Here is a 72,089-nt window from a genome sequence, read left to right as displayed (position 1 = left end):
CATTAAACATGAATGAATTAATCAATACACAATTTTAAAGTAAATACATTTCATGATGTAGACATTAAGTTAAAATACTTCTCTCCTAATATCTGTATGGCACTTGCATTGCCGTGTGGCCACTCTAAAGTCTGCAGACTTGGCTATAATAAAGAGCTGTGCTTTTCATGGTGCCTTTCCAAAGAGAAGTCTGAAATTACACCAAGAGAGTAATTATAATCGTGACAGATATTAAAAGCCAACACAAAGTAAAGCTGCAGCAAGAAAATGCACCAACACGTTAATGACTAACACTGTCACTTCAACAGAAATGATGTGTTTTCCAGGGGCGAATTGTTATATATTTACCACTAGTTTCCTAATAAATCCGCACTGCGGGACGTATTCTTTGTTTTATCTTTAAAGTGAATGTGATGTAAACATTTCTGATTGGCTGTCCACGACCCTGTTAGGAAAATTAGTATAATTTAAATCTCTATTTAGAAATTATTATCAATAGGGCCTGTGAGATGGGTAAGCAAGGTAAGGGCACCTCCTACACAACCCTGGCAAGTGGACTTTGTTCCTCTAAGCCTTGTAAAGGTGTGAGGATAGAACACATTGGGCCAGCAAGATGGCTTACTTGGAAGAGGCACTTGCCACCAAACCTGATGGCTGGAATTCAGACCCCTGACACCTACATGGTAGAAAGATATAGCCAGCTCCCTTCTATAGTTTGTCCTCTGACCACCTCTATAAGCGAGCTGTGGCAGTCTATACCCATACAAGCACGCGCATTCGTGCACACACACACAAAGGGGAAGAGAGAACCTAAGTAAATCTGTTAAAAAAATAGCACTAATACATTACTTTAAAACTGTCAACAAAGCTAGCAATATTACCACCTATGAAATACAGTGACTAGTTTAATTTTATGAACTAAGCCTACATTAGTCTAAATGATCTGAACCTATGATCAGAAATGAAGGGGTTTTCCCCCCCTGCTTTTTATTCAGGGATGGTTAGATTCTCCTGTCAGAAGCAGCAGATTGCATACACCCTTCCCCCCCACTTCCCCATGGCTGGTCATGCTCAGCTCCAGTGAAATGCCGAAAGGAACCCCTGGAACTTACATGAGTCTCACTACTTCTTTCTGCACCGGTGTGGAAATTTAGTTTGTGCAATCTTATCCCCTGTACAGACCTATGGAATGTCCTCCACAGTCAAGAGCCAGGACAGCTGCATCCCTGTAGGACCCTTTCATAGCCGTGGCCATCATTCCTGTCCAACAGCCCGACTTCGGGCATTGGTGACCAACTTTTGATCCAATAAACAGTTATTATTCTGCCATATGCAAATCGATCTACCAAGCACAGTGATTGATAGGTAAATAGTGTAACCGGATGCTTAGGCGTGCAGGAGGGAACCTGATTGACTGGGTTCCGATCTTGATTAGCCACCCTGCCTTTGGGAAAGTATTGAGGAACAACACAGTTTGTTCTTCATTAACATGGGGCTAATAATAGAACTGTACAAAATATATGAGAGCGATTTGTTTTTAAGCAAGTGGAAAAAATCTGACATACAGTAGATGGATATTGTCATCTAAGAGCTCCAGCCTGAGGAGGATGGGCAAAATTCTAATCAGGTCAGCCTGTTTTGAAGAATGTTATGCAAATATAAACACAGTATAATTCAAGGACAGCATGAAGGAGGAGCAATAAATTCTGGCTGACTCAGGCTCCACAGAAAACTGAGCATTTGTGCTGGCCTTTGAAGTCTGAGTAAGACTGAAATGGAAGGGAAGGAAAGATGTTCCACTCTGATAACTGGCTTTTCTGTGGCCTGAGGCATGAGAGGGCATAAGCCGTTCTGAGGATTGAAAGGCAGTAACAAAGGCTGCCGGGACAGAGGGGAGCCTGGCCTGGGTAAAGGTTGGAACAAGGCTTTGGGGATAACTTACAGGCTGTGCTGTAATTGGCACCCCAGCTTTGCAATCCGATGAGACTGGAGCAGAGGTAAAAGCTTTTTCTGACTTGCGAATCCTAGACAGTGGAGGTCAGTGGCAAACAAGAGCTGACACATGTCTCACACAGTCCACATTCTTATCTTGGACACCCAATCTGAAGCACTCTAAACAAAGGAAAGGAGATGTACCATGTGGCTTCACACACCGAGCTGATCTGGCCTTACCAGAGCAGTGCCCTCTTCACACAGCTGTCTTCAATCCCTTTCACCAACAGTTCAAACCATCCTGTCCTGGGCTTCCCAAAGGCAGCCTGTGGCTGAAGATAGGTGGCTCTTCTGTTTCTCCCCCGATCACTAGCAGTGTCAGCTCTGGATCACCTGGCTCTTGGCCCTTCTTCAGGTCTGAAGTGGTGATCTCTAACCTGTGTGAGCCTAAGGCCTGTGTGAGCCTAAGGCCTGTGTGAGCCTTTCCCAGTTTTCCTGCTTCACTTCAAAGCACCTCTTCTAGGGCCCAGCCGCCCTGTTGGCTGAGAAGCTGGTCTCACTATCCGAGGCCTGTGTAGCTTTCCAGCTGTCTTTCACAACTTAACTCCGGTGTCTCTGGTCTCAGTTTTCCCAGTGACCTTAGGTGTGACACAAAGAACAAGTATTTTGAAGCATATATTTTTGCCATCATTCATTTGTGGTTCTCACTAGATAAAAAGAAGAAGAAGAAGAAAGGAGAAAGAGAGATCACTTTACTTGCTTACCCCAGTTATACACAGACTTGGGGGAAAACTGACAAATTTCTAGTAGCAGCTGACACATTTCATTTGCTCTTTCATGATTATATCCAATAAAAAAGAAGAGGAAGAGGAGGAGAGAGGGAGAAAGAAGGAGGAGGAGGAAAGGAAGGAAGGAAGGAAGGAAGGAAGGAAGACAGAGTGATATATTGTAACAAACAGTTCTTCCATGGTGATGACTGGTTTTGTTGGTTTCTGGTTTGGCTCTGAAAACTAAGAAACCAAATAATAAAAACATAAAAATCACGTGCCTTCATTCCAAACACAGTTGAGTATATCAAATAGTCAGAGATTATGAAGATGAAATGTTGCTAAACAAGACTTGGAAATAAACATCCTTAAGAGCCCCTAAAAAACCACACCTTCTGTCTCCTGTGTAATGGAGATGACTTTCTTCTCTGGGAGAGGTAGGACTTAATGGTATATATTGTCAAGACCATACCTTCCCATTAAGCAGGCCGTGTTTTACATCTGAACAAAATTCATCAAGTACAAGGCATTCGTGTAAATAAAGAAAGCATTAAACTGTGTTCTTTGGAGAAAAGAAAGTCACAAAAAGCCCAGATGACCACAAGCAAGAGAAAACAAAACAAATTTTATATCCCAACTAACTTGACTATGTGTTTTGAAAAATAACAGACATTTTTTAATCCCCCAACTCCTTACCCAAAACTTTTTGCATAATGAGGCCCTTGTATCTCTCACAGTCAGATATAACATCGATGTTTTACTTGCCTTCACCCTGATGGGGTCAGCCCGTGAGAAAAACACAGAAGCAGGGGCAAGGATGCAGAGGGATGACAAACTTTGTATTTAATGTGATAGCTTAATCAATTTAAGAGATTGTATCCTGCTTCTCACTGCAAGGAGACACCCTAGGTGAGGGGAACGCTGATGTCCTTGTTCCATATGGACCACTGTCATCTATAGCATCCATATTTATTCCCAAGAAGTGTGCTTTTGCTTTGCTTTACAGTGCTGAAAAACAAACAAACAAACAACAGCAACAACAACAACAAAATGGCTGTAGAGCCTTAAACACACTAAACACTGTACCTCTGAGCTCTACTCCAAGGCCTTTCCTGGGACGCTTTTAATTGACTCTACTTTTCAAAAGTCTACAAGTGCCTTAGTTTACAAGGGATAGTAAATCCCTCAAGGTTCTTGTTAAAGTGCGCATTTGGGGTCCCTCCTTGGACCTAGTAGTAATTGAGATTTCAGAGGATTTCAGAGGATGAGACCCACAAGGTTCACTTTAAACAAAATCATTACAAAATCCTGGTTTATGGCTGGGTATCAGAATAATTTCAAAACCATCAGATCAGTGCTCTGAACACCTGGGTGTAGAACACAGAGGCCCAGCCCTGGGAAGGCCTCTACATCAAAGTCGAGGCCTTGCTTGCTATGTGGTGTTTGGGGCAGGCTATGGCATGGTAAGTCACACAGCTTCAGCAAAGGGGTCAATACTTCTAAGAAGTGGTTCCTGCTCCAAAGAGAGACTTTGCTGCTCAGGGTTCCCTTGTCTGCCCCTACTGAATGGATAGTAGCCATGTAGTATGGACACAACCCATTCCTCTGAGCTACTGTTTTAATCTGTGACCGCCAATGAGCTTCTGTGGGGAAGACAGTCATCCCCCCGCCCGCCTCCCCCCCACACACAGTTGGTCAGTCCTTTAAATGTATACTCCAGAAAACCATAGTGTTCCAGCCACAACCAAATAATGCTGATTTTTCCCAGAGAGAACATCTTCACTGCACCCACACCTTGCTGGCCTGACCTAGAATGTGGCAGATATTCAGAAACTGGATATTGGGTCTAAAATTCTCTTTAAGCAGTGTGTCAATTTTAGGGGGGCATAGGGATGAATGAGAGATGCCTGACATTATAATTACATTGCTGTGAAGTTATTTAGTTTGTATTTTAATCTTTTAAGTTGTATTTCTTAGTGTGCCTGGTGTGTGTGTGCGTGGTGGGGGGGTACATGTGTAAGGGGCCCATGTCATCCTCCCAAGTCTATGGGGTCAGGAAACACCTTTCAGGAGTTGGTTCTCTCCAACATTTCACTGGGGACTGAACTCAGGTTATCAAGTTTGAAAAAACAAGCACTTTTTTTTAAACCCACTGAGCCATCATACTGTCCCTTAGTTAATTCACAGTTTTATGTTGCAAAAAGAACTAAGACTCCTACTCCTTTGGGAAGCCTCTCAAAAGAGGGTCTTTAGACACAGGAAAAGTCCAGGTAGCTGATTGTTTAATATGGCAGGAAAACGCCTGGTGTCCAGAAACTTTGAAGTAACTAAAACGAAAACACGTGAGCTCTGGTTAGAACCGGCTCTTCCTCCCCCAGCTCACAGCAGCTGTTTCAATCTGGCCACACTTACATTCCTTACCCACCTCCCGCTCCTGTGGTAAGAAGCAGTAAGAATTTTATAATTTTGCTATCCTTTTCCTAAAAGAAATAAGAAATATTCCATGAACCAGGAGTCTTTCTTCCTTAAACCAGAAAGCTGATATTAAATGGGCAAGCTAATAAGAAACCTGGACTAGCTTGAACCTTGTCTCTACCTGCAAACTTGTGCGGGGGTCCAAGAGGTCTAATCTCCAGGCCTAGGGTACTTTCAACTCGGTTCCCGTCTTTGCCCCTGGATCTCTGTGTTAAGGATACTCAAGTCTATTCGGACTTTGAGGCACGAGAATCCTTGAAGCAAGCCGTAGCTAGAACAGTCTCACATTCAGGGACAAGGGTCAAGAACCACAACCATGTCCATTCACTGTGTGCTTGGATGTGGGTTAGCCTGGGAGCTTCGCCTCCATTGCTGCTCTGCTCCTGCCCGGACCTTAGGGAGGTGACGAGTACCTGATGCCCTTGGCGCTGCATTGAGGCACACAGGGAGCTGCAGGATGGCTCTCCCAACCCCCACCCCAGGTGTGCGGTGCCTCGCCCTGGGGGTGGAGTTGGGGGCGCAAGATCCGGCTGTGCTCCCAGGTCTGTGCAGACTCCACACACCTGGCCACCCCACGGACCTCATTAAAGCCGCGCCTGTAATACCAGGGCCGGCGGAGGAGTGGGAGCCTGGGCCATGGAACCTCCGGAGAAGCTCTGTAGGAAAATGCGGGGTGAGCTTTGGTGAGGAGAGTTTGCTGAGCCTCTGAGGTCTGCTGGTCACTCTGCTAGGCTGAAGAGCATATTTCGGTCTGTGGGAGGTAACGGGAAAGGGAGGGTCCCCTCACCGCATCCTTCTATGGAGGGTCCCCTCACCGCATCCTTCTATGGAGGGATCATCGCTGATATGCTGGGGATAAAGTTCGTCCTCGGTCCCCAGCACTGCTATAATCGAGGTTCTCACACCCTTCGCCTTTTTTCACTACAGTACATTGGTAGAATAAGGTCCAAGTTTATTGAGTGCCTACTCCTTGCCATGCTTATAACTGTGCTACATGTTAATTACTGTTGGGAAGCTTATTTGTCCCAGCGAACCTTGACACCATTACTCCTTCATCCTCTGGCTGCAACCCCCTCCTCCACCTCTTTGAAGGGGTTCTGTGGTATATTTAGAAGCATCTGGAAGAGGCTCCTGGGCCAGAACTTGTCCCTGGCTTTATATATTAGAAAGTTTTTGTTTGTTTGGTTTTTGTTTTGTTTTGTTTTGTTTTGTTTTGTTTGTTAGAGGCAATATCAAAGGCTCCAGTTAGCATTTACTTACACATTTTCTGGTTTCTTTGGAAATGTCAGCAACTCCCTGAGGTGAATTTTCTTTTGGTATGAATACATGAAGTAAAGAAGGGGAAGTGTTTGGATTCCAGGAAGTGGAATCCAGGTCTGAGCCCCTGAACCCCATCCCTGTGTGATCTTGGGTTGATTATTCAGCAAACCTACCCCCATTTCTTCACCTGGGGGGGAGCCCCTGCCGGGGTAGGGGGGTGTTAAACAGTACTGTGCTCCTGTTAGGTTTCACAGCAAGCCGATCTGTAAGGATTGCCTCGGCGTTGGGGAGGGTGAGCTTCGCAGCTGGTTGGAGGGGTTTTTCCTTCCAGATGGGCGCTTTTCCTCACCTGCAGAAGAGTTGGACTGGGTGGAAGGAAAAGAGGGAGGAACCAGAACACATGGGTTGAGAGTTAGGAGAGGAGAGGGAGCAGAGAAGGGAAAGGCCCCCTCCTACCCCTCTGTGCTTCCCTCTGATGGCCTCTGCTGTTGCCTGTGCCTTATCTCCTCCCTGGCCACAGTGCCTAGCTTCCCTTCTGAAACAAGGGCTAGTCTGAGGAAAAGCCAGAATGGCAGTGTGCCTGCTTCTCTCTTCCTATTGGCCCTTCCCCAACCGTTGTCTATTAGAAATATCAAACAGATGCTTGTCCCCTGAACTTGCACCTCTGACAAAAGTCTGGGGAAATTTGAGAAAATGTGTACCCGGCTTCCCACTGCTCTCACATTAAGACCTGCAGAGGTGTGATGGCTGTTTACACTTGGATTATGTAACCCAGTGACTCTCAATTTGTGGTTCATGGCCCCTTTGGAGACATCAAATGACCCTTTTCACAAGAATGGCCTAACACCATGGGAAAACACAGATATTTACATTATCACTCACAACAGTGGCAAAATTACAATTATGAAGTAGCAACAAAAATAATTTTATAGTTGGGAGTCACCATAATATCAGGGACCATATTAAAGGGTCACAGCATTGAGAAGGTTGAGAATTTATCTAATCCACCCTCTAGACTGCACAAAGCCAGGTGGCATTTAGGCCTCATTGGGTAGACAGGCAAAGACCCTTTGGGTTCTCACAACAGATGGGCTATGGGAGGAAGGGGTTCTACCGCCTAGTGCTGGGATGAGTAGCTGCTGTTCTTCACAGGCCAGGAAGCTGGTGACAAGCCCAGGACTGCTGCACAGGACACAGAGGGACCACCACAGGATCCTGCCCCACTTGTCCAAGGTGACCCAGACAAGCTGTCCTCACTCCCCAGGGCTGGCTTGGGAAAGAGGCCACTGTCAAAGACCTCTGGGGATTGCATTGATGCTGACACCTGTAGAGTGCACACAGCCCCCTCACCAGCTGTGTGTAGTCCCAAACCCCAGAAAAAAGGTTCTTCTCTCCAAGAGAAAAAGGCAGAGACAGTGAAGCCATCCATGTCTGCAGGCCCAGGTAAGCCCAGAAAGCTGAACACCACAGGTTTGGTTGGTGTTAACGTCTCTCATCGTGTCTCTCAGTACGTGCTATTCACAAATCTATGCTTTCTGAGCCAGGCCAAGTCCCAAATCCCCTCAACTTTCGAGAGAGGGACCTGAAGAAGGAACCCCTAGAAGCAACCTGTCAGTTTCGGAAAAAGACTCGAACCCTGTACCGCTCAGGTTGGTCCCCAAAGGTGGTGGAAACTGTAGTCTGAGCTGTGCAAGCAATATGGCATGAGGAGATGTTGGAGTGTGGTTAGTCAGCTTTGCCCTGAATGTTCCTCTTTATGCACGGCAGTGCCATCACTTCTGACCCCTGAAGGGAAGACCAGGCAGGCTGTCTTGTCTTAGACCAGGATAGAAGATTCAGAAATGTAGATGTCACACGATGCATGAGAGGAGGCCTGGCTCTTGGGCAGGGGCCAAGGGCCTTATCTGCTGTGGGTGCACAAAGAGAATCCCCTTTCTTCTCTCCTGCTATGTGTCTGGCCTCTTCCATTAAATGTCTTCTTTTTGCAGACCAGCTGGAAGAGCTGGAACGGATATTCCAGGAAGACCACTATCCTGACAGTGACAAACGCCATGAGATTGCCCAGATGGTGGGGGTGACTCCCCAACGCATCATGGTAAAGGGGGCTGGCTAATTGGTCAGAAGAGTAATCTGGAAGCTGCTGGTTAGCACTCTCTAGGAGAGGCCATGTGCTCAGCCTCAGCTGAGCTAGAGGCTGAAGTTAGTCTCAGATGTAAAGGTGTCCCAACTGTTCCTGGGCCACAGCTTTAGCCAATTAAAAGAGGAAGGAAGACACTATAGAGATCTTTTATACCTCTAAGCTCAGAAGTAGTAGCCAAAACCTATGAAAGTGTCCTCCACAGTCACGCCCAAGCCTTTGTCTCTGTCAGCATTCTCAAGTTCAGGTGCCCTTTCTCTATCCCTAGGTGTGGTTTCAGAACCGTAGGGCAAAGTGGCGAAAAGTAGAGAAACTAAACGAGAAGGAAGATAATAATGGTCCTGCACCCCCGAGGGCTAACAGCAGCCAGTGCAGGTGAGAACAGCCTCGGGTAATTGGGTGTTCACACCAAGCAGAGGTGAAGTCTGCACAGCAGTTCCGGGGTCTTGAAGGAGAATGGTAGAGGTGGGAGTAAGAGCTAGGGATGCTGAACTAATCCTTTAAGGGATCTGGGCTGGGCTGGGCTAGAGACAAGGAGTTGCTGGTGCCTTGTAAGTGGCCCCTTTCCTTGCACCAAATTGGAATTCTACATTTAATAGCTACAAGATGCAGACATCCTTTTTTCTGCCTCCAGATCTGCACCTGAGCTCCTAGGTCCTATGCCTACAGACCTAGAACCTGGCCCTGTTCCTCCAGAGAACATTCTGGATGGCTTTACTGGTGAGATCCTGCTTTCAGAAAGGTTTTGAGGAGGGAATAAAAGCTAAGAAGACCATTGAAACAGAAAGTCTTCACTCCATAAAGGTGGCAGTGATCACAGTTCTCCAGGGTTTTGTACCAGTGAGCCTTGAGCATTGATTGCACTGTCAGCCATTCAGCAGTGACACGGCTACCTCTCCACCCCCATCTTCTTGTGCTAAGTGCTCCTGTTTGCTCTATTCTCCTAGAGCCCCCCGTGCTGCTGACTTCGGACCAGACTCTAACGTCCTCTCAGCACAATGAGAGTGCTGAGAGGGTGGCAGTGACTCCACCACTCCTCAGTCCCCCACCTATTCGAAGGACCAACCTTCCTCTTCCTCTGGGTCCCTTTCAAGCTCCTCAAGTGCTACCTCCGCTGAGGGATGTTCCTGGCAGTGACAGCATATACAAGGACAAGCCCTGTGGGTCCTGGGGTACTAGGTATGGGACCTGAGTTCATTTGTAACCTTGGAAAGAAGAAAAGAATGGTGATGTGGAAAGGAGAGGGCTGAATGGGTCTTGAAATGGCTTATGTGATGGGGAGTGCCACGATGTTTGGGTAGGAGTGATCTAGCATTGTAGCAGTAGAAGTGAAGCAAGGGGAGCAGTGAGCAGGGACTGGGAAGATGAAGTGGCAGATGTACTGTCCCAGGAGATGGAGAAAGGAGTTACGAGGGAATGGTCTCTTCACTGTGTGGTGGGAATGAGTTCACTGTTACATCTCATTAAATACTCCTCTATCTTCCGTAGTATCACCTCACCTCCCATCTACTCAAATTTGGAAGACATGGGACCTCAGGATTACCAAGCAAGCAACCAGTTGGGTTCGTTCCAGCTCACCCAGGCTCCACAGACCCCCCTTTTCCCACCCCTTCAGTCCCAGGTTCCGTATCTGCCTCCCTTCCCTCTCCCTATCCCAAGCCCACTGCCATTTCTACCACCAGAAGACTCTCTGTTTTCATTTCCTTTCGGCCTCAATGGGGACTCATCACAGGATTATTACCCAGGGCCCCAATCAGGTCAGATCTTGCTGCAGCCAACAGCTGGAAACACGGGTGAGTTTCGGCTAGAAAGAATAACAACCCCTTTTCATTTGAAGCTGAGAAAGGACAGAATACCTCCCTACCTAGAAGGCGGAATGAGGCAGATCTAGGTGGTGAGCAAACCTCTTGCTTGCCACTGATCGGAGCTGTCCTGAAACTTCTGTTGGCCTGGCACTGGAGCCCAGATTTCATACTGCTGGGGTATTTGGTGACCACTAGAACCGGTGATCAAAAGGACCTGGTACAGAATTGGTAGCAGCTAATTATACCAAACGATGTGGACTTCTGAAACCCCAAAGCCCTCCATCTCATGCATGAAAAGAGTTCTGTAAGGAAAAATGAAAGAGATTTCCAGGTGCTTCCTTGTCTCCTTGGTGCCTCTATATAAGCCAGCCCTTGGCCTTGGCCTTGGCCTTGACCTTGACCTTGACCTGTGGTCTACTAAGTCCCAGTCAATAAAGCACACAGTATCCGTAATCAGGATCCTAGGGGGGAGAGGTTAGTGTTAATGTTTTACTCAGACATCCACTAGGAACCTAAGTCATGGTCCCAAGAAAGAAGAGACAGACCCTTCCACAATTTATTTAATGGTATTCGATGTTCTTTGTCCTGTCCAATAATTGCCATGTTCTTTGACTCCATAGGTCCAGGACCCTGGAGCGGCCATTGTTTGCCAGAACCTCCCTTCCCTCGCCCACACCACCCACAGGGACACCCCCTAGGGGCAGAGGGCTATTTTCCTGACTTGTTTCCCACTCCATGTGCTCCAACTCTGAGCAAGCAGCCTTCATTAGGCCTAAGTGGGCTTCTCGGAGGCACTAGAGCAGTGACAGGGACCTCGATAAGCAAAATGCCAGATGAGCAGACTTCCTCTTCCCTTGAGCAGCCTGCACCAGAGGAGATCAGAGACAAAAATAAGGATAGCCAAGTTGGTGGAGCTAAGGAGTAAAGAGAAGGTCTTATTGGAGGCTTGGGGTGGCAGGAGAACAGCGCTGACAAATTTGAAAGGCTATGGACTGACCTGCTATGGAGGTCCAAGGTCTCTTCAGCCTGGACTTAGAAAGAGAGCAGACATCACATTTTCCCTTTACCTGCTAAGAATTGGAAAGAAAGAAGGATCATGCTACTCTAAATGTTACGTGTGGTATTACTTGCATCCTAGACAGTGTATGCAATAAAACAGTTGGGTGTTTTGTGAATGAAGAACCGTGTCACTTGACTTATTTACTCTGCTAGTTAACCTTTCTGGGAGATCCCCACTGGGCATCCCTATGTGAAACCTGGCATTTTCTGGGCCCAGTTCTCTATTAAGGGAGGTTTTGGGCACCTTATGCTTTTCCTTCAGTCCTGCCACTAAAATAGTGTATTCCCAAACTCAGAACTGAAGGTGAGTCTGGACTCCTCTCTCCAGTTTGGACCTTGTAGGAATAGTGCCACAAGAGAAATGCGAAGCTATTAAGTGTCAATTATCTATTGCTGTGAATTCCAACTTATCCCCTGCCCCCCCCAAAAAAAACCTATTAGTGAAGGGTGGGGAGAAGAATGAGGTGTCATTGGTACCTGATGTCATGTACATCTCATCTCTAATAGAACTCTCACTGGGCTGGGATGAAGGAGCCAAGGATCTTTCCGTCTTTGTCAACATTAGTGTGGTGTTTTGTTTGGCCTATTTATATTTTTGACAACTACAGCCTCCAGGATATTTTCATAAAAGATGCTTTGAGTCCAGTTTTCTCCTAATTTGTACTTGGAGAAATAATGTCTTAAATCGAAATACATGAAGATTTATATCACCTGTTCAGCTCTTTCTGGTCTTATTAAGATGTTTTAAAATTCTCACAGAAGACCAGCTGGCTCAGAAATTTTATTCTATTTGAAAATTGCGTCATTCGATTTAGGATATTTATATTTCAACTGTTGCTAAATTTATAAGCAGGATAATAAAGGTATATAAGGTACTTCGGCATTCCCTTGGAAAATAATCTATTAGTGGCACTAGAGAGTTAAGGTAGCCATGAGTCCTCAACTGTACTGTCATCCAACACTATCCACGGCTATCTCCTACAATAGCATTATTAGAAGAACCTACTTTTAGTGACCCAATAAAATCAACATATTTCCTGTGATGCAACTGGGTAAGGTATTTCTCCTGTCAACCTAACTGCATAACAAATGCTGTATACTTAGGGGACACCTGCTGTCGTTCCTGCCTCATAAGAACATCGTAGTGGTCTGAATGGCTCCCATAGGCTCACATATTCGAATGTGCAGTGTTCAATTGGTGGAATGGTTGGGGAAGGATTAGGAGTTATGGCTTTGTTGGTAGATATGTGTCATGGGTACTCCAAATTGGATGTCTTTGCCTCCTGCTTGCGGATCACAATATAAGCTCTTAGCTACCGCCCTAACTCTATGACTACCAGCCTGCTGCCAAGCTCCCCACTACAGTGGTCTTCGACTCATCCTCTGAAACAGCCCCAAATAAATACTTCCTTTTACAAGTTCCTTTGGTCATGATGTCTTATCACAGCAATAAAAAACTGAGACAAATATTTTGTTATTTTAATTAGCATATATATTAGGTTTCATTATGGCACTTCTAAACACAATTTCATTTATTCATTTATTCTTCTGTCCTATTTCCTTGACCCTCCTTCCACCATTCTACCCCAGAACCTTGTTGCCCTTTTCTTGACTCATGTATCCTATTGCCCTACTCCTTTCCTCAACACCTTGTTCCTCCCTCTCATGGTTTCTGTTCTAGTGTCATAACCTATGCCCATACTTGCACCGATCTACAACAGACATGTACACACATATATGTATATGTGTACATATATACATGGAAATATATGATATATATATGTATATATCCTAGCTTGCCATGTTATACACATGCATATGTATATGTGTGGTAAACTAGGAATTCTATATGAAAAGTATTTTTTTGTCATTCTGAGTTGGTATTACCTCATTTAACAGAATACCTTCTAGTTCTATTCATTTTTCTGCAAGTTTCAGTTTTTACACATGAAAAAAATTCTATTATGTATAGATACCACATTTTTTCTGGATATTTTATGTATTTACATTTCAAATGTTATCCCCTTGCCCCCCCTTCTATGAAGATGCTCCCCCTCCCATCCACCCACTCTCACCTCAACACCCTGGCATCCCTTTACACTGGGGCATCGAGCCTTCACAGGACCAAAGGCCTCTCCTCCCATTGAAGCCAAAAAACAGCATCCTCTGCTACATAGGCAGCTGGAGCATGGGTCCCTCCATGTGGTTTAGTCCCTGGGAGCTCTGAGGGGTCTGGTTGGTTCATATTGTTTTTCTTCCTATGAGGCTGCAAACCCCTTCAGCTCCTTCAGTCCTTTCTCTAACTTCTCTATTAGGAACCCTGTGTTCAGTCCAATGGTTAGCTGAAAGCATCCTCACCTGAGACATTTTCATTCTCCATTCTCCGTCAACAGACATCCATTTCCTTGCTCTGAACAATGCAGCAATAAGCATGGCTGTGTAGGTGTCACTGTGGTAATATTCAGAATGTTTTGTGCGGAAAGTTGTATAGTTGAGTTTTATGGTAGTTACATTTACTTAGTTTTTTAAAAGTTCCCATACTGACTTCCACAGAGGCCGCACTAGGCTACACTCCCACCAGTAGCAGACAGAGATTCATCTTTCTTTACATCCTCACCATTTGTTGTTATTTGATCTCTCGGTTTTGAATGTTTTTAAAAAACTGTTTATAAACTACATTTCTGACCCGTGGATCCCAGCCCGCAGCACCTCTCTGCTCCCAGACCCCGTGAGAGAGAGACCCAACTGCCTGGTCAGGTGGGCACTCATGAGGCTGCAGAGCAGAAGAGACCACCAACACTGCTCACCCCTGCCCACATCCCTGGCCCAAGAGGAAACTGTATAAGGCCTCTGGGCTCCCGTGGGGGAGGGCCCAAGAGCGGCAGGACCCCTGCCTGAGACACCTCCTGAACCTGAAGGAAACAGACCGGATAAACAGTTCTCTGCACCCAAATCCCGTGGGAGGGAGAGCTAAACCTTCAGAGAGGCAGACAAGCCTGGGAAACCAGAAGAGACTGCTCTCTGCACACACATCTCGGACGCCAGAGGAAAAAGCCAAAGACCATCTGGAACCCTGGTGCACTGAAGCTCCCAGAAGGGGCAGCACAGGTCTTCCTGGTTGCTGCCGCCGCAGAGAGCCCGAGGGCAGCACCCCACGAGCGAACTTGAGCCTCCGGACCACAGGTAAGACCAAATTTTCTGCTGCAAGAAAGCTGCCTGGTGAACTCAAGACACAGGCCCACAGGAACAGCTGAAGACCTGTAGAGAGGAAAAACTACACGCCCGAAAGCAGAACACTCTGTCCCCATAACTGACTGAAAGAGAGGAAAACAGGTCTACAGCACTCCTGACACACAGGCTTATAGGACAGTCTAGCCACTGTCAGAAATAGCAGAACAAAGTAACACTAGAGATAATCTGATGGCAAGAGGCAAGCGCAGGAACCCAAGCAACAGAAACCAAGACTACATGGCACCATCGGAGCCCAATTCTCCCATCAAAACAAACATGGAATATCCAAACACACCAGAAAAGCAAGATCTAGTTTCAAAATCATTTTTGATCATGATGCTGGAGGACTTCAAGAAAGACGTGAAGAACTCCCTTAGAGAACAAGTAGAAGCCTACAGAGAGGAATCGCAAAAATGCCTGAAAGAATTCCAGGAAAACATAAATAAACAAGTAGAAGCCCATAGAGAGGAGACACAAAAATCCCTGAAAGAATTCCAGGAAAACATAAATAAACAAGTAGAAGCCCATACAGAGGAGACACAAAAATCCCTGAAAGAATTCCAGGAAAACACAATCAAACAGTTGAAGGAATTAAAAATGGAAATAGAAGCAATCAAGAAAGAACACATGGAAACAACCCTGGATATAGAAAACCAAAAGAAGAGACAAGGAGCTGTAGATACAAGCTTCACCAACAGAATACAAGAGATGGAAGAGAGAATCTCAGGAGCAGAAGATTCCATAGAAATCATTGACTCAACTGTCAAAGATAATGTAAAGCGGAAAAAGCTACTGGTCCAAAACATACAGGAAATCCAGGACTCAATGAGAAGATCAAACCTAAGGATAATAGGTATAGAAGAGAGTGAAGACTCCCAGCTCAAAGGACCAGTAAATATCTTCAACAAAATCATAGAAGAAAACTTCCCTAACCTAAAAAAAGAGATACCCATAGGCATACAAGAAGCCTACAGAACTCCAAATAGATTGGACCAGAAAAGAAACACCTCCCGTCACATAATTGTCAAAACACCAAACGCACAAAATAAAGAAAGAATATTAAAAGCAGTAAGGGAAAAAGGTCAAGTAACATATAAAGGCAGACCTATCAGAATCACACCAGACTTCTCGCCAGAAACTATGAAGGCCAGAAGATCCTGGACTGATGTCATACAGACCCTAAGAGAACACAAATGCCAGCCCAGGTTACTGTATCCAGCAAAACTCTCAATTAACATTGATGGAGAAACCAAGATATTCCATGACAAAACCAAATTTACACAATATCTTTCTACAAATCCAGCACTACAAAGGATAATAAATGGTAAAGCCCAACATAAGGAGGCAAGCTATACCCTAGAAGAAGCAAGAAACTAATCGTCGTGGCAACAAAACAAAGAGAATGAAAGCACACAAACATAACCTCACATCCAAATATGAATATAACGGGAAGCAATAATCACTATTCCTTAATATCTCTCAATATCAATGGCCTCAACTCCCCAATAAAAAGACATACATTAACAAACTGGATGCGCAACGAGGACCCTGCATTCTGCTGCCTACAGGAAACACACCTCAGAGACAAAGACAGACACTACCTCAGAGTGAAAGGCTGGAAAACAACTTTCCAACCAAATGGTCAGAAGAAGCAAGCTGGAGTAGCCATTCTAATATCAAATAAAATCAATTTCCAACTAAAAGTTATCAAAAAAGATAAGGAAGGACACTTTATATTCATCAAAGGAAAAATCCACCAAGATGAACTCTCAATCCTAAATATCTATGCCCCAAATACAAGGGCACCAACATACGTAAAAGAAACCTTACTAAAGCTCAAAACACACATTGCACCTCACACAATAATAGTGGGAGATTTCAACACCCCACTCTCATCAATGGACAGATCATGGAAACAGAAATTAAACAGTGATGTCGACAGACTGAGAGAAGTCATGAGCCAGATGGACTTAACGGATATTTATAGAACATTCTATCCTAAAGCAAAAGGATATACCTTCTTCTCAGCTCCTCATGGTACTTTCTCCAAAATTGACCATATAATTGGTCAAAAAAACGGGCCTCAACAGGTACAGAAAGATAGAAATAATCCCATGCGTGCTATCGGACCACCACGGCCTAAAACTGGTCTTCAATAACAATAAGAGAAGAATGCCCACATATACGTGGAAATTGAACAATGCTCTACTCAATGATAACCTGGTCAAGGAAGAAATAAAGAAAGAAATTAAAAACTTTTTAGAATTTAATGAAAATGAAGGTACAACATACCCAAACTTATGGGACACAATGAAAGCTGTGCTAAGAGGAAAACTCATAGCGCTGAGTGCCTGCAGAAAGAAACAGGAAAGAGCATATGTCAGCAGCTTGACAGCACACCTAAAAGCTCTAGAACAAAAAGAAGCAAATACACCCAGGAGGAGTAGAAGGCAGGAAATAATCAAACTCAGAGCTGAAATCAACCAAGTAGAAACAAAAAGGACCATAGAAAGAATCAACAGAACCAAAAGTTGGTTCTTTGAGAAAATCAGCAAGATAGATAAACCCTTAGCCATACTAATGAGAGGACACAGAGAGTGCCTCCAAATTAACAAAATCAGAAATGAAAAGGGAGACATAACTACAGATTCAGAGGAAATTCAAAAAATCATCAGATCTTACTATAAAAAAGTATATTCAACAAAACTTGAAAATCTTCAGGAAATGGACAATTTCCTAGACAGATACCAGGTATCGAAGTTAAATCAGGAACAGAGAAACCAGTTAAACAACCCCATAACTCCTAAGGAAATAGAAGCAGTCATTAAAGGTCTCCCAACCAAAAAGAGCCCAGGTCCAGACGGGTTTAGTGCAGAATTCTATCAAACCTTCATAGAAGACCTCATACCAATATTATCCAAACTGTTCCACAAAATTGAAACAGATGGAGCCCTACCGAATTCCTTCTACGAAGCCACAATTACTCTTATACCTAAACCACACAAAGACACAACAAAGAAAGAGAACTTCAGACCAATTTCCCTTATGAATATCGACGCAAAAATACTCAACAAAATTCTGGCAAACCGAATTCAAGAGCACATCAAAACAATCATCCACCATGATCAAGTAGGCTTCATCCCAGGCATGCAGGGATGGTTTAATATACGGAAAACCATCAACGTGATCCATTATATAAACAAACTGAAAGAACAGAACCACATGATCATTTCATTAGATGCTGAGAAAGCATTTGACAAAATTCAACACCCCTTCATGATAAAAGTCCTGGAAAGAATAGGAATTCAAGGCCCATACCTAAACATAGTAAAAGTCATATACAGCAAACCAGTTGCTAACATTAAACTAAATGGAGAGAAACTTGAAGCAATCCCACTAAAATCCGGGTCTAGACAAGGCTGCCCACTCTCTCCCTACTTATTCAATATAGTTCTTGAAGTTCTAGCCAGAGCAATCAGACAACAAAAGGAGATCAAGGGGATACAGATCGGAAAAGAAGAGGTCAAAATATCACTATTTGCAGATGACATGATAGTATATTTAAGTGATCCCAAAAGTTCCACCAGAGAACTACTAAAGCTGATAAACAACTTCAGCAAAGTGGCTGGGTATAAAATTAACTCAAATAAATCAGTTGCCTTCCTCTATACAAAAGAGAAACAAGCCGAGAAAGAAATTAGGGAAACGACACCCTTCATAATAGACCCAAATAATATAAAGTACCTCGGTGTGACTTTAACCAAGCAAGTAAAAGATCTGTACAATAAGAACTTCATGACACTGAGGAAAGAAATTGAAGAAGACCTCAGAAGATGGAAAGATCTCCCATGCTCATGGATTGGCAGGATTAATATAGTAAAAATGGCCATTTTACCAAAAGCAATCTACACATTCAATGCAATCCCCATCAAAATACCAATCCAATTCTTCAAAGAGTTGGACAGAACAATTTGCAAATTCATCTGGAATAACAAAAAACCCAGGATAGCTAAAGCTATCCTCAACCATAAAAGGACTTCAGGGGGAATCACTATCCCTGAACTCAAGCAGTATTACAGAGCAATAGTGATAAAAACTGCATGGTATTGGTACAGAGACAGACAGATAGACCAATGGAGTAGAATTGAAGACCCAGAAATGAACCCACACACCTATGGTCACTTGATTTTTGACAAAGGAGCCAAAACCATCCAATGGAAAAAAGATAGCATTTTCAGCAAATGGTGCTGGTTCGACTGGAGGGCAACATGTAGAAGAATGCAGATCGATCCATCCTTATCACCCTGTACAAAGCTTAAGTCCAAGTGGATCAAGGACCTCCACATCAAACCAGACACACTCAAACTAATAGAAGAAAAACTAGGGAAGCATCTGGAACACATGGGCACTGGAAAAAATTTCCTGAACAAAACACCAATTGCTTATGCTCTAAGATCAAGAATCGACAAATGGGATCTTATAAAACTGCAAAGCTTCTGTAAGGTAAAGGACACTGTGGTTAGGAGAAAACGGCAACCAACAGATTGGGAAAAGATCTTTACCAATCCTACAACAGATAGAGGCCTTATATCCAAAATATACAAAGAACTCAAGAAGTTAGACCGCAGGGAAACAAATAACCCTATTAAAAAATGGGGTTCAGAGCTAAACAAAGAATTCACAGCTGAGGAATGCCGAATGGCGGAGAAACACCTAAAGAAATGTTCAACATCTTTAGTCATAAGGGAAATGCAAATCAAAACAACCCTGAGATTCCACCTCACACCAGTGAGAATGGCTAAGATCAAAAACTCAGGTGACAGCAGATGCTGGCGAGGATGTGGAGAAAGAGGAACACTCCTCCATTGTTGGTGGGATTGCAGACTGGTAAAACCATTCTGGAAATCAGTCTAGAGGTTCCTCAGAAAATTGGACATTGAACTGCCTGAGGATCCAGCTATACCTCTCTTGGGCATATACCCAAAAGATGCCTCAACATATAAAAGAGACACGTGCTCCACTATGTTCATCGCAGCCTTATTTATAATAGCCAGAAGCTGGAAAGAACCCAGATGCCCTTCAGCAGAGGAATGGATACAGAAAACGTGGTACGTCTACACAATGGAATATTACTCAGCTATCAAAAACAATGACTTTATGAAAATCATAGGCAAATGGTTGGAACTGGAAAATATCATCCTGAGTGAGCTAACCCAATCACAGAAAGACATACATGGTATGCACTCATTGATAAGTGGCTATTAGTCCAAATGCTTGAATTACCCTAGATGCCTAGAACAAATGAAACTTAAGACGGATGATCAAAATGTGAATGTTTCACTCCTTCTTTAAAAGGGGAACAAGAATACCCTTGGCAGGGAAGGGAGAGGCAAAGATTAAAACAGAGACTGAAGGAACACCCATTCAGAGCCTGCCCCACATGTGACCCATACATATACAGCCACCCAGTTAGACAAGATTGATGAAGCAAAGAAGTGCAGACCGACAGGAGCCGGATGTAGATCGCTCCTGAGAGACACAGCCAGAATACAGCAAATACAGAGGCGAATGCCAGCAGCAAACCACTGAACTGAGAATAGGTCCCCCGTTGAAGGAATCAGAGAAAGAACTGGAAGAGCTTGAAGGGGCTCGAGACCCCAAAAGTACAACAATGTCAAGCAACCAGAGCTTCCAGGGACTAAGCCACTACCTAAAGACTATACATGGACTGACCCTGGACTCTGACCCCATAGGTAGCAATGAATATCCTAGTAAGAGCACCAGTGGAAGGGGAAGCCCTGGGTCCTGCTAAGACTGAACCCCCAGTGAACTAGACTATGGGGGAGGGCGGCAATGGGGGGAGGGTTGGGAGGGGAACACCCATAAGGAAGGGGAGGGGGGAGGGGGATGTTTGCCCGGAAACCGGGAAAGGGAATAACACTTGAAATGTATATAAGAAATACTCAAGTTAATAAAAAAAAAAAACTACATTTCTTTTTCTATAAACTACACTTCAAAAATCAATTATAGAAGTCTATAATAACTAAATTTTTTTGTGAAAATCATCTCTATAGAAATTAGTGTCTATGGCTCTATTAGGTCACAGGGACCCTCTTCTGTTTGTACTAGAATAGTGATGGAACCTGGCTCTGATGCCTCGGTTTGGGCGCCAAGGCCGTCTTTTATTCGTTTTACTTTTCACATAAGCTAGTGGTTCTCAGCCTTCCCAATGTCACAGCCCTAAAGTGCAGTGCCCTACAGTATGCTGACCCCAACAATAAAACTATTTTCATTGCTACTTCATAACTGCATCTTTGCCACTGTTATGAATCATAATGTAAATATTTCTTTGGAGATAGAGGTTTGCTAAAAGGATCACAACCCAGGGGTTGAGAACAGCTGGCTTAAACCCGGTAATTTCTAAATCGCTTTCCTTTCCAAGAGCAAACAAGCTGACATAAGAATCAAGGCTCTTAGCCATCCTTGGTTGCCATGGTGACCACTTCCGGAGCCACACTTCACTCAGTACTGTTCTTTCCTAGCTTCTGTAGTTAGACCCCTGCGCGCCCTCCTTTGGAAAGTTCTTGCACTTCCAGATCACCCTTGCCTGCTGTTTTTCCTTGATGGGGGCCAAGTTTCTGCATGCTGGAGAGTTCGTTCACTGCCCCCTCACCTTGACCTCTGGCCATCACACTACAGCCTCACTCCAGCATCACCTGCCCAGTCATCCTAGATTGACATCACCTCTAGCAGTGCAACTTGGGCTCCTCAGTACTTTGCTACTATCCAGAGCAGCACCCCTCCTGTAAGCATTAGAGGCATTTTAATACACTAAAATTAAAAGCCAGCACGGCTGTTTAATCTCCTTACAGCTTTTATCCACTAGATGGCAATGCACCACCATTTTCTTTGTGATCCTAGAACTTCTGGTTGTTTAAGTCCGAAGGCCCTGAGGATAATTGCTCAGTACTTTCCTTTAAATGCTCCAGGACCCTATTCTATCAAAGACTTAGCCATCAAAGGCACTTGGGTTTCAGTTTGGCTTAAATGATTTTTTTAAAGGAGAGACAAGCTGTATTTTAGAGTGTTGGGTATTTTTATCTACTCAGACTAGCATCCCATAGCTCTCAGCTAAGGATATGTGAGCCCACAAAAAGCATAATTCAGAGACCCCAGAGTCTGCCTCTGTGTCTACAGCCATGTTCATTGCTAACATTTTCCAGCCACCTTTCTGTTCCTCCCTGGTCCCTCCTCCTGTAGATTTTTGCAGCCTTAGGCTCCACATATGTTCGTGTGTGTGTGTGTGTGTGTGTGTGTGCATGTGTGCGTGCATATGCACACTCAAGCTAGAACTTTTAAAGCCGTTTCATTCCTATCTTGTCAGCTAAGTATTTCATATTTATGTAAATTACGACACTGAATAGACTCCAAATATCTACTTAACTATGATCTGCATTAATGGAATATGGGATGGAAACAGGTTATAAAGGTCAATTTAGCTTAGTCTTAAATGGCTATGGTAACTTAGGAATAAATTTGATTCCTCCGAAGGGAAGCTTTTCTCTGCTTACCCAGAAGTGGTGCTTGCTCGAGCCAGGGGGACACTGAAGGAGATTTAGTTCTTACATTTGAGGCTTAGTGTGTGCTGCTGTCATAAATACCTTTCCATCTGCATTCCGTAACAACACTCTGAGAAATAAGGGCAAGCATTTGTTCCAGCAGCTAAGAGGGATTTATAGGCACCAAATGTACTTGACGGATACAAAGATGAATAAAATGCCTTCGTAGCTTTCTGGGAACTGCTAGTCTCACCGACAGTCTGAAGACACAGGACCAGGTACAATGCAGGGGCAATGCTGAGCAGGGCTGTGTGGAGCTGTCCATGAGCACAAAGCCAGCCGGAGCACTAATGAGGAGCCTTGAGAAAGTTTTGAGCATACGTAAGAGAGCAGCTATGACAGGAAGAACAGGCTCTAGATAAGCAAGGAAGAAAAGGCAGTTGTCTGAGCAGAGGCAGGTGAAGAGCACTGACACTGGATGACCAGGGAGCTCAGGGTGTTGCTATGTGTTGGGCCAGCTGGTTGAAGGCAGGGAAAGAAGTTGCTGGTGAGTGGGACACTGAGGGGCTAGACATCCTAGGTGCAGGTATTCAGACTGTACCCTTTGCACAAATACAGGCACTGTCTATTTTAACATGGGGGCATGCCTGTGTCCAATCTGTGCTTTCAAAAAAGAAGTGGACAGAGAGACTGGCAGATTTATAGAGAGAAGTTATAAAGATTCACTGTAGAGGGACTGAACCAGCCTCAGAGATAACCAGTGCAGGCGAGGGAAGAGGCTGAAGAGGCAGTAGACCTGGGGAATGCGAAGGTTTGAATTATTGCAACATGGTAGGGACGTTAAAGGGAATGAGGAGAAAGGGAAAAGAAAAATAGCTCTATGAGTAATAACTGCTATAATGAGGAAAAATGGAGATACAACAACTTTGCATGAATTTACTTTGTGTTTGCTAAGTTCGTGTGTGAAAACCCTTAGAATCAGGGTCAGAGAGATGAGAACCAAATACAGCTTGGGCTTGTGTGTGGTGGGGACAAAGGATAGTTGAGGTCAGGAGACCGCACAGTTTTGTCCGTCACGGCAAGTAGTGAGGAGAAGAAAAGTCAGCCTGAGATGGACTCACTGGTTTTGTTCTGGAAACATCTTGGAGAAGGAGAACAGGCCAGTGGACTGGTATTGGGATTGTCTAGAAATAGGTAGTTTTAGGGCAGAGCTAGAAAGAGCTGGAAGAGATTTTGGGTTGAAAATGATCCAGAAGGGGCTGGAGAGATGGATCGGTGGATCGGTGGATGGACCTGCTGTTCTTACAGAGGAGAGGACCTGGGTTCAATTCCAAGCACACACATGGTAGCTTGTAACTGTAACCCCAGCTCTAAGGGACCTGACACCCTCACACAGATATGCATGCAGGCAAAACATTAATTTGCAAAAAATAAAAATAAATTCATTATATATAGAAACAGAAAATGATGTAGAGCTCAGCGAGGGCTGTAGGTCACAGAGAAGTTAGACTAGGAAATGTACAAACAAGGGCATAAGTATCTGGATTTACACAAGTGAGATCATAAAATTTATTTCCAAAAGTCACCTTAGCCAAGCCTGCATTAATATCTTATGATTTTCTTTTACTCTCCAAATGCAGATAGTAGGGTCTTGCTTCATTAATGCCAACCACTTTAAATTTGGAGTTTTCTTAGATAAAGGCCCTCAGTCGTAGCCTGCCCTGATTTCTGTGTGTATGTGTGTTATAAGACTGTGGGAAGCTGAAGTGGCTCTTGTGCTTTACCTAGAAACTGGGTCCCAACTGAAATATTAATGGTAAGGATGACAATGTATTTAGTATTCATTGTGTAACTAGATCTCTGATGAGTAATTTCATTTGAAAGCAACCTTGTAAGCAATATATATGTGCTAGGTGAAACTGTGAAACTCAAACGGAAGGACTCGGCCCAAGTTGTAAGAATAGGTTTCAGGCAGGCTTCCCATGTCGTGACATGTGCACACGGATAAGCGAGAGCTATTGAGAGTTTAGGAGGGAGTGAAAACTGAATCTAAACCACAACAGAGGTGGAATTGAGTCCTTCAGTAAGGCCCAGATCTGCGTCTCTCAAAAATGTAAATATTTAGTACTGCTCTCTCTTAAATAAAAGACAAGATTATTGGGATAGAGAAGAGGGAACTGTAAAGGGAACAGGAAGACTGCACCCTCCCAAACCAGGAAGAGAATGAAAACTCAAAAAAACACAGGCAGAGAAGAAAGTGAGCGCATGTGTAAGGGGAGAAGCAGAAAGACTTACAGGAGTCCTTGTGGAAGTCATACGTGACATCTGTTTGGGTCCATTAGTGGCAAGACTTAATAATAGGTTGCGGGGGGGGGGGTGGATTTTAAGTTTGACATCAATCTAGACTACAATTCTGGAAAAATGACAGGTGATAGGACTGGGAGTCAACAGAGCAGTGAAGTCATTCTAGTGTCCAGGAATTAATTACTACAAAATTATGTTTGTTTTGGTGTTAGATACATGAGCCCAAGTATAACAGATTGAAAAATAAGTCTTTCTGAAATTAGAGAAATGGCTCAATTGGAAAACTGCTTACTGCAAAAGCACGAGTACCTGAGTTTGATCCCTAGCACCAAATAAAAATCTGGGCACACTGGTGCACCTGTACCATCTGGGCACACTGGTGCATACCTGTAACGCCCACAGTGGGAGGGCAGAGACACAAGAATCTCCAGGGCTCCCTGACAAGCTATGCTAGCCTAATTAGCAAGTCCCATCCTCAGTGATAGACCCTGTCTCCAGAAATAAAGTGGAGAACTAAGAAAGCACACACAGGTGCATACAAGAGCAACAGCACAACTGCCAAATATTTAAAACACTTTCAATTTGCTTTTTAATTCCCAAATGGCCAACCCTGTTTCCCTTTTGTTAGTTAATTCTAACATTACTTTATTCCAGAGAGGAAATCTAGTCTTGTGCATCAAATCCACCTTGTCCAAATATTCTCTATGTTCCTCCTCTAAATTTAAAACATACATGCATATACATTGGCACATGCTTGCACACAAGTTCTCTCTAGTATCTGAAGGCCCACTGTGTAAGGATAATAAATTACCTGGAGACCACACCTTGACCCTTGTTTCCAATCTGTTGCCCAACCCAGCTCAGCACCATCACATGCACCTGCTTATTAACCACCCATACATGTGAGTGCCGGCTCTTCCTGCTCTCTCAGAAACACCCTGGCTGCTCATTCTGTCTGTCCAACCTTTCTACCTCACGGCAAATCACCTTCAGCCTATTATGAAAACAGCAAACTCCAAAGACGACTTGCTGAAATCTCAGTGAACATGGAGTTGTTTGCACCTGTAGCTCCTAATTAATTGGCTGTGTGACAGCAAGTCCCTTCCCATCTCCAGCTCCACTAAGTCTGTCTAAGAGCAGGACTGAGACTCTTAAGACACAAAGGTCTTCAGGTGTTTGCAGTACCAAGAGTGAATAATCTCACTCCCATCATCATGTGATCTTAAGAAAACACCCAAGAATGGGCTGGATGGGCCCTATCTTATTTTCCTTTTATCCCAGGACTTACTCCTTTGGTGGCCTACAGTTTCTCTGTGACTCTGATCTACCATAGCTGATGGTCTGTTGATCTTGGCTACCTTCCCTGAACAGTCTAAACTTTCTCGTTGGTCTTCAGGAGCCCCTTGGTCTGCAAGCAGATTTAGAATTTCCATATTAGTGCACACACAGACTGGCTTCTACCCCGCAGTTTCCGTTTGCATTGTTCAGGAAGAGTTGCCTCTCTGAAAGACTCAGGTAAAGTGCCAGGAAAATATTTATCTGCTCATTCGTGCTTCATTTGTGGCCAGACTTGGCCCTGCCCTATTGCAAGGTCTGCCCTCAGGCGCCATGACTCATTCACCAAGCAGCAGGGATCAGCAGTCACCTCCACCCTTACCAGCTGGGAAAAACAGCTTAGAGCTCCTTTCTTCCCCAAATTCTTCCTCCAGTACCCACCCAGAGTCAACACTCTGATCACTGGCGGCCATTTCTTTTTGTAACGTTCTGTGGCAATTAGACTGAGCACTCTTACAAGGAAGGAGTAAGGGAAATTTCCACTCGTAACTGTCACCTTAAAAATGGGCAGGTTGCAAAGATGGGTCAAAGGTTATAGAGCATAGAGAATGTTCTATATCAGAGGGAGTTTATTTGATTCCTGGTTCAGTGTGGCCCATCTCTCTAGATCAGTTGCTTGTAACCTTTGGCCTTTCCACACACCTAGTTTCAGAGTGAGAAGATTACACTTAGCTGCTGACTCCCGTCCCTATGGTCATGCAGCGCCTGAGTCATGCTTACAGCTAATGTGGCTTTAGGGGCATTGGTCTGCGGTAGTGATAAAACCAAGTCATCACCATTTAACATATTTACACAGAGGTCTCAAAGCCAAGCCCAAACATGCACACACGCTGTGCTGTGGGGAGGTGGATTACCTAGTAGCTGTCTGTAGATGGCTACTAGACCAAAACACCAGGCCTTTATAATTTGATCCAGAAAACAATTCGTAATGAGGGAAATAGCACTAAATACGTAATTACATAATTAAATACGTAATATAGGAAATACCATTGAAAAAGCACACAGACTATGTGGGTACCTCAAGAGAATCCAAGCTACAATCAAGTTTACTTCTAGGAGATAAAACGTAAGTCATAGGAAGAAAGTCTATTTAGACTAATCTATTTAGACTTTTGAGTAATATTTATCCCAAAGGTTAATGTTAAAAAGGGACCATGGAGTGGAGGTGAGTAGTGGAATGTTGGCCTCCCAATCAATGCTCTGAATTTGAGCCCCAGACCTGAAAGAAAAGGTGGAGGGGGGGGGGAATCCCCACAGGCTGATGGTATCAGAACTCATCCTAAGGCACTATAAAAATCCTAAACTCGTAGTTAACCTTAACTGAAGGTGGGTGGCGAATATAAACTCTGAATAAGCAACTCACAGGAATTTATAAAAATGACCCAGTTTGGTGTGAACAGCTACATATCGGAACCAATTCAGTACAGATGTACTTGATTACAAGCGCCACGTCCATCTCTGTTCAGATCTGTAAGCAGGCCTGTTGATGATGATATCCCTCGTGCATGACTTAGAAATGCAACCAAAAGCTGAATGCCCTCCACGTTTCAATGCGGTGTTTCTCACCCTGTTATAAGCAGCTGCTGGGTCTTGGAGCCAATGACATCAGCCTGACAAATTCATGAGTATCTGGAGGACGGGACAATCACTGGGTCTGCATATACACCATTTCCCCAAACTCAAATCTATAGAAAATTTAGTTAACTCAACTGAAGAGAGATTACCCATGTCTAGTTTCTCCCCCCTTTTTAAAAACAAATATCTAAGTTTCTCTCTTTTAAATTAAGGACCATCTGATATGCAGAAGCCAAATGTCTTTTGGTTTTCCAGATTAGATAAAAATAATCCAATGCATATATACATATACACACACACACACACACACACACACACACACACACACACACACACACATATATAATCTGAAACAATCAGACAATACAACAGCTGCTGGCACATCAATAATAAAGAATTGGGTTATTTTTACCTCTAAAGAAATACTAAAGAACTTGCCTGGAAATTGCAAGGTTGTATGTAACTCTCTACTTTAATGTTATTTACACAAATAGTTTGGAATGTATTTACCACAGGGACTAATGTGAATTTCATTAAATTACATATTAATATACATATACAAAATATGTCACAATATTAAAGTCAGTTGTGAACATATCAACTGGGCTTCCCTAAAACTATCCCTAGTGTAGATTTAGTCCTCATTCTGCCTCAAATAAAATATTTGTATATTTTAAAAAAGGCAAGCAAGCTTACTTGAATTTTAGAATGGGTTAAAAAAGCAGTGTGTTGTCAAGAGTTAGTATTAACATACACTTTTAACAAACTGTTAATAATTTGTTAATGAACACATTTTATTTACATTATGTTATTAACACATTTTGCTTCATTCTTACCCTTGTGCAAAGCCGCAATGCAGCTCTGCCCTGGAGTCCTCTTAATCATAAACTATAATAGAATGACCAAGGAAGGACTATAGGGATCCTGCTTAAAAGATGGGACAAAGGATGCCATGCGCTGTCAGGTGAGATGCTAGACAGGAAAAACAATGGTGGTGACATTCTTCAACCAACAAAGGCAATGTTAAAGGAGACAGAGAATGATTGTCTGCTTGGCTTGGACTTTGCAGTGTATTGATCGGGTGCTGTTTAGGGATATGGACTGACTGACTCGTGGCAGCATGGTAACTGGATGCTAGGACTCTTTCCACTGACTTTTACCAGAAGATTGAACACCTAGGCTGGCATCTTCATGGCAATTGAAGTCACAGCAGAAAGTCACAAATGGTTGGAATAACATTTGCCAAATCCACCCAAATTAACCTATCTGTGCCTATGGATGTGCTCAATTATTTGAACAGACTCTCACTACCCACTTGTGCCTTCTAATTCCTTCTACAAGCTCTGAAGCTACAAAGCAGAGTCAACTGGCTAAGCTCCAATGTCTTATTAGAAGAAGCTAGTAGGCGATATTATCTGTACATGTATGTTTTTTCATAACACTGCCATATAGGCTGGAGTTCTTATGAGACTCTGCATTGTAAACTTGGTTCAGTGAGTACTAAGTAATCTGAGAAGAAAACACTGAAAGAAGTGCCAAGTTTATTAGAGTGAGAGAATGCCACTCTCACATTGCCACCAAAAACCAAGAACTGCAAGGGCACATGCACTGAGGATAATCTCAGATTGGAAGATATTCTAGAGGCCACCAGGTTCACCTGATGTACCAATCCCCATTAAACACCTCCCTCCAGTGAGTGGGCTGAGGTCTATCTGGTAACATATACCCACAACCTTAGATCCAGCCAGCTCTGAATTTGCACTACAGTAGCAGATGATGTACAAGTACCATCTGGCAGCCGAAGTCCAGCACCTAGGCTCAGGCCCCACAGTCCCTTTTCCTATGAAGAAAGGTTCCCAGAATCCAGTGTGCAGTCACTCAACATTCCCTACCAAGCACAAAATATAAAGAAATACTGCAGCAAGGGACAGAGCTCATCCTTTGGCTTTCAGACAGCCAAGTTCCTGGTCCCCAGAAGGCTTCTGCAGTAGGTTTCTAGGCCTAGTCATCTCCAGGAATGCTTGTTCATGAGCTCAGAAGACTCCTCACCAAGGAACAGTTAGACTTGCTGTTCTACCAGCTGTAGTTTGGCAGTCTTTACTCGATGGGCTTCCTTGAGGTTCTGAACTCGGACCTCTGGATTTGAAATGAACTCTACCTGTTGGAGAGGAAACCAGCCTTGCTCCCCATCCGACAGTCTTACACCCTCCAGCCAGCCTGCAGCACACAGTGAGAGGAAAGAAGAGTTAGATGCTAAGGGTTCATGTCAACTTCTTGGACCTCCTTGACGAAAATTAATCTACATCCTGAGGACGAATGGACCACAATACTCCACCATGAAAAGCCCAGCCATGCATACAATGGAAATGGCTGCCTAGGCCTGCTGAAGTCTAGTCTTCTCTGCTATCAGTTCAATTTTCCCATCAAAGCATTTATTTATAACCTAATACCTTGGTTATTTGAAATCTGCTCTTACTTGGTGTGGTAGTTGGAATAAAAATGGCTCCCATAGGTCCATAGGAAGTGGCATTATTAGGAAGTGTGGCCTTGTTGGAAGAAGTGTGCTTTGAGGTCTTAGAAGCTCAAGCCAAGCCTCATAAGGCATTCACTTCTGCTGCCTGTGAATCAAGATGTAGAACTTTCAGCTCCTTCTCCAGCACGATGGCTGCCTATGTGCCACCATGTTTCCTGCCATGATGAAAATGGACTAAAATGCTGGAACTGTAAGCCAGCCCCAATTAAATGCTATCATTTATAAGAGTTTGGTTATGGTGTCTCTTCACAGCAATGAAACTTGGGGATAAAACTGCACCAAATACAATTAATAAAGTTACACTGAGGTCATCCTGGAGTCCATCAATCAGTCAGAATTGGTCTCTTTAAAGAAGGGGTAATTTAGATGCATACAGAAGGAAGAGAGCCAAAAGGATATGTATGCAGAGATTAGACTTATGCAGCCATTTTGAAGCCTGTGAGACTGGGACAAGGTAAAGACCCTTCCTAGAAGCTTCAGAAGAGCCAGTTGACACTTTGATTTGGGACTTCTCAACCCCACAACTTTGAGAGAATAAACTACTGTTGTTACTGGTCACTAAGGTTTCAGTACTCTGTTATGGCAGTCCTAGGAAGCTGGTGTATGTCTGTCCAGCCTCTGCTGGCCCACCTCAGGCTCAGGGATCTTCCCTCTTACCATCGCTGCTTTGCTGAGTCACCATCACCACATCCGCCTTCTCTAGTGCCAACTCATCATTCTCTCGGGGTTTGTAGGCACGGAGGCACTGAACTTGTGGGGAGTCTTCAGAAAAGGAGAGTGGAGGTTAGGAATCGTGAGGGAAGAATGGGAGAACTTGAGGTAGAGACAAGTATGGGATTATAGACAAAGGAAGCCACTGGCCCACACCTTTAACCCCAACACTTAGGAGGTAGATGCAGGGGAATCTTTGTGAGTTCTACACAAGCCTGCTCTACACAGCAAGGTTAGCCAAGGCCACACAGTGAGACCCTGTCTAAAAATAAAAATAAAACCAGAAACAGGACAATAAAACAAACAACAACAACAACAACCCACAAGATAAAAGCCAGAAAACAAACAACAACAACAAAGAGGCATTTGGGACGATCTTTATCTCCCTGGGATCAAACAAGTCAGTAAAAAACAGAAGGGTCTATATGGGATCTAATTTTACAAGTTCTACTTCTCTAGGGAAGATGCCTGGAAAACATCATATGATGATATTTAATTAATCATCATGACAAATACTTGACGTTAGGCTGAAGATCCATCTTCCTTCTGAGCTGTTCCCTGCCCCTTCTGTTTTCAATGGAGTTTGAATTCCTTAGAACTGACTGATGAAGGAGAACCAGGTATCACATATCTAACTGTTTTAAGCACATGTTTTACTTTGCTAGTGCAAAGCACAGATTGGGCTCCAAAGGAAGCAAGGGGTAGTATGTTCTGAGCCACATACAAGTGACTATGACCTAAAAGCATAGAATGACACATTCTTCTGTGGAAGAGGTTACTTCTATGGTCAGAGAACAAAAGGAAGGCATGAATTTGACAATACACTGGTGAGGTCCTATGGAAGACAGGTTATAGCAGAGAGGAAACATCTCTCCTATAGGTTGTAGACATTATCTTAACAGACTTAGCTTTAGGGCTTGTGAAGCTAATGGTCTGCTAAGTTTAACAATACAGCCACAAGTTTTACACAATAGTCACAAGTTCAATCAGGCCAGATAGTGGCTGGTAATAAAGGCTACGAATGGGACTAAAGACTACACATGGTAATTTTGGCTCTTGATCTGTGACATTGCATCTTCACAATCAGAAATTTCAAGTGCTCACCAGTATGTTCAGCATAGAACTCAGAACCGAATTCACAGCTTTTCCAACTATATATATATATGTATATATATATATATATATATATATATATGTATATATATATATATATATATTGAAGTCTATGAATCTTGCATAATTTTCTTCCTTGTACCAGATAAGGGATCCTATGCCTTTCAAAATAGCCTTCTACCATTAAACTTTCTGGATGACTTAGGTGCCCTTCCTCCCTTTTGACCTCAGTTTCCTCATCTGTAATTGATCAAGATGATCATTGATCAAAATGATTCACGAGGAAATTCTACATGTTTTCTTAAGAGCCAGGCAGCATTTCCATAGACTGTAATTAAGTTCAAGATTCAAAGTTCAGACAGAGTACACCTATTCTAGAAGCAATCTATCTTAGATGGATTTGTCTTTATACTTGACTTCTGTGCACTGGTTTTGCAGAAAATAAGAGGAATGAATGTTACATTATTGGCAGTGCAGTTCTTTTTCTAAAGTTCATCTTCCATCCACAGAAGTAAAATGCTATAAAGTGAAGTAGTTCCTTGTTACCCTTTTTACCCACCACAAACAAAGCTGACTAAGGAATTGCACAGCACAAAAACAGCATGGGGTCTCCTAAATCCCTTTCCAAAGTTCATTACACTCTTCTTTTTTCCCTCAAAAGCCCAGTGCTCCTTTGATGCTCTCTGGGCTCTGGCTACCCCTGTGTGCTCTGGGTAGGCAGACTTAGCTATCTGGCAGTACTCAGACCAAATGTGTGCAGCTCTTCTGTTGTCTCCACAACGGCTACAGTGCCTCCCCTCGTTTCCCTCTTACATCTTCAATTGGTAAAATTAAGTCAAACTCACAGCAGATAAGACTTAAAGGAATATATATTTTACAAAGAACAAACATTTGCCTAAGGCAGTGAATGCTCAAGAAAAGGTACTGCCATGGTGAATGACAGTTGTTAAGCAGATGTATCACGAGTATTTAAGCTTCTACCTCCAGCAATCTACCATGAAATTCTAAAGAAGAGCAATAAATAGAAGCCTTTTGGAGTTACCACCCAGCACACTACCCTTCATCCAAAGGAGACCACAAATAGACACTATCTTCTCTGTTATATCCTTACTCACCGTAACACTCAAGTAGGTCCAACTCCTCTCTGGGCATGGCCAAGGCTGAGATCCACCGAAGCTTTTCACTTCTGAAATAACAAAGGCAAGCCTTAGCCTCAGTTACAGTCTAGGCGCACATAGGCTGAGGGCCAATGGTAGGGAAGGCAGGTGGCTACAGGAAGGACTTGTCTATTTTAATGACTCAAAGGCAATGGGATCCAGCCTGGTTGGAAACACAGGGTGATCTTGCTCTATGTCAGCGTATCATGCTTACTCTTCCTTTCTCCCTCCAGGCATATCTTCGAGAGTCATAAGGTGAACTGTCAGTCACACACATGAACATTTTCCAGTCTGGAAATCGTACAAAACAAATGACTCATCTGTTTAGACATGACCACTTCGCATGGCTCTTGATTGTCACTTACCTCCCTTCAATCAAATATCTAAGCTGAAAATTACTATTTGATACTAATTAAGCCCAGTCATTGTTGTATAATGTAATCTTAGCCTATATGATCCTCTGCTTCCCTGTGTACCTAGGTTATCGAGAACGACACTTTCACTTTTCCAAAAGGATGCTACCCAAATTTCTACAAAAGAATACAAATCGACTTCTGGTTATTTATCTTGGGTAAAATCCAGACTGCAAACCCATGCACACTACCATTTCTGTTCCATGAGTAGAAATAGAAACTTTTGATCCCACTTGAAATGTCTTCCAAGGGATCAATCGGAAAAGCATCCATAGCACATGTAACCTTAAGCCACGGATGTGTTTAATAATCTTACAGAGAAGCTCTTCCCGTGTCTCTTATAGTACCAGGAAAGCTACGGGGTGTTCTTTGGTTTGCTATATAGTGTGCCACATTTTATAGATATCATTTCTACTCTCAAAATTTGTATGCATATGTGAATGTATTCATTTGTTATCATCATCAGAAAGATTACACCCCATATTTCTTAACACTGTAGAGGATGAAGCTAGGAGATTGAGGGAAAGCAGACAGCATACAAGGTGGTTTTTATTCACATAAGTGCCCATCAGTCTTGGTGCTAGTTTGCACTGGTGAGCTGATCACTCACAAGTCCAATTCTCGGCTCATTCCATGCCAGCTCGGCTCCCTTACATCTCATAGACCCCGTGCTTTTTAATACAGGCTGGAAAGCAGATGTTCAGCTGTGGTGGCAACTTCTCATCTTCACCCCACACTGGATCTTGGACAAGTTATCACTTAACTCTAGGGCCTTGGGTTTCTATGAATAACCCCAGAAGTGCTGAGTCATGGTCTGAATGTGTTACTGTCCAGGGACACCCACTCCCAACTCCCGTGCCCAGCCCCGTCTCACTGAGTCTCAGTGCGGAAGAGGAATTCAGCTTGGGTGCCCTGTGCGTTGTGCAGGAGAAAGAGACGGAAGAGGTTTTTGTGAGCTCCGTGCAGCTTCATTTCACACTTCTCCCCTCGAATGGAGGAGAACGGAGCATGGTCAAATACCAGGAACCGGCTGCCCCTGCAAGACAGAAATCTTTTAAGTCTGAGTCTATAGTTTTGGTACTTCATCCACCCTCAACCTCTAGTCTTAGATTCAAACTCCCTGCCCTTAGCTTCTACAGACTGTATTCATATAAAAGCCCTTTGAAGGTTTCAACTTGCTCTGAATATAATAGTGTCTCAAACATTTACTGCAGCAGTGATATTTACTACTTTAAGGAGTTGAAAAGATAAGAACCAATATTAACTTTATAAGGTCCTAATGACCAGGGTTTCAGCTCTGAAATTAGCCAAGTAGTTGTATTGATTATTACGCTGGGCACAACCCAAAGAAGCCACAAAGAAACTTATTTAAAAAGATGACATTTCTTTGCTGTAGTTTGCTCATGTTTATAACATAGGACAGGTTTGGTAACACTATTCCCACTTCTGTTCCATAAACTAACTCATGACTCAGACTCTGAGTTGTCTAACTGAAAAGGGGTTCATTGGCAGCAGGTCATCTGATGTCCCTCTGGTCCTATCCCAATTCTTTCAAATGCCCTGGCCTCCCATTCCAGCCACTGACTCTCGGGGCCGAGACAGCAACAGACAGTCGTTGAAGAGATGTAGGTGGACTGGACGAGTGGTCAGTTTCCTCTTCAGCCCTGGGGAGACACTGAACTCCAGGGCCGTCAGCTCCCCACTCTTCACCAGCCATCGAGATTGTGAAATAAGTGGGAAAATCTATGGAGCAGGAAGAGAGAAGGGGCAGGTCATGAGCTTCCTGTCAGTCCTGCCCAACCTCCCAATCACCAATTCCAAGTGCTCCCTCTTGCTCTAAAGCAATGGTTTTCAACGTTCCCAACGCTGCAACCCTTTAATACCCTTTAATAGGTTGTACTGACTCCCCAGCCATAAAATTACTTTGTTGCTATTCATAACTGTAATTTTACTGTTATGAATCAGAATGTAAACATCTGATATATAGGCTATCTTATATAAAACCTCCTAAGGGGGTTATGACCCCCAGGTTGAGAACCACTGCAAACCAAGCCATCCAGATTGTTTCTCTTGGAATACCCTAAGTACACTGTACTTGTGTGGATCCATGCTCAAAAGAAGGTGACTCTGATCTAACAAGAGATGATGTGGGAGCAGAACTCGGTGAGCCCAAGCAGACCATGTCAATGTACATGGCCACAAAACGGCATGATGAAAGCCAAAGGATCAGGGGCAGTTATATTATCTTCTCTTTCCTTAGTGATGGTCAGAGCCAAGACAGCCAGAGTCAGAGTCAGGCTGGAATTGAGAATAAGGAGATTAAGGTGGGGTCTTCCTGGAGCTGGGGACTGGCAAAGAGCTTCTATAAAACTTAAAGAAGGATTTCTGTTCGCTTTTGGGGAAGTAATGATGTTATGTGTAATGCATTGCAATTTCAATGTTGAAAATCAATTTCCCATTTGTTTGGATAAGAGATTTTGTGGTTTTTGGCATGTTGCTCTGCCTAGGACGAAGGTGATCTGATAAAATAAGTGAGTCAAGCATTCTTCACTACTAAATTTTTATGTATCCTTACTCTGGGAAATTGCTTCTATCCATTTGTTGGGTGCTCCTCCTCCTCCAGTAACTATTGCCCCTCCCTCTTTTCTGATTATCCTGACCATTTCCTTATGCACATACACACAGATATAGCTGTAGATCTGCATGCTCTACTTTCCCACCAATATATAATAAAATCCACACATAATTCTATGCCTCCACCTATCAACACGTCTCGTAGAATGAAATGATCATTTGCACAGTCCAGGAAATGGACAGGAGAGGTAGAAGCACTGAAGGCTGGATGACTGTGTTAGAGGATGGCCTATAGGATATGCTAAAGAGATGCATAGGCAGGGAGGTGTGCAGGGACAGCTCACTTTGCACTCAAACTCAATCTTCTGGCTCAGGTAGATGAGCTCCTCTGTCCGCCGCATTCTCTGCACATTGCTGTTGCAGTCTCGAATTAGCTGTGAACGGAGCAGAGTAAAGGAAGGGGAAGATCATGTGTTACATACAGTCTTGCCTTTAAGCCCCCTGAAGGTGAATCGACCTGGAAGGATGCCTGAAAAGCTGTCTTTTCTACCAGGCTGGAACTGTGTAAAGCAACATCAGAGTCATAGGCTAGGATGATGGAAGTCATTACATGACCTGAGAGACCAAGCTGGGATGAGGGACTGTGGTACCAGGAACATAGTTGCTAGATATGGAATGTGTAGAAATAAGTTTGGTAGATGTCAGAAACTCTCCCCTTAGTATGGTCCTGTCTCCCTTGCTCTTTTCAGGCATGAGTATTAGGGGAAGAAGGAAGACTTATCCCTAAATGGTAATATATCCCTTATAGATTATTGGATATGATGGCTGCCTACCTTCTCTAGGGCATGGTGTGCCTTTGTGGCCTCTGCCTCTTCTGAGGAGCCAGGCTGGGTTCTCTTCAGAATGTTCTGTGGAATAAATAGTGGTCAAGAGCCAGATAGGAGGAAGGACAAGGCAGGGACATAGTTCCAAATGCAACAATTTCTGGAGAAAGAAAGATGTGGACACCTGGGAAACTGTTCACATCCTCCATATGATGTGGAAACTTCATAGATGGATGGATGGATGACCTTTGCCTCCAAACTTTCCAAGATCATGTGTTTGAGCTAAGGGGACTGATCCAAAGAAGTATGTCATACCTGGAGCAGCAGCTTGAGACGTGTGATGCGTTGGAAGGGCAGTATCAGAAAGGACTTGAGAGACAGGCGTTGGCAGACAGGGTCACTCTCCAGCTTCTCTAAGACCTCTCGGAAACTGCTGTTGCTATTCCTGTATGAATAGCAAGCCTCAGGTGAGGAGAGGGGTTGGGGTGGAGGGGCGGGGGAGAGAGAGAGAGAGAGAGAGAGAGAGAGAGAGAGAGAGAGAGAGAGAGAGAGTGTGAGAGTCAGTGTGTTGGGTGCACAGGGTGCAGACATGAGTGCAGAGAGGATCTGATATGGAGAATGGGCTGAGACTTCAGATGACATAGTGGGCACAAGAACATATACTCATGGGAGAAGGCTCTGGGCTGGAGATTGAGTCAAGGTCACTGCAAAGTCCACTAAGGGAATGGAGAGGGATTGTTCTTACATTAGACTTTGGAAGGTGCGTTCCTGATAGGTCTGGTTGGTGACATAAGGCAGGTAGACTCTGTGGAAGTCTGGAGCATGATCCAAGACAACATCACACACTTGGAAGGAGAAGATGTTGTTCTCGAAGTTTTCTTCTAGGTCTGAAAGGAACCTGCGTAGTATTTAAACAGTCATGAGCTACTGGGTCCTCAGCCAGCATGTGTCTCAGCCCTGTATATTCTGAGCATGCAGCGAATCCATGAATCACTAACTTCTCCTGACTCTCCTTAGCTCTGTGCCGTTACCATGCAGTACCATGCTCTCCAGAGTTGTTACTAGTTTATTTCTGATGGAACTTAAATAGAATTCTACTATTCTATTTTTTTCTTCTTTATTCTATTCTGGTTTGCCAATCTTTCAGTGATTCTTATAGGTTGTGTCCACTGCAATAGACACCCAGAATGTAGGCAAAATCTCAAGCCAGGAAGCACTTCTCATTCGTCTATATTAATAGACCTGTGAACTTGCATACTCTGTCCTCTTAGTTCCTCTTATTCCCCTTCTTACCCCTGAAGGAATCATGGAGGGAGCCCAGGCCCCACTTTTATCCAGAGACTCTGACAAAGTGAAGGTTTCTACATGGGACAAAAGTAGCTGAAACCTCAATGGCTAAGAATAGCAAGGTTGATAGATTGGAGTTTGGAAGAAGTCTCACGTGGTGCTGACATCTCGTACATCCTGCAAACGAGAGAAGAGCCATTGATGATCCTGGTTGGACAGGGTGGCCCGCAGCTGGGTTGAGTGTTGGAAATGGTCTACTGCTATGTTTAGACTGCGCAGGTAAGATGCCTCGGACACAATCAGCTCAAACTTGGCCTAGACAATTGGAAAAGAGGAAGATTAAGGAATACTTTTATGAAGTGTCTGGTAGATGGAAGTTGCTGAACAATGTTTTAGGGTTGAGCACTGAATTAGCTACATCTTTTGATCACTCACAGTAATAAAACTTAGTCTGGGAGGGGTACAAGGAGTATTTGAATATGACAGAGTCAATCAGGGGCTGAATAACATGAACAGAGCCTTTATGTTTTCAAGAAACTTAAAGATACATTCATACCCATACATAAATAACTCTATGATATCACAGGTATATTAATATACCATATGATAGTAACAATTTTACCAACAAAGAGACTCATAATAAGTAGCTAATATTTCAAACACAATGAAGTTTACTTTTAGAAAAGTAACAAATAAGTTGAGCATTTCTAGAACTTTTATTTAAAAAAGAAAAAGAAAAGAAAAAATAAAAATGAAGCTGGGGGTTGGGGGGTAGAGTGAGGGGGAGGAGTAGGAACGAGGCATGAGGCCTGGTGGACCATGTAAACAATGCAGCACGTAAGCTTAACGAGATGTGAAAAGGTAGAATCGTTCATCTAGCTGAGTCACTTTTTGGGTTTGTTTTGTTTTGTTTTGTTTTTGAATGAGAACACCTTTTAGCAACCTGTGGAAAAGTCCAGAATAGGTAAGCGCCATGCTGGGAAGTGGGGTAACATGTCTCGATGGGAGACGAAGGCCTGTCACTCATATGCCTGTGGAGAAGTGGGTTTCTCGAGTCATCAAACAGGACTTGGAAGATGCTGCTTATTTGCTAGAAGTGGGGCGTAAAGAGAAGGAGCAGAGGCCAACACCCTACTTTTGATTAGGCAATGGGTTGGGTTAGATGATGGAATCATGGACTAAGCCAGAGAGCTCTGAGTCAGGGACAGAGGAAGGTGACAAGCTCAATTTGATGTCTGAGGAGAGATGGGAATAAAAAGAAACGGGATATGTCAAAGAGGATGCTACAGTTGTGGTTTAGAAGGGAGTCAGCACTTAAGAATGTGCACGGAGGCTCCAGCAGGGGGCGCAGTGACTCACAGACGTGACCAGTGGACCTCTTTTCCTTCTCAGCATGGTCACTCAGGCCACTCAGAGAAAAGTAAAATAGGCGTCCCTTGCTGGTCGATGAAATAGCCAGCTATACAGCTTGACTTTCTTTTTTTAATTTTACTTTTCTTGAATATTTTATGTATTTACATTTCAAATGTTATCCCCTCCCCCTCCCATACCCCTCTTCCTGCTTCTCTAAGGATGCTCCCACTCCCACCCACCCACCCAACCTCAATGCCTGGCACTACCCTACATTGGGGAAACGAAACTTCACAGGACCAAGGGCTTTTCCTCACATTGATGGTGGACAGTGCCATCCTCTGCTGCATAGGCGGCTGGAGCCATGGGTCCCTCCATGTGTACTCATTGGTTGGTGGTTTAGTCCCTGAGAACTCTGATGGGGTCTGGTTGGTTGATGTTGTTCTTCCTATGGTGTTGCAAACTCCTTCAGCTCCTTCAGTCCTTTCTCTAACTCCTCCATTGGGGTCCCCTTGTTCAGTCCAACAGCTGAACTTTCTATACAACCCTAAACCATGCTACTGCAGGCTTATTCACAACGTAACCATCAAACACCACATGGCTTAAAGTAGCCCATTTAACCTTCTGAAACTTGGGATCTCTGTGTTGTTGTTTTGTCTTTTTATATAGATAGGGTGACTACCCCACCACCACAAACACACTTCAGAAAACACGATTTTCAAAAGGAATAGAGTCTGTGAAGGAACTCTGTAGATTCCCAAGATGCTATTTTATTAACTTAATATGTATGTATGAGGTGGTAAGACAGAGGTCTCTCTTCTTGCAAAGTCAAGAGGGATCGGGGCTAGAATCAGGGTCCTTGTGACTTCCTAGCTCGATGAAGACTCAGAGATCTCATTTCATCTTTCCATTATTTGATCAATAAATATAGGACAGGTTAGTGATTTTCTAAACAGCTGTATTTTAAAACTTGTAGTGAAATTATAGCTTATCCAAGATTATCTCACTAGTTGAAGCTAGGCCTACATCGTTTAAATTCAAATAGTCAATATTTTCCGACTGACTGTTCTGAAGTAAACATTTATCTTTCTTTTTTTTTTTTTTTTTTTTTTTTTTTGTTTTGTTTTTCTTCCGGAGCTGGGGACCGAACCCAGGGCCTTTTCGCTTGCTTGGCAAGCGCTCTACCACTGAGCTAAATCCCCAACCCCAACATTTATCTTTCTTGTTCTCCTAGTAACTCTTTGTATCTGTCTTACAAATGGCTTGGAGACAGCAAGTGATTTGGCCAAAGTCAAACAACACATATTAACAAAGGCATCATGTCTCCATCATTGTTATAGAACCCAATTACTTAGATATTACTCTATCCCACTGTGCCCTCTTTTCTCCTGGGATGAAAAGTTCTACCTCTTCCTTCAGACAAATATGAAGGCAGAATCTGCCCATGAAAAACTTACTAATGGTCACTGCTTAGAACCAGAGAAGCAGTGTCTCCTGAAATCTTAATCCTGGGGATGACCAAGCAGGGATAAAGCCTAAGTGAGATCCAAGAACCAAAGGACAACTTCCAGTTTGTCCTCTTCAAAGGAGCCAGCACAAATGAACATGTGGCTTGTCTGAAACATTGTAGATGTGGAAAGGAGATTATCAGCAATGAAGTTACTCTCACACCCCTCTCAACAGGCATGGTCACTCTGTATGAGTCCAAGCCAGGACAGGAAAGAGTAGATGGCACATGCACGAGCAGGGGAAGAAGGACTATGCTGAAATTCTAGGGCACTACACTTCTTCAGCATGGCAGTGAGCAGTCACTGTGTAAACAGGTGAGTGTGGGGTGGGGACAGCCTGTTCATGGTGGCAGAGGTGAGGAGGAGATAAAACATAAGCGAATATGACTTTGTTTCCCCAACTTTCCCTTGCGCATCCCTGGTGGTACCTCTTGCAGTTTTTGATCTTCGTGGGTCATGGAGAGCAGCACTGTGCTATTGCGCACCACAGGGATTTCCTGCCAGAGGGAGCCACTGGAGGCCATGGAGAGGCGCTGTAGGTAGGAGTCTGAAGAGACCAGTGCCTTTCGCCGATATCGTGGGGAAGAGATCCCAGGTGGCTCGGCCAGGCTGTCTAGCCGCTGCTGGCTCTGAATCTCCTTGTTGAGAACAACATCACTATACTCCTGATAAAGCAGCTGAGCTATGGGTGAAGATGAATAAGAAAAGGAGAAAATCCTAAGAAAACGAAGTGAGTAGAAGCTCACTGCCAGACACTGCCATCTATGGCTGACCTCTAGCAACCCTTTTCTCTGTATACCACCATTCAATTGCTGGCAGTCGTGAGGCCCTGACCCATTTTAGGCAGAAAGCACACACTAGTCTATAGATCTGTTTTAAAGTACTCACAGGAGTTGATGAGCTTGGAGCAACGTCTTGAAAAACCTCCCATCCCCTCCTTTGGTTTCTTCTCCCTGTGGAATAGGCAGGCTTTGAGATATTTACTGACTGTGAGACAGCAGACCCCCAAGTGACTTTAGATTAAAAACTCTAACCTTCCATACACGTGCTGAAGGAAAGCTACTTCAGTCTGTCCCCATCACTGGTCCTTCCATTCAACCCTTCTCCCTTATCCCACAGTCCATGAGAGACCCTGAGGACTTGGCGAGAACTTAGAAATGCAGTAGGGTATCTCAAACAGTAACTCTACTTTGTAACTCAGGGGTCATTTGGATAGTATGTGAAGGAGACTGATGGATAACCATATGCCTTAGGAAGACAACAGGTAACTCATCAGACACAGCAGGCAGAACTGGGCAGGTACAAACGCCTTCCTTCCCTGCAATCCTGATGCCTCTTTCCTCCTCTCCTTACCTTCTGGACATAGAAGCACCAACAATTCTGGGTCCCAGAATCTTTGTCCACAGAATTCTTAGTAAGGAAATCTTAGTGTCATAAATGAAGACAGTACAGTTGAGTTAGCGAGAAGACAGGGCAACTCACCGGAAAACAACAGAATCTGAAGAGCCAGGAAGTCTCCCCGCAGCTGGATTTCGTAAATCTGAAAGGTGAAATGGGCAGCACAACAGGGACATTTAGAGTAGGTGAAAGGATGAACAGGAGACACAGCTAAGCAAAGGAAAGAGAGTTCTACTGGAATCTGAAAGAGAAGACAATACCAAAGATATTCTAAAGCCCAGTACCCAGTACCCATGCGTCACTGGTCCTCATGTCGGGATAGGAATTCCAGAAGATATATTAGCTATGCTCCCCAGTCTTCATGCAAGATAGGAAAAGCACAAAGAAAGGGCACTTTAAGATTTTCAAAGGGGAGAACGTGATGGTATAGCAATGGAGGGAGTCTAGCAACTTCAGGAAGAGGTGGACTTCAGGGGAAATAGGAGACGGAAAAGTAAAAAATGAGGGGGAACATTCTAATGGGATCATAGTGGGTCGTGAGTTTCTGAGTTGACTATGTGATGCAGGGGAATGACGCTGCAGAGAGAGCAGTAGAGATCCCTCAGATGGAAGATTTAGAATAAAAAGCTTTGTATAACATTAATGGTTCTGTTGTCTCTGCTCCTGACTTACCTGAAGAGCTCTCAGGCAAAATTGAAGGTCTACGAAGGCCCTGCCGGTTCCAGCCCTTTTGCTTGTTGGGTGCCTGGCCCAGGACAACCTGTTCACTGCTACTCTCTGATGTCCTTGCTGTATCCCGTCTGTGAGGCCAGCTGGATGCCTTTTCCAGTTGGTAGTGGATAGGTTTTTCTGACTTCTTTCTTGATCCTAAAGCTGATCTCCTTGTATTATTAAATTCCTCCTGAAGGGCTGGCCTTCTAAATGATCCTCTCACTGGAGGTGCAGACTCTTCAGTGAGCCCTGACTCATCCTTACTGGTGGGTATCTGAAGCTCTGGGCTCCAAGGAGTAGTAGGGGAAGAGGGACTTAGAAGGTTTGTCATGTTGCTGAAAGCCAGACCAGGGGACACTTCACTATTACACCTACTGGTGGGAGGCAAAGATTCTGTTGATCTGCCTGTGGCTGGGGGCCAGGAGGTCCGTCCAACAGAGAGAGTAGAAACTGTCCAATCTTGACCAGTAGTTCTTGGGTTGGCTTGACCCATTGAATGCATAACTCCTACCTGGACACTCCTGCTTCTTTCCCTGGACTTTGGGGGTAATGGGGGTGGTTCAGAGGAAGGATCTGTGATAGGGACTGGGGGTAGAGGCCTGTATATCCTTGAGATATTAGAGGAAGAGATGGATGAATGGCAGGGCTCAGGCATATCAGGAGTTGGGGGTAATGGTTTGTTGTATCTCAGCCTGGAGGGGATGGAGGTCTGAGTATGGTGGGAGCCTTCTGGGGTGGATGGCAGAGGGCGGTGCTGCCTTGCAACAACAGAGTCAGGAACTAGGGAAAATGAGCCTTTAGGAGACCTATGGAGCCCTGAACTTAGGGTCAATGGAGGAGGATGACTATGCCGCTTCAGTGTGGCAGCTACTGCATGAAAAAGGCCATCTCTTTCCACTATGTGACTGTAGCTATGTCTCTTCTCTGGGGGAGGAGGGGGCAAAGCTTCATGTATCATATCCATGGAAACAGTGGGTGGAGAAGAAACATTCACAGGAGAGCCTATGGCAAAGGCTGAGTTCTGTGGGGAGCCCCATGGTTGACTACCATGAGGATTGCTGGAACTCTCTGGATTTGACGTGAATTCTTCAGAGTCCTGTTTCAAAGCAAATAAAGCAGCAGAGGATTCTGAAAAGACGACACCATCCCTACTTCTTCTGTTTCTTCTTGGGATCAGAGAGCCATAGATGGCTGTTTTGGGGGGCCTCTGAGGTAATTCCAAATGAGAGAAAGAGAGTGACATTCCCATAGAGTCTGGAGTCTGCTCTGTCCTGTGAGAGCCTGGGAAGGAGTTGCTTCTTAGATGTTGGGTGACTCCAGTGTAGCTGGTAAGAGGGCTGTGAGGGTTGGCTGTGTCAGAGGTGGCACATGGGTCCCTGGTGGATTTTGCAGGTAGTGGAGGAGTCTCACATGGCCCATAATGAGGTGAAATGTCAGCTGAGATAGAAGCTGCTGGGGTCTCCTTCTCAGGAAGGATAACTGAAGAGCTAACAAGTGAAAAGGTGGCAGTGGTGGGGAAAACGTTGGGAGGAGTGAAAGGAGGTAAATCTGGTGTCCCCGAAGGGGCCACGGATATACTAGCAGACACATTCTCAGTCCCCTGATTGGATATTGTCCCCTTCCTTAGCTTGAATTCTTCTTGCTGGCTGTCGTGAGTCCTATTATCAAGGGCTTCTTCAGTAGCAAAAGAGGCAGGTGGAGAAATGTGCTGGTGAGACCATTCTGTTGGCTCTGGTGCAGGAGTTGGAGCTTGGGTGGTCAGTTCCTCAGGCACAGGCTCCCTCTGAATCTGTGACATATCATCCACAGAGGAAGGAATAGCTGGGAATAATGTACCTGGGGAGAGGACCCCAGGAGCTATGGAAGTCATTGGAAGACAAGGCTTGTTGTCCTCTCCTGTTCTGCTCCTTTCCTCTGCTGCCTGCCCACCGCTGTCCCAGGTCCCTTGCTCCCTGTCACCTGAGTCTACAACCTCCTTCTGGTCCCCTACATGCATCGCTTGTCCTGCTTGATCATGATCTTCCTGCCGTCTCCTTACATTCTCTGATATCTCTTCTAACATTTGATTCTCTGCACACTGAGTGCCTACCCTCCTCTCTTCCACCTCCCTTAATTCCTGGTCCTGTCCCTCCTCTTTTGAATCTCTCTGACCACAAACCCTCCTTTCCCTTTCCTCTAGGCTCCTCTCATTGTAATTCAGACCTTCTAATTCCCCACTGAGCCCCTCACTTTCCCATTGTCCTCCAAGTAGCATATAGCTTTGGATCTGTTCCTGCTTTTGTTCTTCCTTGTTGTCATTAAAGTCCTCTTCCACCTCTTTCTGTTCTCCCAGGAGCCCACCAAAACAAATGTCTTCCCTCAGAGTTCCTTCCTCTTGAATTTCTACTTCCTGTCCTTCCTGCTCCTCTAGTCCCTGGGCTTCCTGAGGTTGGAGGAGGCCCTGTTGCCCTCGATTTTCTTGTGTGGCCTCCAACTGCAGCTGTTTCCCCTGTCTAAGCAATTCCCTTCCACTGCCCTCAGTCTGGTCAGTCTCACCAGGGTGAATTTTGGAGGGAGGCCAAAATCCAGGGGTTGAGGTGTCTGGAGAGCTTTCTTCTTCTTCTTTCTCTTTGCTAACTGCTAAAGTCAAAGACATAAGTTCTGGCTGCAATTCAGCCTCCACTCTGCTGTCTAGTTTGCTGGGTATGTCTAGCCATTCTTCCTGGACAGCACAGCCCAGGAGCTCAGGGGCGGCTACTGTTGTTGACAATCTGTCTTGAAGGCTCTGGGTCACAGCTTCCTGCTGGTCTGCAGTGTCACGGGCCTCAGCCAAAAGTATTTCCTGGCTTGTCGCCATAGCTGAAGAATCTTTCTTGAAGAAAATTGCCACACTATTAGGTGTATGGTCACTCACGTCCCTTAACACTTTTGACTGGTCCATCAAGGATCTGTGTCCATCAGTCCACTTATAGGATGGGTCTTGGCCTTCTTGAGCTTCAGGATCCAAGGCAGGGATCTGACTGCTCCTCATGATACCTTCAGGGATAGCTCCAAGTTCTTCTATGTCAGGGACAGGTGTGCATGCTCCATGTTCAGGCTCCTCAGCCTCCATCAGGGCTGAATCCTGAAAGATACAAAATAAAAGTTTCTAATGCCTCTTCTGTGTCTGTGTACACAGGGAAAGATCAAAAATAAGATGATTGGGAACCTGCTTTGGTTCCATTTAGGATCATTCTAGGCAAGCATACAGTGATACAAGTGCTGGCCTTTGTTTATGTCTTGTTTAACTTTACTTATTTTTAAATTAATCTGAGCTATATAAATTTTTGAATTTATTTTAATGTATACATATCTATATGTGCATGCAGTGTCCACAGAATTCAGAAGAGGGCAACCAATCCCCTGAAATTGGAGCTATATAATGGTAAGCCATTGATATGGGTGCTAACAACTGAACACTGCTCCTCTGAAAGAGAGACAAGTGTTCTTAACTTCTAAGTCATCTCTGCAATCACTAGGGATTTATTTAGAGGGACTGAGACAATGGTTCAGTTGGTAAGTATAATGACGATTTACCAAGAGAAAAAGAAGGATAGTTTGGTTGGTCTGATGTACAGACATAAGAACCCAGCATGCCTATAAAAATTCCAGGAGTAATCTTGTGTGTCTATAAACCAAACATGTGTGGGTGTGGTCAGGTACTGATGGATCTCCAGAGCTTCCTGGTCAGCCAGTCTAGTCAATCAATGAGTCCTAGGTCAGTTAGAACTTGTCTCAAAAAATAAAGTGGAAAGCTTTCTAGAAAAATATCTGGCATCAATTCTGGCCTCTAGAATATACCTCTCTCTGTCTCTCTCTCTCTGTCTCTGTCTCTCTCTCTCTCTCTCTCTCTCTGTCTCTCTCTCTCTCTCTCTCTCTCTCACACACACACACACACACACACACACACACACACACACACACACACCACACACCACATTTACCTAGGGACCCTTTAAAGTATCAGACAATCAGCAGTGACCAAGACAAAGCTCCTGTTGGATCCTGTACTGTTGTGGGAAAAACTGATTACACGCAATTCAATTACCACTAAAGACCATTGTCAAGGAGTTCCAGGAACTCCCAGTGGTCACTGCCCTCTAACTTCTATTATGCCATTGTCTATTTCTCCCTGTCAACTCTCTGGACTCTCAGGGTGAGTCAGGCTCCAGTAACTACCAGACATGAGGGCTGACACACCCTACATCTAACAGCCCAGAAAAGCAGTGTCAGAAGTAGAACCGTCTTCCTGAGCTGTTGACATGAGATTAAAATAGGTCAAGATATTACAGCCAATATGCAACAGGTGAATCCTTTATAAGGATTCTGGATTTTACTCATCTTCCTATTTTAACAGGGTCTACCAGTGATTTATAACTAATGAACAATTTTCGTTTTAAATTATGAAGACAGCTGTTGTAAAACAGCTAGCTAAGATAACCCCATTTACTCTATTCAACATGGCGGGTAAAGCCAGGCCACCTTCATTATGAGTCTCTCCCCTTCACCAGGCTAACTCCTCTCACTACTTGCAAACATGGTGACCTTTTACCCTGTCTCCCACTTCCAACAGAACACCTCATATCCTATTGTGCAAAAAAGAAAAAAGAAAGAAAAAAAATTTTTAAAAATCAGAAAACAATGGAAAGATGCCACTTCACTTTATACAAGTCAAAAGAAGCTTGCATGCCCACTCTCCCTCTTTCCCGTGTTCCACCTCATTACCTTGTGTCCTCTAGCCCATGACTATCCTTTATACCAGTTGTTCTCAACCTTCCCAATGCTGCAACCCTTTAAAACACATCCTCACCTTATGGTGACCCCCCAACCACAAAATTATTTTCATTGTTACTTCATAACTGTTAATTTTGCTAACTATCTGTATTTCCCAATGGCCTTAGGTGACCCCTGAGATAGGGTCATTCAACACCCCACAAAGAGGTTGAAACCCAGAAGTTGAGAATCAGTGCTCTAACCACTTAATTAGTATCTAAACATTCCCCACAGCACGCATCTTCTGAATACCTAAAGTGAGTTCTGCCTCTGGGATGGCTTCAGAGTCTCTGCCCACCTGCTCCCCCAGCTCCAATAGGTGCTATTCTGTCAGGATCCCCCAGATCACACTTTGGTGCTGGCTGTGACTATCACTACTCTCATCAGAACTTTCCTTGGTAGTTATGCCATTATCCTGTTTTGAGTTACACTCTGGGTTTCTAATTCCTCAAATAGCCTAAACTACATTTCTATTTCAAGTAATTAAAAAAAAAACTCACTTCACTTTCCCCTTCCATTTATACCATTTCAACTATATAATTATGTATTCTGACTTAACTTTAATCTCACCAAAAATTGGCAAGGAGTGTGAGACATGTTCTGTTCAGTTGCCCACATCTAGCTCAACACTAGCCCATAGTAAGCGCTCAATAAATATTTTAAACATAAAGAATAAATCTCTTGTTTCCCACCGGACCAGGATTTTCCATATTATACTCACATATCTTTATACCTGGAGCATAGCCTAGCGCCAAACTCCACACACACAGGGCATCCTCCACACAAAATACCATTTATAGTTTAAATTCCTTGGTATATTCTGACTAGCCGTAAGATAAATCCCAAAAATTCAGCAAAGATCATAAACACTGAACAATCTAGCCTTTGCCTTCCTTTTTCAACACCAGCCTCTACCCTCAGCTCTCCACACCTTCTCTCTCACCTATGACCCTTCATATGTGGTGTTCCACAACTGGAATTTGGTCCCAGAGAATTCTCTGCTTCTCCTGAAAAACACATAGAACTTGTCTAGCATTTCCCACCTGTTATCAGGATCTTCATGAGGGCACACTGTCTACTGTGTTAACTGTGCAGGCCCCACTACCGAAGGTTCTATGGTCACATTTCCCAGCTATCTCAGCATCTCTGTGAGCATATTCTCTACCATATTCACTGTGCAGTCCTCTCTACTTTATGGTTCTTGGGAAAGATGGGCAGTTACCAGAGTATTTTTCAGTTCTGCCTTTTTGATTCTTTACTAGCATTTAAGTCAACTGTAGGAATCATTTAATCTATTTAAACAACCCTTCCCTTATAAGAAAAGAAAATCTTATAAGAGATGGGGAAATTGTTTCCTTCACAGTTCTAATGAAGGTTAACTAACATAATACAAAAAGTTCACTGTCATCTTTAAAAGTCCTAGAAAGTACAGGTAGTGCTGCTCTAAGAGACTGAATATGGATAGGAAAGAAATAGAAGACTGTGAGTTGCAGAGACCTTCCTAGAAACACAAAATTTTGCTCAACTTGCAGACCACAAACTAAAGTCCACAGACATCATTTCCAAAGGACACAAGTAAGTCTGAAACAAAGACTCCCAATGTGTGTTTACTGTAAGTACACAGTCATCCAGCCACAACATAGGAGACGATACCATGGGCCTGTGGGCCCTTCACTGTATCCAAACTGTGCAACTTTCTGCTCCGTTCTAGGTTTAAAGGTGGTTTAAAAGCCACCTGTAAGAATGCCTTTTGTTGTCATGCTGGGTTGCTAAGTGTACGTGGTATACACACACACACACACACACACACACACACACAGACACACACACACACACACAGACACACACACACACACAAAACCAACTTAATCAACCCTTGCAGTCTCTGTGCAATAGAATCTGACATAAGCAAACAAGCAGGTCCCTAGGCACCTCGCAGATGTGGTCTGTGACAAGTTCCTGGTCACCTCACAGATGCAGATATTATCTATATAGGGCAAGTATATGTGATTATCATAAATGTACGTGGATTGACGGACTTTTATGTCCTTTTCTAGTTAACTAGTAGTATGCGATTTATTCTATCCAGTCCTTATATGTAAAATGTATAAATGATGCGTAATGTGACCTTATTCACAGCCACATATTAGTTAAATAATGTATTTGCTCACTGAAACTTGCTCCTACCTGCCTCAGAAAACTATGTGACAAACCCTGTTATCTCTCCTCACCAGCATCAGTACTGTCTGGATCCCTTTCTCCCAACATCATCAAACCTTTAAAAGAAGGACTCCCTGGGTTTGTAGATGAGCTGCCATAGCCACACTTCATTTACTTATGTGCTACACTATGTGCTTTGTGGGTTTTTTCAGTTCTGATCTAGGGACACACTACATGTCTGTTTCTGCAATCTCACAACTATGTTCTTTTCTTTTTAGAAATATAGTAGTCGCTGGGAGGTCATGGCATGCTCCTTTAATCCCAGCAATCAGGAGGCAGAGCCAGGTAGATCACTAATCTTTCTTTCACAAAGAAAGAAAGAAAGAAAGAAAGAAAGAAAGAAAGAAAGAGAGAGAGAGAGAGAAAGAAAGGAAGAAAAAAAGGCAGACAGAAAGAAACAGACAGACAGACAGACAGACAGACAGAGGTGGTAGGGTTACAAGAAGAAGGAGGAGGAGGAAGAAGAAGCAAAAAATTGTTAGTTTAAGGTTAGTTAGTGCACTCCCTTATTCTTATACTGAATTCCATCTTAACAATCCTATGCAAACAGGCATGACCCAGCTAGAATAAGGAGAAAGCTAAAGGAAATCTGTAAAACATGGTCTTACTCATATAAAGGCATTAGAATGGACTTTTTTTTAACTACCCATTCCGTTAAGAGTTGAAACATCCTCATATCCCTCTCATCTGGGGTGACTAATCACTATTTATCTGCACACAGAGAGAGCCAAGGCACAGCATCATGGGGAACTGGCTTCTCCCCAGACCAGAGACATTTCACATTTTCAAGACCCCATAGATAAAGCTGCACGTCACCCCATTAACAGAACAGTACAGAACAGAGTAAGACCTCCACAGTCTCCCAGAGTCTCACCAATCAACACGTTAGCTCTCATCCATTTCTAACCACCAGCTGTAAAAGGTTCTCAAAGACACCCTTCCTTCCTTCCTTCCTTCCTTATCTCTTGGGTTGCTTCTGCATTTACAATGGCATCTATACTTTTGCCTACAGTAGGAAAACAAATCTTCCACTTTCAATCCAAAAGATACCCTCTTCATTTCATTTAGTTCACACAGTCACTTCATTCAGCGTTTGACATTGCTACCCTCCATATCCCCAAGACATCAAAACAAGTGTAGTATGACACTACTGTTATGACTTGTCCAAGCAACCCAGCAAAGAATGAAATAAGCATCTTTCACCGACTGTCTAATGTCTTAAATGTCATGGATTGCCTTAGAGGACAAATATAGAAGAACACTCTATGTGAGGATGCTTATGCCCTCAGGCCCACCAGTGGCTGTGCGACCATCCAGTCAGATAAAGTGTGACTTGTTTGTCCTTGGCACATAAATGACATTGTTTCTGCGTACTTTACAGATACTCTAAGTGGCCAGCTTACTCTACACACACCACAGGTACAGGGTCCTGTTTACAACAGAGGCTGGCTATCACCTGTTTGTGTCTATACCACTCTGTTCAACATCACCCCACGAGATCCCACTTCTGTCCACACCAGAGTAAGTGACTATTCCAGACACCACAAATGACGTCTTCTTGTCTATCCCAAAGACAGACAAGTGCATAACGTGACCACACACAACTTCAGACAAACCACATTATGGGCAGCCATACCCTCTAGGGAAAACGAATATATGAAAACTGTGGCTGCATCTTCAATTTCTTACTTTTCTTGTGACTTCTTCCCCCCACCCCCAACATTTACATCCCTTTTACCACAAACTTAGAATTTATACCTCTGTCCCCAACTCAACTCAGCTTCCCCCTAACCCCTTCCATGTCCTTTTAATGTTCATGGTTCAGTCTTAGACCTGAGGACTGGTTAACAAATGATGACTGTTTTGATAGAGCCAGAAGTTTGTATACCCCAGGTGGAGATAAAGCAGGAAGTGGAGGAAGAGGCCACACTGGGGGCTGTTTCTATGGGACTTGGTGCTTTTGAAGTAAAGCTGGGAGCACAGTGGGAGAGCAAGGGAGGAAGGAAGCTGAAAGGAAAACCACCCTCCCAACCCTCCTGTTTGGTGTGCCCTTCCCCCTCAGTCTGACACAGTGCTGGCCAGAGTTCACTGCTAGGCCGTCAGGAGGACAAGATTGTCCAGAGAACCCAAGATCCAGGAAAGGGGGAGGGGAGTGAGCGGAGAGGACTAAGACTTGAAAACTGAAGCTCCAGGATTAGCTCTCCCGGGCCAGTTCTGCTTAAAGGCATTTATAAAAGATGCCCCGAACTAGGGCGCTGAAAATGGGCTCCTGCACCCGCGATCTGGCTGGCTGTTCTTAATAGCTTTTCCACCTTCCTAAGAACCTAGTGCCGAGGCCAAGAAACTCCCTATATACAGGTAAATGGGGGAGAGGGGACTCAGCGCAAGGATCCCTGTTTCAGACTCCAGAGCCTTAGTTAACAGCGGAGAGAGGTGTGTACACAGATTCACACGCACGTACGCATGTAAATGCCGCGAAGATAACGAAGCAAGGCCTGGGCCTGGTTACAAAAAAGAGAGAGAGAGAGAGAGAGAGAGAGAGAGAGAGAGACTTACAGGTAAGGAACCGTCTAGAAACTGAATCTCAAAAATTCTTTATCATAAAAGTTAGAGCTTTCCTCAGGGCCCCGACTTTCGGCGTGGAAAAAAGTTCGGAGTATTGGCCCGGTAACATCTCGGGGCAGGGTGTCCATTTCCAAGGCTTAGATCTGACTGGAAAGCAAACTTTTCCAAGAGGCCATTCCTTCCGGCTCCCTTCCCGTTCCCGACCAGGTACTCAGCCCCTCACTCGGAGCCCGGCCCACTGGCCCAGCCCCCCATTTCCGGAGCCTGCGCCCCGGGACCTGCCAGGGACTGGTCCCCGGGGAGGCCTAGCTCTCTGTTCTTTCCAGCCCTTGCCTTACCTCCACCCGGCGCCGCGACCACCCAGAGTCCGGCGCTGAGAGGAGAGGAGAGCACCTACCTGGTCCGAGTCACATGCTGCCCAGGGCAGGTCCGAGAGTCCCCTCCAGGTCCGGGCGCCCGCCGCGGTCCCCAGCCAGGCCAGGCCGCCCCGGCGCCCCACCCGCGGCCCGCCCCTGCCGCTGGACGGGAGGGAGGGACCGGCTTCTCCTAAGGAAGTTTCAGGTGAGGAAACAGGGACACACCTTCCCGGGGGAGGGGCAGCTCGAGGCAGAGTTGGAGAGAGCGAGCTCCGCGAGTCTGAGCTGTACCCACAGCACCCACAGGCAGTGGCCGTCCAGGGGCAGAACCCCGGCAGGAGTCACCAGGGAGTTGCATGTGAGAACTGGGCACGGGACTCGCGGGTGTCCCGCGTGCCCCTGGACGCCCCTGCGTGTCTCTTTCTCCGTGGGTCCTCTTCAGGTCCCCAACTGAGTCTCATCGGACCGGGCTGACTCTCTACCCTTCGAGTTTGTCTTTGGCTTGCCGATGTTTCAGGACATCTGAGATTTGTGATTGCCGGCGTGTTTCTTTACCTTTCTCTTCCTTGGTGTTTGCTATAAAATAAAGGGTGTCTCTTGCTCAAGTTCCTCTGTCCCTGTCTCTATGTTTCTCTATCTCTCTCTCCCTGTCCCCCCCCCCCTCCATTGTTCCTCCCTTCCCTCGCTGGGTGCACTTGAAACATTCTTATGTCTTTCTGTAGATAACCTGTTTGTGTCCATGTTCCTGGGTTCATTTTAAGATCTTATGTTCCAGTTTGTATGATCTTTCTCTGTTTTTTGCAGAGAGAGAGAGAGAGAGAGAGAGAGAGAGAGAGAGAGAGAGAGAGAGAGAGAGAGAGAACTTAAGAATGAACACTGAACACACACACACAAACACACACACAGACACACACAGACACACACACACATCCTTTACCTAGAGACAGGAACTTTGGATACTCTATCCATCCATAGGCTCCCTCCCCAAATCCGTTCCTTGCTCCGGGAGGTACCATAGTTTTATGTGTGTTCAGGAGAATTAACAAGCTATTTGGCTGTTTTTCTTTCAGGAATGCTGAATACTGATCCCTGTGCCCACGGCTGCTGCACTGACCCTGGCAGAAGAGGCTAAGCAGTTGTTTGGAAGGCCCTGTAGAATAAAACATGGCTGAGGGGGAATGGCCTCCTCTCTGATAGTCCTGAAGCAATGCAGTGTTCAAAAAAATGCCCTAGTTCCGTCATGCTCTTTTGAAGGATTAAACTTTAAAGAGTTTAGCTAGCTTAGACACACTCTCAATTATGCTGAAGTATACAGGAAATAATAAGAAATGCCAAGAGTAGGATTCGGCCATATAAGGGCAGGCCAGCATGCTTCCCAAACCCAGCAAAGGCATAAGAACAAGGAGTGAAGCGAATCAGAAACTTACAGCTGGTCAAATAGTTCCTTCTAAACTGGGGGAGAGAACTTAAGGAATCAGAAAGTCCAATGTGGACAGGGAGCTAGCTGGGCTTACACATTGCTGCCCCGTGGCTTTCCTCAGTGAAAGCTCACTTTCTCTGTTTTTCTCTTCATCTGGCTCTCACAGCCTGACCTCCTCGTGTGTGCTGATTCTGAGCTGGCAGCATTGTTGCTCTCTAAGTCTCTAACCTCTTTTCTCTGAGCTCCAGCTCCTGTCACTATTAAGCAGGGGAATGTTGGCCCTGTGTTCCCACAGGTAGTAAGGTTGAACTGATTCCTGAGACAGTTTGCTTCTCCTTGACCCTGCTCCTATCTTCGGGTACTCGTGAATAGAAGACTAGTCTAGCTATTCTCACCTTTCAGAGACCAAGACTCACTGTTTATCATTTTCTTTTACATTACTTGGTGCCTGGACTTTGGAGTTAGGGTTGTCACTCTGTAGTGAAATGAAGAGACTTTATTTGGGCTCATATGTCCTCTAAAACTCTTAGCTATGAGAGAGAATGAACGGTGGGAAGAGGATGGGATATAAGTTCAGACAGATGTAGACTTGAATCCTTGAATTTTCCCTGTCACTTATTTAACATGATGATGTAGGGATGTTAAATCTCGGGTGCTTTACTTCAGTGTTCCTATGAGATCTTTCCTGCTGTCACTAATATGGTACTTCACTGGTTGCTGAGGTGACTCAAGAAGGGATAAAGGGAAATCACTTATGCTATGTGGGAAGATTGTTGTATTAGTCAGGGTTCTCTAGAGTTACAGAACTTGTAGAATGTCTCTATATATTAAGGGAATTTATTGTGATGTCCTACAGTCTGTAGTCTAACTAATGTACAGCTGTGGATGGGACGTCCAAGAATCTACTAGTTACTCAGTCACACGAGGCTAGGTATTTGAGTTGCTCTGTTTTAAAAAAATTTTATTTATTTTATGTATATTGTACATTGTAGCTGTCTTCAGATGGTTGTGAGCCACCATGTGGTTGCTGGGAATTGAGCTCAGGACCTGTGGAAGAGTAGCCAGTGCTCTTAACCATTGAGCCATCTCTCCAGCCCTGAGTTGGTCTGCTGTAGAAGTAGATTCCAACAGATGTGCTGGCAGGTAAGTGCAATCAGTCCAAGAAGTGTGAATCTTCCTTCTTCCAGTGTTCTTAGGTAGGCCTCCAGCAGAAGGTGGGGCCCAGATTAAGGTGTGTACCAACATGCCTGGACCTGGGACTTGCTTTGTCCCCAGCTGACCTTGAACTCAGATGTCTCCTTGCCTCAGTCTCCTGGGAGTAAAGGAGTGTACTACTTTATCTGGGCCTAAACTTTTCTTCGTGGCAACTATACCTCAAGGTCTTCATGTCAGGATCCAGATCTGAAACGTGTGTCTTCCAGCCTCGAGATCTGCATCACAAGTGCATCTTCCAATTCTGGGTTGTGATTCATTCCAGATATAGTTAAATTGAGAACCAGGAATGGCCACCACAGTGCTAGATATGGGTAATTTTCCTTTCCTAAGAGGGCCTGGCTGTTATGCATGTGAAATGAATTTATAATAACAAGAAGAAAATAGGTTCAGACTAAAGTTATTTTTAAATAAGAGCTGTATTTGGTGCAGAAGAATAAACACAGGCTTCGGAGCTTGAGGTCACTTCAATCAGAAAGTGCTTCTGAAATCCAGCTAGGAGTGAGCAGAGGAACAAGAAACTTCCCTGTGTAGTTCTGAATATTAAAACTAAATTGTTTTGCAGGAAGAGTGCACTAGTCTTAACTATGCAGGTGCCACTGTCTTGAAGACATTTGCCTGGTGGCATAGTTCCTGTTCCCCCTTGGGCAACTCTGATTCCTGCCAATCCTATGCTGGTTCTTTAAATATTGCTCAGACCTTCTTGCCTCTGCTTTGTACCTGTTTTTGTGTCAGACCTTTAAACATTTTGGACTTGAGTTTGAGTGCATTTCTTAACTTAGGTGACTGTGTTTGTCATCTCTGTGTTTTAAACCCACCCTGACTTGGCCACTATGGTTCTTAGTTGTTCTGTCAACCGTTTGATTAACATATCCGTTTCTACATTTTGGTTTCCACTTACTTGTTTTCTCATCCTCCCCACACTGGCACTTATTCAACATAGTGCTACCCAAGGCATTTGTACTAATAAACACCTTCATTTTCCCATCATCCTCTGCTCCATTTGTGTTCATAGACATCAGGTTTACAGAGACAGGCCGATTTCCGAGGAGATTCCCACCACATCAAAGTAACAGACTAAGTGTGGCCCATGTGCTGCAAGGATTGTAATGGGTGCATAAAGGAAAGCAGCCTTCACTGTTGGGGAGCAGAGGTGACCTAGTGGGATATGTGACCATAGTTGTTATAGAAAGTGATTCTTTTGTTTGTAGAAGGAGATACAGTAAAGGCAAAAGGACATTGGAAATAGGATACATAACCAGAGGAGCCTGAGTATCGTCTCATCAGGGAAGTACACCAGGCAGGTTTAGCTAGAGGAGGAGCTGTGAAATAACAGAGAATGTTTGGGAATGGTGGTCAGGCAACCATATCAAGGAAGGCCTTGTGGCCATGCATTCTACTGAGTTCAGATTCTCTTCTTTGGAGACGGGCCTCTGGAAGACTGTGAACAAGACCACGATGTGACTAGAGTGGAAGTGAAGAAAAAGCCACTCTCCTTGGAATATGGAGAATAGGTTGAAGTACGTAGAAAAATGTGGGTATGGGGAAGACTATTTAAGAGGTGTGGTAGGTAACTTGTTGCACATTATAGTCTGTAGGTAAGACAGAGCATACCCTGAACCAAGGCTGGAGAGGTGGGCATGTGAGGGAGGCAGTGGAGGTAAGAGTCAGGATGACTGTTCCTTGAAGGAAATAATAAATTCAGAACTGAAAAATTGACTGTGGGGAAGACGAAAGAACTTGCTCCCATGTAAACTGATGGGATAGAATGGAAGACCCCCAAAGTAAACCTACATAATTGTAGACAGTTAATGTTTTATAAAAGTTGTCAGAAATAGATTGGAAAAAAGGAACCTCTTCAATATATGATGCTGAACAAATTGGATATCTACCTGTAGAAAAAGAAAAGTTGGTCTCATTCTCTTCCCTGTACAAAAATGATCTCAACCCTTACCAGCAAGTGTCTTTGCCTGACATGTAGTCGGCCAAGAATATTTCCAAGCCTATAGTCCTTTCTTTGATTGTGTGGTTGTTCTTTTGCAGTGCAAACACTGTTTAACTTCTTGCAGTCCCATTTGTAGATTCTCGGAGCGATTCCCCATGCTTTTGGTGTCATTCGCAGAATGTCCACTCTGACTCTCTAGTTTCTGTTTTATCATTGTTTTCTCCAAGAAGATTCAGTTTCAGGTCTTACATTAAGGTCTTACATTAAGTTCTGTGTGATTTTAGGAACAGCTGTCTTCAAGACAAGAGGACAACGATGCTGGCAAGAATGTGGGAAATGTGGAAGCCCCTCATATATTGTCAATATAGCTGCTGCAGATATCAGCATGGACACTTTTGTAAGACTAAAAGTGAAACCACTATATGGCCCAACTGTACTTCCAGGCAACACCAGCAGGACTGAAAGGCAATATACCACAGAGAAATTTACATAACCATGCTTTCTGCTGCGCTAGTCACAATTGCTAAAAAATAGAGCTCTCCTAGATGTCCATCAAGAAATCAATGGACAGGAGCTGGAGAGATGGCTCTGTTTAAGAGCACTGGATGCTCTTCCAGAGAGCCTAGGTTAAAATCTGGAATTGAAGTTCCAGGGCATCTGGACTCCACATGCTCAAGGCATACATGTGTTCCTTGAACATACGTGCAGGCAAAACATATATACATATGAAATAAACAAAGAGTAAATAAAAAAGAATGAATGTATAGCAAATTTTAAAAAGCGTACATATACACACCAGAACTTTATTCAGTTATGGAGGAAAATGAAATGGTGTCATTTGCAGGAAAATAGATGGAACTGAAGATCATATTAAGCAAGATAAGCCAGACTTAGAAAGACAAATGCTACATGTTTTCTCTTGCGTTCAGAATCCAGATTTAAATGTGTGTGTTGGGGACTAGAGGGACCATGGCAGGGGAGGAAGTGAAGAAAGGGCAAAAGGAGAAACCCTTGGTCCTGCCAAGGCTCAACCCTCAGTGTGGGGAAATGTCAGGGTGGGGAGGCAGGAAGGGGTGGGTGGATGGGTGGGGGAACACCCTCATAGAAGAAGAGGGAGGGAGGATGGGATGGCGGTTTATGGATAGGAAACCAGGAAAGGGGATAACATTTGAAATGTAAATAAAAAAATCCAATTAAAAAAAAGAGAGAGAGGGTAATGGAATACATGTGATATGAAAACAGAAAGGCGGACAGTTATGTGGAGAAGCAATCAGCCAGACAGGGCCAGGGATTGGGAAGGGCACTAGCAAAAGATGCCAGAAAACAAAATCCGAGCACAATGACATCTGCATGAAAACAGCTACCGTGGAAGCTGTCACTGCATATATTCTCCACCAACCGAAAATCATTTCTCCCTGTAGTATTTACTCTGCCTGTAGGAGGCACCTCCACGATGCTCCATAGACTGGGCCAGAATGCTGGCATCTTGCTTCTGCAGTGACTACCTTCATAACTGTATTTCTACTCACAGGAGACAAATATCTGCTATTTACTTTGGATTTTCATCTCCTGGGCTGTTTTTTTCCTCCATGTGGGCACTTTGATTTTGGATTCGGAAGCCAGTGACTGCGATGATGGACTAACAAGCCTTCCCTGGAGCTCAGATACACTTCTCATTTGTGTCCCAGAGCTAGCCATCATTTGCCTGATTCCTTCTGGTTTCATACATTATTGGTAAAATAAGATACTGAGGAAAATAGTGTATTTTTTCTGAAAGGCATGTTCATACTAGTTCAAATATTCCAACATTTAGGCAGTCTCAGAGATCCCAAGTCAGCTAGCTGTGCAGGTAGAAATCAGTAGTTTTATATATTAAAAAAGCTAAGTAGACTATCACAGCCTTACTACACACACACCAGGATCATGTTAATTTATGAATTATTAATAATATCCATAATAACTGTCTGTACAAAATGTCTCAAGTGTAGTTTGCAGAATGCTTGTATCCATGTCCCTTTAATGGGATTTGTGGGTCTTTTTTTTTCAAAGGTTTAATGCTTGGGATTCATGGTGTTCAAGTACATAGGGAAAGAGGAAGAAAATAGGATAGATTGCAGCATCTGTTTTAAGAATATTAGCATCAGGCAAAAGAGATTTTAAATTTTTTCTATTTAAAAAAATCACATGTACTTTTGCATGAGTTTATAGGTATCCATTGCATGTATGTAACTGGAGGTCAGAAGATGATATAGGATCCCCTGGGACTGGAGTTACATGTAGTTGTGAGATGTCTGATATGTGCGCTAGAAAATAAATCTGGGTCCTCTGCAAAAGCAGTAAGCACTCTGAAACACTGAGAAGACATCTCTCCAGACCAGCGAGACTTTCTGAGGCTGAGCTACTAGATGTGAGGTTGGAATGATACCAAGGAATATCAGACTGACAGAGCCATCTTTCGAACGTTTGTTTAGACTTAAGTGTGATCGCTTGCTGCCATGCACACTGACTGCATGTGTGAGGTGAGTTTTGAGGTTATGAAGCTATATGTTTCCAGTTTACCCTGGATGGTATAGCATGGAGTGATAGGTCTGCTGTAGAGAATTCACTTGCAGCATGGAGCTATGTCCCATGAGATCTCTTCACACCCTTCAGAGCTGGATGAGCAGAGACTGTATCAGCTCAAATGGAGGTTATCTGGAGTCATTCTTAAGAAGATGCTTTTAACTTGCATATTCTTATAGTGTGATGCTTTCTGAGAGTTAAAAAATCTGATATAGTGTTAGCGAAGGATCTAACAAGTGTTTGCTCAGATTCTTAAATGGTCCTCTCAGACTGGTTTAGCCAAAATTAATGCAATGAATTTTGTTCACTGTGTCTATAGGGGGTATTGATGGGAGAAGGGAGAAAGAAAAGGGTGTTTTTACCTTAACAAAAAGCAATGTTTTACTAACTCTACTGGCCCTGGGAGATAATCAGACCACTGGCCTTAATACCTAACAGAGGAAACCGGTGAACAATGGAGTAACATATGCATTTGGCTCTTTGTTTCCAAGGGTTTCATACTGCAGGATTCAACCAACCAAGGGTGAAACAGTTGGGAAAGCATTGCATTTAGACTGATGTATACAGATTTTTGTTCTCATCAATATTTCCTAAACAAGGCAGAGTGATGGTCATTTGCCTAGGGCTTATGTAGTGCTAGGTAGTAGAGATGATCCAGAGATGCTTTCCACTGTCTTTGGAATGTGTGCATAGGTTATACCCAAAACCAACACCATTTTATATAAGCTCCTTGAGTATCTGCAGATATTGGTTACCATGAGGGGTCCTGGAACCCATTCCTCAGACACTGAGTGGGACAGCAATATATTTTGTGGCAGAGGTGTGTACAAAGCACCATGGGAGTATAGAGGTTGTATGGACATAGTTCCCTCTAAATAGTAAGAGTTTGCAAAGCAAGCTCCGATTGACAGTGTTTCCCTGTGTAATATTACTAGGATGGGAAGTAAGTTAACTCCCATGCTCCCTGGGTCTGGAGAGGCCTGTGGCTCTTGAAATAAGTCCTGTGAAAGGCGCACATATGTCCTGATCTGTTTCCCACTACTGAGTGAGTTATAAAGGAAAGAGGTTTAATTTGGCTTTCAAACCCAGAGACAGAAGTGTTAATGGATAAACAGGGAAGTGTACAGTCAAAGTACATGAGATTTGATGAAACTATCATGAAACCCATTGCTTTGTGCAATCAACACACAGTCATAAAAACTTAAAATAGTGACTGTGGTTAAAGCTTAAAAAATATAAAACAACAACAAAAAAAAACAAACAAAAAAACAAAACAAAAAACAACAACAAAAAAACAAATCCAGACAAATGAACAAGCAGCAACAGAGTCCTCTCTCTGGTTCACATTCCTGTTTCACTTTTAATCTCCATGGCATTTGGGGTGCTACTGATCACAGAGGCCGGGGTTCACTTCTTTTACTGCTCACTGCATACCAAGACGCTTTGTCAGAGTTTGTTTTGTATTAGAAACAAACTGGTCCTTAGATCATGCAACTAAAGATTAGTCAATAAAGGGCCTCAGTGGTTACCCTTGAATCTCCCAGGGAAGCTCCAAGTCAAACCGTCTTCAAGTCTGAAGACAGGCTTGAATCCCCACTCAAGTGAGTCCTGGGACATTAGTGACTTGGGGGTTAGAAGTGCTTGGAGTTGGGAAGCATGACTCTCCACTGACATCTAGCCTTGAGGATGGTGCTTCTGGTTTCCTAAAACAGAGGGTTGTAAAGATTGTATCTTAATGACAAATTAGAGGAGGCACTAAAGGGAGCAGAAAGTCTAGTCTGAGGAAATCCATAACACTCTCATTCTCAGCCTGAATTGGAAAATAGAATTCAACAGCACAGTTGTAATTGTGTTTCAGAGATGTGTTGAAAGATTGGCCTGCCCTATGTATCTTAAGGCTTCCCATTTGTCTCTACTGAAGAAATAGAGATCGTTTTGCCTGCCATTTACACAAAGACATAGTGTAAGTTAGTATTTGCAGGCCAGGAGTGGTAGCACACACCTTTGAATCCAGTACTCAGGAGGCAAATCTCTGTGAGGTCAGCCTGATCTACACAGTGAGATGCTATCTCAAAAACCAACCAAACAACAATTGAAATGTAAATAAGAAATACCCAATTTAATAAAGATTGAGAAAAAAATTTGTATTCTGGGACTGGAGAGATGACTCATTGGTTAAGAGCACTGATTGCTCTTGCCAAGGTCCTGAGTTCAATTCCCAGAAACCACATGGTGGCTCACAACTGTCTGTAATGGGATCTGATGACCTTCTGATGTGTCTGAAAACAGTGACTCTCATACATACAATAAATAAATAAAATCTTAAAAAAAATTGCATTCTAGGGTCGGAGGGGGACCATCCTCATCGAAGCAGGAGGAGGGGAGATGGGAGAGGAAGGGAACCTGGAAAGGGGATAACATTTGAAATGTAAATACATAAAATATTCAATAAAAATGATAAATAAAAAAGAATTTGCATTCTGCACAGTGCAATGCATTTACATTGTATTTAGCATTACAGTAAATCTGAAGATGATGGTGAAGTATTAAAAGGATGACTGTAGGTTATATGTAACTAATGTTGTACTGTTTTATATAAAGGATTTAAGTATTTGAGGAATTTGATATCTAGAGTTTTCTCGAATTCATCTCCTGAGGGAACTGTCACATCTGTTCTAAACTGGTTTCTGTTCTTATTTCCACCTTTTCTTATTTTCTTATCTGTCTTTAATTTTATGTTATTAAATGTATATATAACTTTGTATGCATGTTTATGAGTCATATTCTTTCCTGTAGAAGGGCATACATATGGAGGTGTTTATAGTAACTTACACTGATAGAAGAGGGAAGTCTCCAGAAGTTTATATTGTGGAAACATAAAGTCAAATGCTGTTTTTATATACACACTTCTTTTTCCTTCTAGTTGGGGTAGCTGGAAACCTGCCTTTTGTCCACCCCATCATTACTTAATAAGTTGGGTCCTCTTTCTGTCCCCTCTTCTAGCGGGTGTAATATGAAACACAGACTACTACAGAGATGCTATTTGTTTTGTAAATGGAAACAATCTTGCTTTCTGTTCCTACCATTCTAACCCTACCTTGCCCTTTTACCGGTACAAAATTGCTGCCTTTATTCCTTATCGCCAGGGCCTAATGTCTATACCTGGAGGGCTTTCTTTGCCAAACCCTCGGGGACTTCACCTTAGTACCAAAGACCTCTTTTCCACCCTAATTCCTACTCTTCCACTCTGTTTTTCCAAAACACAGTAGATTCTCCCACTACTCCTGAGACTGGGTCCAGGATAACCGGCAGTCACTGTGCCCTGAGGTCTTGTTGCTCCTTGCTTTTTCCTGTCCTATGAGAGTAGAGGTGATGTGGAAAGAGACTGTCAGCCACAGACATCTGTGTCAGTGGTGATGACTGTGACTGCCTTGCTGAGGCACAGAGGCAGGAGAGAAAAGTAGAGCCAAGAATGAAGACCAGCAAGGATGAGCTCCAGTCTCTTCTGTGAAACAAATACTCTTGCTTTCATGGCTCTCCCAAAGAGAATTCTCAAGATACTGATAGAAGCAAGCTATCAAAAAGGAAAAACAAATTCAGCAACCACAGCATTAAGACAGCTCTTAATTTGGGTTGTCTAGAGATGATCAAACAGTCCAAAGGGGGTATGATGTAAAAATCACATTCCTAGGCCTAAAAAGTGACCACTTCCCTGTCACTCCAGCTACTACAGGTTAAGGAACACATATTTCAGACTGTGGGCATTTGCTGGTCTCATTACTATGCATAACTTGTTGCTAGGATGCTTTTTTTGCTCTAGGATATACACTAGATCATTATCGTGGGTCCTTGTCTTAAGTGAACTTGGACATTTAAATGGAAATGTTGAAATATTCTAAATCAGCCCTTGATAAGCCCAAAGCAGGTAAACACATTAAAGCCCCAGAACATCTGAGGAAAGTATGATCAGTGTGGGCTGGGATGGCAAGGAAAGGCTTTATTAGAGGTTCTTGGGCCATGCTGAGTGGAAAGTGTGGGTGCATGTGGGGGTTGTGTTTCCATGCCATGCATTTCCAGGAGCACTCCAGCCATTCCTCAATATGGGGTCCCACCCTCGGTCACTTAGCCCTGACTTGTGAGGGCAGCAATTGGAAGAGGAGGGTGTAGCAGTAGCTGGGGATTGTGGCTGACACTAAGCCTCTACGTTAACTCAGGTATGTATGGGGGCAGTGGCAAGCATTTACCTGGAAGAGTTTTCACCCTTCAGGCTTAAGTCAACCTCTATCAGGATATGTTGACCCACTGTGTCTCGTTGATGGATTCACCAAACACAGACAGATTATGTTTTCAATCAGAACCATGTTCTGCATAGCACATTCTGACAGAAACCTGGGGTTTTGCTTGGTGGAAGCTATAGCACCACCTTGTGGAAATACATTTTTCAGCCCACAAGCTGTTTCCTGCCCCACCCCCACACCGGCACCCCTTTACAGGGTTACAAGTGTCTTCCAGAATGTTTTAGAAAATATTCTGTGCTGTTAGGTTATGTTTGCATCAAAGACCCGAAGAGCATTTTGAGTTTGCAGCTTTTCGCTTGGATATGTGGGTTGATCTGTGTTACTGCATGAAGAGTTCCTTTGCTTGTTTTGTTTGGAAGTACTTCTCTAGTCTCCTCTTGCTGTAGTTTCCAATAGTTTGATATACAAGCAGTGCTTTTATAAGTGTCCTGTCCATGTTAGTCTACCCTGTGGTGTATGTTTCTGAAGATGGGATTTCTAGGTCAAATGGTGTATACATTTAGAATTGTGGTAGACATGAGTGGACTATTTTCTGTGCAGTTTTAGGCCAAGTTTCAGCAATGTGTGATGCTCCATAAATCATCAATAACTGTGTTTTTGTGTGTTGGGGTGTGTGTGTGTGTGTGTGTGTGTGTGTGTGCACATGTATGTTCAGATGCATAAATGTATGGGTTCATATGCATGTGGCCCGAAGTTGACACCAGGTGTCTGCAATTACTGTTCAATTTATTTTGTAAGACAGGATCTCAGTGAACATGGAGCTCAATTCAGGTAGACATTAAGCACGAAGAGCCCGCCTATCTCTGAGTCCCCAGTCCTTGGGGTTACTGTGTGTGTTGCTGTGGTTACTTGTGTGTGTTGCTGTGGTTACTTGTGTGTGTTGCTGTGGTTACTTGTGTGTGTTGCTGTGCTTACTTGTGTGTGTTGCTCTGCTCCACTTTCCTATGGAACTCTTAGGGGCTCGAATTGAGGTTTTCCTGCCTGCTGATGAGCCATCTCCCCATCCCACTAACTTTATTTTTAAAAATCTTCATTTCTTTGCTAATGTGATAGATGAATTATATAGCAGTTTTCTGTTATAGATTTTATGGTATTCTTCTCATAGGTGTGTTTGTATAAACTCAAAATTGTTCATGAGGTCTGGCAATCCAAATTGATTCTTTTTCTCTAAAGCTACTTATAAGATTGATGGCTGATGATTTATAAATTTACCTTTTTAAAATAGTTTTTATAATGGGCTGAATTTCAAATAGGTTTAGAAAGCACTCACTGATGTTTCTCTGTTTATTTCCAGTCTTGGATTTACATGAGTAAGAGACATGTAAACTTGAGAGTCTCTTATATTTCCTGAACTAAGTTTCATTAGTAAATTCCCATTCTTTCTTTTCCCTCCATCTTTATTAAATTGGGTATTTCCTATTTACATTTCAATTGTTATTCCCTTTCCCAATTTCCAGGTCAACATCCCCCAACCCCTCCGCGCCTTCTATATGGGTGTTCCCCTCTCTATCCTCCCCCCATTACCACCCTCCCCCCAACAATCACGTTCACTGAGGGTTCGGTCTTGGCAGGACCAAGGGCTTCCTCTTCCACTGGTGTCCTTACTAGATTATTCATTGCTACCTATGAGGTTGGAGCCCAGGGTCAGTCCATGTATAGTCTTTGGGTAGTGGCTTAGTCCCTGGAAGCTCTGGTTGGTTGGCAGTAAATTCCCATTCTTAATGATATTGTCACAGAGGCTGGGGACCCAGCGTTTCGGCAGCTCAGTAGTTCAACACATGCCTAGAGCATGCATAAAGTCTTGCATTTCATTCCCAGCATTGACATAAAGAGTTGACACTGATAGTTTAAGTGTCATGCCTGTCAGTTTTTTCAGTTTCTAGCTTCTCACATCTTTGCTAAAGAATGGTTTTATCAAGGTGAACATATCCAGATGTCAAATAACATCCTTCTGTTCTTGGTTCTTTCAGTGTATCATGGTTTGCTGTACACAGTAAAAAGGTGTAATCTTGTTTTGATTATTACAGACATTTGCATGGCTAACCACTGTCTGATGACACAGTTCTTTCTTCTACCATCTCCTTATTGGTAGAACCAAGCGTATTTCTGTTTCACTACCATGTTCTGTCAAGAATCTCAGCAGATTTCACAGACCCAGTGACCTCTCTGCATCCAGGGAAGCTACAGGTGTCAGAAGAGGCAGAGACTAAAGTAGATGAAACTGGCTGGGGGAATCCCAGCCTTGCTTGCTCCCCACCCTCCTCAGGTATCTAGGACTCTAACTTTCAAGACCTGCTGCTTCAGAGCCTAGCATGAATATGTAGATACAGCTAAGTTAAGGTTATCTATGATTGTGAAACAAAAGCTTGTCTTGCTGAGGAATTTCTGCCTCTCAGGAAGGAAGGCCAACGGAGATAATTTGAGCTTATAATACAATGCTGAATGATTACAGAATTCAAAAACAAAATCAGGGTACTGGCACAGTTCACTAAATAATTGTCACTGTGCACATTTTAGGGTACTGTATCTGATGGGGAGAGATGAACAGCCCAGACACAGAGGATATAAGGTTGCCAGTATTTTTCTGGTTATATTTAGTAAACCTTTGACTATTTAAAAATTTTAATCAACACATAAAGTTGTACATGTCTGTTATGTGCAGTATAATTTATCTAGTTAGTTAGTTTGTTAGTTAGTTTTTTGAGACAGAGTTTCTTTGTGTTATTGTCCTGTCCTTTCTGGCTGTCTTGGAACTTGTGTTGTAGACCAGGCTGGCCTTGACTTTACAGAAATCAGTCTGCTTCTTCCTCTGCCTCTTGAGTGCTGGGGTCAAAGGCATGTGCCACTACCGCCTGGCCAGTGTGATTTTCTTAAAAATATATAAGCTTGTTGTGGGATGATGAGGTGAGCTATTTAGCATTTGAATTGTCTTATGTGGGTTTAACCAGTTTGCAGCAAGGCCTCTCTCCCTACTCTCTTTGGATTTTAAAGAACATAATATGTCGTCTTTTTAAGATGTCACCATGTTGTACAATTGATCCCTCCGTTGACATTCTTGATTCTTACCACTCACAAAGATTCCACTACTGTAGGCTATTGGGAGGTTTAGAGAATCAGGCTAATCCATATTTATCCTTGAGTCATGTCACATGCTTGCTGTGTGACTACTTACATTCTCCCTGCTTCTTTTTTCTTTTATGAAATGAGTGTGATTAAAAAAAATAGCCACACAGAGTTATCAGAAAGTTTAAGTACTCATCATTTTTTTTAAATTTATGTGTATTTGTATGCAGTTCAGTGTGTGTCTGCATATCAAACTTGTGCAAGAGCTTGTGGAGATCAGAAGAAGGTGTCGGATCCTATGGATCTGGAGTTACAGGCAGTTGTGAGCCACATGTGGCTGTTGGCAACTGAACGTAGGTTCTCCATAAGAACAGCAAGTCTTTTTAATGATCAAGTCATCTCTCTAGTCCCAGAAAGTTTAGAAAGGATAGCAAGGTGTGTAACTCAAAAAAATGCATGATGCATAATTAGTTCTTAATTAGTGTTATTCATTAAAATTATTTTTATGTGATGTCCCAATATAATTTTGTCATTATATCATAAAGATACTCTCCTCCCAAATTCATTGCAACATAGTAGAAATTTAGTGCATCATAGTAGGAAGGATATGGGAATGATCTGAATATCATCAGTGAATGAATGAATAAAACGGTGGTACATGTTTACTATGGAACATTACTTAGCATTAAAACAACAAGGGAATCTTATTCCCCACAATCTGAATGAATTTAAAAGATCTTAAAGCAAATAAACAATAAACTTTCTTAAGTAAAGAAATAAACAAGGCACACACCAAACGTACCGCACGGTTTCACAGGTACAAACTGAAAATGAAGACAAATCAAACACATAGAGACAGAGAATAAAACAGTGATTATCGAAGTCTAGGTGTGAGAAGGAAGAGGGAGATGTGAGTCAAAGGATCATAGTATTATAGGATGAGCTGATGTACGACATGAGGACCAATGCCAATGATACCATAGTCTAGACATGTTTGTGCATAAGCATGTTATAGACTCTGTGTGAGATAAAGGGCATGCAAGTTGTTGGTTCCACTATTGTAACCATTTTAATATATATATCATAAAATTAAGTTTTATACCGTAATTATAGACAATATGATTATTTTAAAAGTCAGAAACAGAAATCTAGAATCAACAACAACAGCAAGGACATAAAAATGAGTCATAGCTCTTCAAAGGGTGTCAAGAAAGTGAAGGCTCTAAGTCATTTTTCTGTTAGGTGGGAGACATACCACTTTCCCCTTTTCCCCTTTCTTCTTTTCCTCTTCTTTTTTCTCCTTCTCCTCCTCTTTCTTCTTCTTCTTCTTCTTCTTCTTCTTCTTCTTCTTCTTCTTCTTCTTCTTCTTCTTCTTCTTCTTCTTCTTCTTCTTCTTCTTCTTCTTCTTCTCTTTTCTTTCTCCCTTCTCGTCCTTTTCCTCCTCCTCCACCTCCTCCTCCTCCACTTCCTCCTCCTCCTCTTCCTCCTCCTCCTCCTCTTCCTCCTCCTCCCTCCTTTTCCTCTCTCCTCATCCTTCCCCTTGTTCTCCTCCTCCTCCCCCCTTGTCCTCCTCCTCTTCCTCCCTCTTCATCTGCTTATATAAAGGATGCTGCTGTCCACTCAAGCATGGACAGCCACCATGCAGGTTTTCGGCATGCGCAGATGCTTCAGGTGCCCTTTTCAGGCTGTAGGTGAGCCACATCCTAACCCCATTATTTTCAGTAGTTCTTGTCTCCAACCTCACAGCAATGTTTTAGGAGTAACACACTAATACTTCTCCTAATGTCACACTGTCCTGGCCTTTCCAAACTGCACATTCAGTCACTGGCATATCTTTAGAGTAACCTGTCATCTAATACATAAATAATCCCTAAATCTTTAAATAGTAAGGAACAAATTTCTCCCTAATTTGTTTAATTTCTACTTTGCGATGTCAGAATAGCAGCATGCTTTCATTCATCAGTGTTCTACCATATAATACTATGCTAAAACAAAAGCTACTAAACAGTAACTTATCTAATCTTGCAAGAATGAAAGGAATCCTTGTTAGATTCTTCTCTAGGCTAGGGCTAATGAGTGGTAGTCCGGACACATCATTTACTTGTTTATTTGGTCAAGCGTACATTTTAAAATAATATTTGTATTGTTTGAGAATTTCACATAGTGCAACATATTCACCTCCCCTTCTCTTAACTCCTCTCAGATCCACCCTGCCCAACTCTGCCTTCTTACCAACAGAATTTTGTATTTTCTTCCATCTTCTCTTTCTCCTCCTCTTCTTCATTTTTGACCTTTAGTTTGGAAACACAAGGAGTTCATATTTATTGCTCGACTACTCTTGGGTGTGGTTGGCCTTTCAGGGGTCAAACCATTAAGGAAAATAGGTTCTTCGTCTTTTCCCCACTTGTGAAATGCCAATATATCTTTAGCTGGTGGTGGGATTTCATGACCACCTGTTCCCCACCATACTGGACTTTTGTCTGCCATGAGCTTATACAGGTCTTGAGCAGGCTCTCAAACAATCAGTTCATGCTTTCCGTTGTCTTGTTCTGCCAGGAAACACTGTTCCCTTGAAGTTGTCTACCAAGTCCGGTCTTACAGTCTTCCAAGATCACTGAGCTTTGGGAGGAAGAGCATGATAGGTATATTGCCCTGAGGGTTGAGCATTATAGTCTTTTATTGTCTGTACACTTAAGTCAATGTTTTTAAAGTGTCTATTAGGAACAATGTAGCTGCCAGTCATTCAGGATATGGGTATACATAGATCCTCTACAGAAATTTCATGTACAGTTCATCTGAGGCTAACGTGTCTGGTTTTGAAGTATGTGGCTACCATTGTAGAATTTTGTGACCCTGGATAAACTACTTATTACCTCAATATTTGCAAGTATAGTACTTGTATCTAATCTAGATATTTGATACAAATGATATTAAACCATTTATTCAGTACTTACCACACAGAAAATCCCAATTATGGTCAATGACAATTTTTTTTTATAGAATATTGTATAGGTTGAAGAACTTATGGAAAGTAGATGTTAGAAGAAAGCTCAACATTGAAAATTTAGAGATGAAGCGAATGGATAGTTTGAAGATTCTTTATTTATTCATATTTTGTTTACATGTATGTCTGTGTGCATGTGTGTGGTATGCATGTATATGTACATGCTTATATATGAGAGGGTGCATATGTATATGTGTATGTGGTGGGTGGTGGTCAGAGGTGGGCATTGCTGTCTAACTTATATATTGAAGCACCTGAATACAGAACTCACTGATTAGTTAGTCTGGCCAACCATCTTGCAGGAAGAATCTCTTGTCTCTACCTTCTGAGTGCTGGGATTATAGATATGCTGCCATTCCCACCTGACTTTAAATTAAAACAAATAGAAAAACAAAAACTTTTGTTTTTTGAGACTTTAGGTTCTGGCTGTGTAAACGTCATCTCCCACATGTATGTGGCAAACAATTTATCAACTGAGACAGCTCCCCAACCCTACTCAGGTGGCTTCTGAAGGGTTTTCACTGTAAGGAATGTCAATACCAGAATAAACAAATGAACTAATTTTGTCTTTCTCTCTGTGGATATTTGACACATAATTAAGGAATGTATTGTGAATCCCAGGTTAAGGATTATGAAGGATTGGAACTCATTAATCTTTTGCTTTAGGAGGAATATCCTATGTTTTCCTGGTGGTTGGGCTGGGAAAGATTCTAAGGGAGAAGAATTCCCCAGGGGCCATCCCTTGATGACTCACTGTGAGGTAATGAGTCTGGGTACAACTTTGACTCCTGGCTGGGCTGTTTCCCTGAGGCTGGCTGACTTCTAAATCTTTCTTGATGACTTGTTAAAGCTACACAGGCACAGGATAAAGCAATCTTTGGACATTAATACCATTTCTGCTAGATGGACAGCTGTGGCCTGAGCTCAGAAGGTCTAACCATGTTGACGGAATGAAGATAACTTCTCACATAGTGGTAATAACAGTAATAGCTATGTTTGCATGGTGTTTTATCTCACCCAATGGCATCCGCTTCTTTCTCATTTGACTGAAGTTTCTAATAGCCCACTGAAGCAGCCTACGAAGCTCTTCCTCCTCTTCCTCTTCTTCCTTTCCTCTTCTTGCATCATGCTTATAAGATTTTTTTAATTGAAAAATTTTATACAACATACTTTGATCATCTGTCTTTAAAAACAAACACGAGAAACAAAAACAAAATGCCAAGAAACATATACTAAAAATACCTACAAAAATGAAAATAAAACAAAAAAAAATGTCCAAACAAAGCAAAACGAAACAATATATTCCCCAAATACCATGGAATTCATTTTGTATTGACCAAATACTCTTGGCCATGGAGCCTGCTTTGGTTGACAAACCAGTGGAACACCATTGGAGACAACTGGTTTCCTTTTGTTGACCAGTATGATATCAATTTTAGGTAGCTGAATTAGTTAGGGTGCGACCCCATATGCACTTCCCCCTCTCAACACTGGAACTCCATATGACTTAAACTTGTACAGCCCCTGTTCCTGCTGCATTCATATATGTGTCAGTTTTGCTGTGTCTCAAAGACATTGTTTTCTTTGAGTCATTCATCCCCTCTGGCTCTTGGAACTTTTTTTTCTTTCCCGCTT

The 72,089-nt window shown here is 43.4% G+C and overlaps 2 protein-coding genes and 1 long non-coding RNA gene across 5 annotated transcripts; 2 read left to right on the top strand and 1 right to left on the bottom strand.

The window, feature by feature from the left end:
* Positions 1 to 5,810: 5,810 nt before the first annotated feature.
* Nobox (NOBOX oogenesis homeobox) lies at positions 5,811 to 11,301 on the top strand. Its single transcript, NM_001192013.1, is given in 9 exon segments — positions 5,811 to 5,847; positions 7,587 to 7,877; positions 7,979 to 8,083; positions 8,423 to 8,529; positions 8,840 to 8,946; positions 9,206 to 9,291; positions 9,519 to 9,750; positions 10,060 to 10,364; positions 10,997 to 11,301. Coding segments are annotated over 9 exon segments (1,575 nt in total).
* Positions 11,302 to 27,892: 16,591 nt separating this feature from the next.
* On the bottom strand, positions 27,893 to 53,091 carry Arhgef5 (Rho guanine nucleotide exchange factor 5). 2 transcript variants are annotated; one of them, NM_001427415.1, is given in 15 exon segments: positions 27,893 to 29,656; positions 30,630 to 30,734; positions 32,912 to 32,982; positions 34,241 to 34,402; positions 34,952 to 35,109; positions 36,285 to 36,374; positions 36,774 to 36,848; positions 37,080 to 37,209; positions 37,510 to 37,662; positions 38,206 to 38,366; positions 41,338 to 41,591; positions 41,798 to 41,862; positions 42,392 to 42,449; positions 42,980 to 46,121; positions 52,992 to 53,091. In NM_001427415.1, coding segments are annotated over 14 exon segments (4,770 nt in total). In that variant the 5' UTR covers positions 46,110 to 46,121; positions 52,992 to 53,091; the 3' UTR covers positions 27,893 to 29,498.
* On the top strand, positions 52,191 to 58,283 carry LOC102548553 (uncharacterized). Of its 2 annotated transcripts, XR_015686524.1 has the most exons (3): positions 52,191 to 52,387; positions 54,021 to 57,102; positions 57,812 to 58,283. It is a non-coding gene; the product is annotated as an uncharacterized LOC102548553 (long non-coding RNA). The 2 variants fall into 2 exon arrangements; XR_015686523.1 differs by lacking the exons at positions 52,191 to 52,387; positions 57,812 to 58,283 and adding an exon at positions 53,067 to 53,155 and having other exon boundaries at positions 54,021 to 56,572.
* Positions 58,284 to 72,089: the final 13,806 nt, after the last annotated feature.

The sequence above is a fragment of the Rattus norvegicus genome, chromosome 4 (genome assembly GCF_021556685.1).
Source record: "Rattus norvegicus strain SHRSP/BbbUtx chromosome 4, alternate assembly SHRSP_T2T, whole genome shotgun sequence".
Taxonomy (NCBI): domain Eukaryota; kingdom Metazoa; phylum Chordata; class Mammalia; order Rodentia; family Muridae; genus Rattus; species Rattus norvegicus.
This window is presented reverse-complemented; position numbering and strand designations above follow the sequence as displayed.

Excerpts from the sequence above, each read along its gene's own strand:
- Arhgef5 (XM_087655734.1), bottom strand. The coding sequence starts at position 46,109 with ATGGAGGCTGAGGAGCCTGAACATGGAGCATGCACACCTGTCCCTGAC. Across the intron at positions 36,375-36,773 it reads CACACCATGCCCTAGAGAAG|CTAATTCGAGACTGCAACAG; the intron begins GTAGGCAGCCAT and ends CTCCGTTCACAG. Across the intron at positions 30,735-32,911 it reads GGACCTACTTGAGTGTTACG|ACTCCCCACAAGTTCAGTGC; the intron begins GTGAGTAAGGAT and ends CCTTTTCTGAAG.